The following is a 72089-nucleotide window of genomic DNA, read 5'->3' on the forward strand; positions in this document are numbered from 1 at the left end:
AAATTAGATTTAAGATATATACTTTGTATTTGTTCTAATTGCAATTCAATAACGTGTGATTGTCACATCAAAGTGCTTGCTATGCAAATTATTCATGTCAATTATTATTTATTTTAATTTACTTTAAATAAAGTTAATTTTCAGTTATTATATTAATCTATGAATACGATATATATTGGCCTTTTACTGTTCAATATCACTCCATTGTGTATTTGTAATTTTGTATAAATGTATGATTTGTAGTTTTACTCTATCGGTGTTGTATGATGATTTTATTTGTTTAAACTTTAAAGTTGTGTTTAGATATATACTATTATTACTATTATTATTATTTGTATTTATGCCAAATTGGATGTGAATGTTAATTTACTGTATGTATTTTTGCTGGTTTTATGATCACTAGTTTATTTATTTTCACCACTATATCTGCTACTTTATTTAATTTTATCAGTTTACTAGAATGTGAGTGGTGTAGCAATAATTACATATATTTTTGTTTATTTTGCCATTGCATGTTGATGATTTGAGCACCAATAATCATGTTTTTATAATCTCTGATTTGGATATTATCTTCTATATTGGAAAAAGGTAAAATCTTGCCAAACTTGAATTTGTGGCCCTTAATATTACTGGAAAGAATTATTTATCATGGGTGTTAGATGCTGAAATACACCTAGATGCTAAAGGGTATGGTGAAACAATCAAAGAGGGTAATAAAGCTACATTACAAGACAAAGCTAAAGCCATGATATTTCTTCGCCATCACCTCCATGAAGGGCTAAAAAATGAATACATCACTGTTAAAGACCCAGAAATCCTTTAGAATTGTCTAAAGGAAAGGTATGACCACAAAAAAAACTATTATACTTCCTAAAGCTCATTATGATTGGTAAAATTTGAGATTACATGATTTTAATATGTTAGTGAATATAACTCAGCCATATTCAAAATAACTTCTCAATTGAAATTATGTGGGGAGAAAATTACTGATGTGGAGATGCTAGAAAAAACATACTCCATTTTCCATGCAAATAATATTGTCCTGCAGACACAATATCGAGAGAAAGGTTTTAAAAAATATTCTAAATTGATATCTTGTTTGCTTGTGGCTGAGAAAAATAACGAGTTGTGATGAAAAATCATGAATCCTATCCTACTGGTTCTACTCCATTCCATGAAGCAAATGTGATTTCCCATGATGAAAAAGAATAAAAAAAATAGAGATCATTCCAATAGTAGTGGTCGAGGTCGAGGTCGAGGTCGCGGTCAATGGCGTAGTCGTGATGGGGGACGTGGATATGGTAGAGGTCATGGAGGTTTCTCTAAGAGCTCACATTCCCACCGAAAGTGGAAACGCAAAAATGATAATGTTGAGAAAGAAAAACATGAGCCTAATATCTGTTTTCGTTGTGGAGTAAAAGGTCATTGGTCTCGTGCGTGTTGAACACCAAAACACTAAAGAAAGAAAAGGAAAGAATCACTAAAGAAAGGAAAGAAGGTTGAGACAAATCTTGTACTTGAAGATGGCGAAGGTGGCTTTGATCTGGAGATGCAACTCATCTTGAAGTTGCTCTTACTACCGCCCAAATAAATAATTGATGATGTATTGGTTATGTTGTATGAATTTAGCTCTAGAATTCTAGTATTTATTTATGTTGTTTATGTTTATATTTTATGCATATTATGATTGCAACATGATTTTTTATGTTTCATGAGATATTGTAATAATTTAGATGTTTTATTTTATTTGTTGACATATTTAATTTAATTTAATTATTATTGTTGTTGTTGTTGTTGTTGTTGTTGTTGTTGTAGTTATTTTGGACATGTTAAGGTTTTGTGACATATTTTATTTCTTTGAATATATACTATGAATACTCCTCAAGTTCAATTGACAATAAATGATGAAGAATTGTGTCTTGCTGATAGTGCAACTACTCATACTATACTAAAAAATAAGAATTATTTCTCTCAATTGATTTTGAAAAAGGTTAGTGTGAGTACTATATCGGGTAGTACAAATATAATTGAAGGCTCCGGAAGAGCTAACATAATATTGCCTCGGGGGACAAAAATTGAAATAACTGATACTTTATACTCCCCATTATCTCAAAGAAACTTGCTAAGCTTTAAATATATTCGTAATAATGACTATCATATTGAGACAATTAGTGAAGGAAACGATGAATTCCTTCAAATAACTAATATAAACCAAGGCATAAAATGTATCTTTGAGAAATTGCCTGCATTTTCTACCAATTTGTATTACACAAAGATCAATGCAATTGAGACACACACTATTGTGAACCAGAAGTTTACTGATGACTTCGTTGTTTGGCATGACCGGTTAGGCCATCCTGGTTCAATAATGATGCGAAAGATAATTGATAATTCTTGTGGTCATTCATTGAAGAGCTGACATATTCTTCATAATAATTTTTCATGTGTTGCTTGCTCAGAAGGCAAGTTGATAATTTGTCCATCACCAGTTAAGATAAATTATGAATCAATTAATTTTCTAGAACGTATACAGGGGGATATATGTGGGCCCATACACTCCCCATGTGGACCATTTAGATATTTTATGGTATTGATCGATGCATCGACTAGATGGTCACATGTATCTTTGTTATCAACTCGTAACCTGGCGTTTGCGAGATTACTAGCTCAGTTGATTAAATTAAGAGCACATTTTCCAGATTCTCTTATCAAGACTATTCTTCTTGACAATGCTGGTGAATTCACTTCTTAAGCTTTTGATGATTATTGCATGTCTATTGGGATAAATGTTGAATATCCTGTAGCACATGTTCATACACAAAACGGTTTGGTAGAGTCGATCATTGATCAAACGTCTCCAGTTAATTGCTAGACCATTACTCATGAAATCTAAACTCCCAATTTCTGCTTGAGGACATGCTATATTACATGCAACATCACTAATTCGCATCAGGCCAACAAGTTATCATAAATTCTCTCCATTACAATTTGTAACAACACCCTAGAAATTCCTTTCTTTTAAAATACCTGCTTTGCGCTGTTTAAAACTTTAAATAGGAACATCTAAGATAATACCGCCAACTTAAAAAGGCAACTATCAAAGGCACACAGTAGAAGACTCTCCTTTAAAATAATTTAAAACGACTCAACTTAAAAAGTCAACTCACGAAAGTAAAGTTAAAACCAAAGTCAAACGAAGTAAAATAAAATCAACTTACAACTTGGAACCATTGTAGGCCCTTATCAAAACCAAACCAATTTCAAAACTTTGCGTTAGTCTCATGAATAATAATATCATAAATAATTAAAGCATTAAAAACATCATAAACTTATGGAAACTAGCATGATTTGCTCTTCACTCATTCCCATCATGAATATGCTTTATCACCTGAAAAGCTTCTCTCTACTTGTTTCCACTAATCTCCATTAAAAATGGGTCATCATAGGGCCAAGGTAAAGACAAGGCCAACAAACACACAAAACACACAATCAGCAAAGCTGAGTACATAAGTGTAACACCCTAGAAATTGCTTTCTTTTAAAATACCTGTTTTGCCATGTTTAAAACTTTAAATAGGAATATCTAAGACATTACCGCCACCGTGAAAACGGTTAAGGCAACTATCAAAGACACACAGCGGAAGACTAATTCCAAAACCATTCAAAACAAGTCAACTTGAAAAGTTAATTAACGAAAGTAAAGTCAAACCAAAGTTAAACGAAGTAAAATAAAATCAACCTACAACTTGGAACCATTATAGGCCCTTATTAAAACCAAAACTGAACTCAAAACTCTTCTCGTTAGTCACGCATAATAATCAAGTCATAAATAATTAAAGCAATAAACACATCATATACTTATAGAAACTAGCATGATTCGCTCTTCACTCATGCCCATTCATGAAAATGCTTCATCACCTGAAAAGCTTATCTCTACCTATTTTCACTACTCTCTATTAAAAATGGGTCATTATAGGGCCAAGATAAAGACAAGGCAAACAAACACACAAAACACACAATCAGCAAAGCTGAGTACATAAGCGTAATTAACACACTAGCATACAATTCCCTATCAATACACAACTTACCTCGTTGCACCTGTTTTTCAAACTTACAACAATCAATAAAAGTTCTCACTAGCCACTAAACAATTTATTTAGCGTTGATTACGCATCGAACGGGTTTCCCACTAACCTCCCCCAATAAATTGAGGTTACCGACACGGGAGCTAACCGTGCCATCATCAAAACCACTCGTAAGTGGCGGAATTCCTGCGCATAATAATAATAAAAGGAATGTACAACGTCCTGTACTCCAATAGAAGTTATGGTTAAATATAAAACCCCATAATTCCCCCCATATATTCATACTCAAGGTATATACGTTCCAAGAGTTTTGGTGCGTAATCTCTTTCACTTTACGTTATTTACCGATTATTAAACTTGGTGATGACTCTCAAACCATAATCATTCAATCAACAATAATTATTCAAACAATCAAATATATCAATTTAATTCTTGAATAATTAGTGACCACATAATATTTAATGTTGAACCCTTTTTAATTCTACCTCGGTGCCAATGACACCTTAAACACATAAAGCGCCAAAAATCCTATCCATTGGTGTTAAAAACGCCTTAAGTGCACTAAGGCACCAACATACAATTTATTCCTCGTGTACATAGACACTTATATAGCTCTTTCCTCATGCTTATAGCATCAATAAAAATTATATGAACCATAATAAAATTCCTTTTCAATATTCCAAATCAAATTAAACATTTAGTTTAATTAAACGTGCTCTCTATCATGCCATAAATAAATATGTGGTTCACAAATAATATTCCAAGCTATTATTTTCCATTCAATAATCCATCACAAATAAATCATGCTTCATAATCCAATCACCAATAACATCCAAATCATAATTTCCATTCCAAACCTAGCATGATATTACTTGTAATCAATCAAACACATTTAGCATGCTACTACATCAACATAATTATGCTAAGTACGCGAACGTACCTCAAATAAGCCCTTAAAGCAGCCGATTACACTACAACAATTCCCGATTCAAGTCTCCTACATAAAGGGACAATAATACTATATTAATTCTCCTTGTATACACAATTTTCAGCAACTTAAATTTACTTTAGACTACTTAAAAAAAATCTGAAAATTATTTAAAACCCCTAATTAAACTCCTTTTTAATGGGTAATCACACCCTTTCATTAAAATCACAATTATACTACTTTAAATAAAATTCCAGCATTTTAAACTAATCAAAAACCATTTAAAACTTCATCAAAATACATCTTTATACTTAAATTATCCATAGAAACATTAAATTATCTCTTACCCTTTAAACTCAAAGATAAAATTTAAAGCATAAAAAAAACTTCGTTAAAAATCAAAAACTGCCCGAAAATCATATTTAGAGGCTGAATTTGGCCACGAGAGGGTGGTGCTCACTACCAAAGGTAGTGAGTATTTCTTAAAACGCTGTTTCCACATGGAAAACACTACTTTATTTTTTTTTATCAAAATCAGATGACTTCAGAACCTGATCGGGATTAAAACGGGATTAATATTCACGAACGGAAATCTAAAAATTAAAACACGAATTTACGTGTTCAAAATAATCTAGAATTAAGTTAAACTAATCAGTAGTTATAATCACCAAAATTTCAAACATCATTACTATAAAAGCCCTAAATCAATTGTTCGTAAAAACCTTAAAATCGTGATTTTCAATAATTAAAAACCCTAGGTTATAAAATTTACAAAATCCGAAAATTATGATATATATAAAATCTGAAATTATAAAGTTTAATCATCAAAATACAATTTGATACTAATTAAATTAATTTCAAACAATAAAATCAAAACCCATAAATCAATAATTATAATTACACAAATTAATAAAATAAAGGAGAAAGAAAATAAGACTAACCTTTTTGTATGGGAAATTTTTGGGGATTCATGGTGTATTTATAGAGTAGAGAGTGTAGGGTTAAATTTGGGCTTATAAAAATGTGGGTTTAAGTTATGGGATAGGGCTTAAGTTATGGGTTTTGGAATGGGTTATTCCAATAAGAGTATGTAGGAATAATTTACATTGCCCAATAATTAATAAACATTTGGCCCAAAATATATTTTACTTTTATAAAACCTTATATTTAAAATACTTTAACCCTTTAAAATATTTAATTAAAATACTTGAGCCCTTAACAATACATTTTATTAATACTTAAATACTTTATAAAAATACATAAAAATACGGGGTATTACAATAAGCGTATTTAACACACTAACATGCATTTACCTATCAACACACAACTTACCTTGTTGCACCTGTTTTTCAAGCATACAACATTCAACAAAACCTTTCAACTAGACAACTACATAATTTGTTTAGCGTTGATTACGCATCGAACGGGTTTTCCAACTAACCTCCCCCAATAAATGAGGTTACTGACACGGGAGCTAACCGTGCCAGCATCAATAACCACTCGTAAGTGGCGGAATTCCTGCGCATAATAATAATAAAAGGAATGTACAGCGTCCTGTACTCCAGTAGAAGTTATGGTTAAATATAAAACCTCATAACTCTCCCCATATGTTCATACTCAAGGTATATATGTTTCAAGAGTTTTGGTGCGTAATCTCTTTCACTTTACATTATTTACATATTATTAAACTTGGTGATGACTCACAAACCATAATCATTCAATCAACAATTTCAAACAATCAAACATACCAATTTAATTCTTGAATAATTAGTGACCACATAATATTTAATATTCAACCCTTTTTAAATCTACCTCGGTGTCAATGACACCTTAAACGCATAAAGCGCCACAAATCTTATCTCTCGGTGTTAAAAACACTTTAAGTGCACTAAGGAACCAACATACAATTTATTCCTCGTGTACATAGATACTTACATAGCTCCTTCCTCATGCTTAAAGCATCAATAAAATTATATGAACCATAATAAAATTCTCTTTTGATATTCCAAACCAAATTAAATATTTAGTTTAATTAAATATGCTCTCTATCATGCTATAAATAAAAGTGTGGTTCATATACAATATTCAAACTATTATTTTCCAACCATTAATCCATCACAAATAATTCATGCCTCGATATTCAATCACCAATAACAACCAAATCATAATTTTCATTCCAAATCTAGCATGATACTACTTGTAATCAATTAAACACATTTAGCATGCTACTACATCAACAAATTTATGCTAAGTACGTGAACGTACCTTGAATACGATCTTAATATCGCCACGACTAATAGAAATCACTCACTTCGAAATCTCCTACAATTTAAAATAATAGAAGAGTATTAAAATCCTCTCTACACAAATTTCCAGCAATATATACTATTATTAAACTCCTTATAATTTAATTAAAATAAGCTGAAATTATATCTAAAACATCATACTTTAATCCCAATTAATGGGTAATTAAAATTCCTTAAAGAAACTTGATTTTTAATGCACTACCAAAAATTCTAGCATTATATTTTAATGAAAACTTGCTGTAATTAGGCTTCAAAACACTTAAATTAAAGGTTTAAACCATCCTATATCATAATCCTTCAATAATTAATAATTTATGAATCTAGGGTTTCAAAATTGGGGCTTTTTAATTAGAATTAAAATCTGAAAATTAAATTACACACTGCTTATAATCAAACATCATAATATTAATCACAAAACTCATATTTAATAATTAGATCTAAGGTTTAACAAAAATTAAAAAGAAAGATTAAGTTTTTTTTTTTTTGAAAGAAGAAGAAGGCCGGGTAGCTGGTCGGCCACCATTGCCGGCTGCCGCTGGTGCTGCTGGTGGCCGGCGCCGGTGGCCCACCATTGGTGGTGCTGGCCGGCGGTGGTGAGGCCGAAAGGGAGGGGAAGGGGAAAAAAAGAAAGAAAAGAAAAGGAAAAATAAGGAGAAGGGAGAGAAAGTTTACCTTGTGTTTTCTCCACTCTGGGCAAAGTTTGATTTGCCTCAAGTGTTGAATATTTATACCCCTTCTCTAGAAACCCTTCTTCCTAAACTTTTCCCTTTTTAATCTTTCCTAATCCCTTCCCTAATAAAACTTTATTAAAATAAAACTTTCCTAAATTAAACCCCAACTTAAATAAAATAATTAATTAAATAAACTTTCCTTTTATAAAATATTTCTAAACTTATTAAAATAAATCATTAAAATACTATAAATAAAATATTTCAATTTATTTAAATACTTCTCAAAATACTTATTGTAAGTAAAATACGTATAAAAATACGGGGTATTACACAATTGGTTTTTGGTCAAGATCAAATATCTCTCACTTGAAATTTTTTGGATGTGTCGTTTATGTTCCAATACCTCCACCTCAACGCTCTTAGATGGGTCCTCAAAGGAGGTTAGGAATATATGTTTGATTTGAATCTCCATCTATAATTAAATATCTTGAGCCTACCTCAACGCTCTTAGATGGGTCACTTTAATGGGTCAGTTTTTCCAACATTAGGGGGAGAAAACAAACATTTGGAAAAAGAAATTAGCTGGAATGATTTATCATTAGTTCATCTTGATCCTCGAACAAAGCAATGTGAATTGAAAGTGTAAAGAATAATTTATTTGCAAAGTTTAGCAAATCAATTACCAGACTCGTTTGCTGATCCAAAAAGAGTGACTAAGACACATATTCTAGCTATAATGCTCCATTGCATTCAAGATTGATGTCCCAAAAGGACAAAATGAAGTTGCTAATAATTAGTCTAAAGCATGCCTGAAGCGTGGAAGACCAATAGGTTCCAAAGACAAGAATCCTTGAAAAAGGAAAGGAACAATGGTTGATGATGGCCAAAATGATGATACAATTTCTGAAGAATCTGCAGAATAGACCTTAGACATGATACAAAAGGAAACTCAAGTACCTAATAATGAAGAAATTTCAACAATTTATATCATGTCTGGAATTACATGGAACCGAAACCAAATCAACGTCGATGTTGCTTTTGCATGCAATGTGGCATTAGATGTTATGAATGCTAATGAGGATCATGAGCCAAAGTCTGTTGATGAATGTCGAAGAAGAAATGATTGGCCAAAATGGAGAGAAGCAATTGAAACAGAACTACAATCTCTTGGAAAAAGAAAAGTATTTGGACATGTAGTCCATACACCCGAAGGTGTAAAGCCAGTGGGTTATAAATAAGTTTTTGTGCGTAAGAGAAATGAAAAAGGTGAAGTTGTGAGATATAAGGCACGATTAGTTGCACAAGGTTTCTCACAAAGATCTTGTATTGATTATGTGGAAACATATTCTCCTGTAGTGGATGCAACTACTTTTAGATTTCTTATTAGTCTGGCAATAAGAGAATGACTAGACTTACACCTGATGGATGTAGTCACAGCTTACTTGTATGGCCCACTGGATAATGATATTTACATGAAACTCTTATAAGGTTTTAAGCTGCCTGAAGTTCTCGAGAACAATTCTCTATTAAATTGAATAAATCTCTTTATGGATTGAAACAATCTGGGGGTATGTGGTATAATCACCTTAGTGAGTATTTGTTGAAAGAAGGCTACAAGAATGATCCTATTAGCCCATGCATTTTTATAAAGAGAGTTGAATCAGAATTTGTTATGGTTGTAGTGTATGTTGATGATTTGAATATAATTGGAACTCCTGAAGAGAATTCAATGACAGTAGAATGCTTGAAGAAAGAATTTGAAATGAAAGATCTTGGGAAAACAAAATTTTGTTTGGGATTGCAAATTGAGGACCTAAAGAATGGAATCCTTGTGCATCAATCAACATACATTGATAAGGTTCTCAAAAGATTTTCTATAGATAAAGCACATTCATTGAGTAATCCCATGGTTGTAAGATCACTAGATGTAGAGAAGGATCCATTACACCCTCGAGAAAATGATGAAGAGATTCTTGGTCCAGAAGTACCATACTTAAGTGCGATAGGAGCATTAATGTACCTTGCTAGCCATACTCTGCCCGACATATCATTTTCAGTAAATTTATTAGCAAGGTTTAGTTCATGTCCAACTCAGAGGCATTAGAATGGGATTAAACATGTACTTCGTTACCTCCAAGGTACAAAATATATGGATTTCTTCTTTTCTAAATTGTCCAAATAAGATTTGATTGGTTTTGCAGATGCAGGATATTTATCCGATCCACATAATGCTCGATCAAAAACTGGATATGTGTTTACCTATGGTGGTACTACCATTTCTTGGCGATCCATGAAACAAACCATAGCTGTAATCCCCCATATTTTCAACTTAATTATAATATATTTAATTATTATTCATACAAATATTTTTATGTCGATTTCATTGAATAAATTATTTTTATGAAAAGATTTAAGTAAACTAATATGTTTTTGACTAATTTAAAAATAATTTTAACTTAATAGCCCAAAACCTCAAGTTTTACTCCTAATCTAATTAGGAAACCCAAGGCCCAAATAAAACCCCCCAAAACCCTCAAACCCTTCTCCCTCTCATGTAAAATTCATTCACCCTTTTTCCTCCTTCTTCTCTCCTCTTTCACGGTTTCGCAACCAAAAAAAAAAAAAGACGAAGTGCTATTGCAGACCACCGCCGCGCCGCCCTTGCTGCACCGTCGTCCTCCAGCCACCAGTTCGCATCTCTTCTCCCTTTTCTTCCTCTTTTCTTTTCTTTTGATATATTGTTTAAAGTTTCAATCTTTGATTTAATTTTGTTCTAAATTATTATTATTATGGTTTGATTATATACGTGGGTTATAAAAGATTATGAATTTATGCGACATTTTTAATTTATGATGCAAAATTTCAGATTTTATATTATGTATAATTTAGGGTTTAAATGTTGATTTTTCATGTTTTAGGGTTTGAAAACGTGTTAAGCAAGTTAATTATCAATACTGCGACTTCATAATGACAAAACCCACAATTTTATACTTAAAATTAATTTTCAGATTATATATTTTGTGAAATTGAGGTTTTATGTTGTTTATTTGAAGGATTTTAAGGTTTTAATGTGTAATACACTATTCTAACTATTGAATTATGTATATAGATCATTAAAGGTTTGAAACTTACAATTTAATTTATTTTTCAGATTTTATACTACCTCCATTTCTTTTTAGTTGACACGTATTCCTTTTTAGAAATTTTTTTTTAGTTGACACGTTTCTTTTTGGGGTAAATTTTTTACCTTGCATTTACAAGGTACCCCACTTGCTTTTTCATTCTCTCTCACTCTCTCTCCTCTCCTTAATATATGTGTCTAAATCAAACGCGTCAACTAAATAGAAACGGAGAAAGTATAATCTGATTTTTATTATTTTTGAGCCAAAAATAAAGGTTTAGAATGCTTCTACATGTTTTAAACAACTATCGATGCAATATGATAAGTATAGATTATTTGAATTGCAAAAACTATTAATAAAACGAATTTTCAGCATGTGTTAGTAAGTTAAACTTGCTGGAATTTTATATTATACGCTATATTTTCATGATTTTAACACATAAACTTATAGATGGAATATTATATTATTAACTTTGACTAATGGGAACAATTTAAAGGCTTTATTTTGATGGTTTAAGAGGTTTTAAAGTAGTTTAGTATTGCTGTAAATTTATTTGCTTGGGTGTTGATTTAATTCTTGTTGTTTGATTTAGGAGAGGACTTTGTAGAAGGCGACTTCTAGTTCTTAAAGTGGCCAACGGAATCGTTTATACAAGGTACGTACGAGTTACGAAACCTTTCCTTTAGATGCATGTTTAGGGATGTATCGAGAACTTAGTATCATGTATAGAGAAGACTGGGCTAAATTGTTTGGTTATACATTGTGATTTCCGATGTTGTGCACTATTCTACATTGCAAGTATTATTTATGCATTAATTATGCAAGATGTACTTAGAGGCAAAGGTATGTGATTTGGTGAAATGATTCATTTATTACTCGTTCATGATTATTGAGATAGAATGAGTAAAGGAAGAATTTAAGTCTTATAAGACGAGGTTAAGATTGTAGGGTGTCTTATGCACTCAAGGTGTTTTTACACCGAGGTAGTTAAAGGAATAAGTAATAAATATTGCTTGTCACTAATAAATCAAGAATAAAAATTGAAAACTTCTTTACTTGATTGAATTGATATTGGATTGATTGTATTGTTTTGCATATCAGTCATCACCAAGTCTAAACCTATAAAGATGGATGAGCAATAAAACTCTGGATTTGTGCCCATTTGGAGTAATAACAATCAGGGTTGGGGTGCACGGGGTATTAGCCGTGCACTTTTCTAGAGGTTGTCTGATCTACGAGTCTCTTATTTTAAATATTTTTCAAAAACTAGGAGTTAAATGAGATCTCATACTAGCTACGGTCATGGAGTCGCGCCCGTGGTCGTTGGTTGTTTTTCTTTTATTGTTTTACTATCAGTTTTACTAAGACTTCACTAGTTAATAGTAGTTAAATCATTTCATTTTATTCATTGGATTAAGCAATAGACAAGGCTGTCCATCCCATGCTCCATTTGGAACATCAATAAAAGAAACATGTTAGGGATTTCTTTTGGAACATCATTTCATCCATTGAGTCGTGTGTTGAGTCAATAGTTTAATGATGCGTGATGATTGATTATTAGAAGCATGTTAGGGATTTCTTATTACATTTCGCAGCTTGTATGTACTTAGCTTTGCTGATTGCGTGCTTTTGTGTGTGTCTTTCTTTGGTCATGGCCTTTGCCTTTCAATGACCCTGTAACGATCCAATTTTTACACTTGTAATATTGGGGAGCAGATTACCCACAGGTTCTTACACATGCAGCATTCGCATCTAGGTGGTGGGATTTTGAGTGGAGTGTTGGTTGCTTTTCACAATTTATTTTGCTACTTACTTTTGAAGTTATTTAAACTCGATTTCATTTTTATACTACTTCTACTGGTTTGAGTTTTGAATAAGGGCCTTAATGGTTCCAAGTTGTAAGACTTAGTTTGGTATTATTTGTTGGTTTTGAAACTTATTTATAACTGATTTAGTTTTTACGCTGCTAATTTCTGATATAGCCTAAACATTTGAACACGTGGAGGTAGCACATCAGTAATTCGATCTCTTGGATATTGTTGAGGGTATTTACAAGTTTAAAGAGAGAATTATTAGGGTGTTATAATAGCTGCTACTTCTTCTAACCATTATGAGATTTTAGCTATTCATGAGGCTAGTCGTGAATGTGTCTGGTTGAGATCGGTAATTCAACATATACGAGAAGATTGTGGTTTATCTTCCGGAAAAGAAGCACCAACCATTTTATATGAGGATAATACAACATGCATTGCGCAGCTGAAGGAAAGATACATTAAAAGAGATCAGACAAAGCATATCTGACCAAAGTTCTTTTTCACTCATAATCTTCAAAAGAATGGTGATATAAATGTTATAAATATTCGTTTGAGTGAAAATTTGGCAGATTTGTTTACCAAAACGCTTCCAACTGCGACAATTAAGAAGCTACGTCATCACATTGGATTGCATTCTCTTAAAGTTCTTCAGTGATGTTGTTGTGAGGGGGAGTTTTACACGGTGCACTCTTTTTCCTTTAACCATGGTTTTTTCCCACTGAGTTTTTCCTTGGTTAAGTTTTTAATGAGGCAGCATTACATGCGCATTAATAGGTATATATTGTATTGTTTTAGATATTGAACATTCAAGGGGGAGTATTGTAAAATAGTGTCTGTTCATTATCAATTGGTAGTTACTTTTATCTATATATATTAATTCATTGCATGATTAATGATAAGACAATTTTATAATATTCTACATTATTCTCTCTACATTCTCTCTCCCTTCCCTCTATTCTTTCATTCCTCTATGTACTTTTCATAATATCTTAATAATTATGAAAATATGAAATGTGACAAACATTTAGGGACATCCAAAATTACAAAAGTGACAAACAAAAGGGGACGGTGGGAGTAAAACCTTATAAAACAAAGATTTCAAGAGAGCACCAAATGCAAAACTAACAAAGATTTCAAGAGAGCACCAAATGCAAAACTAACAATAAAACATTTGAATGTGTTTAATTAATTAACAATATAAACCCTAAAACATACCATAGGTTCATATTAAGCTACACAATAGCAATTCTAGAATACTAGCAATGCTACAAGGATAAATATTTTTCGCCCTACATTTAATTTCCTTATGGTGCAATATATCAAACAAAGAACAAAGAAGTAGTAACTAGCCCTACAAGAGTCGAAACTTGAAGTTGAGAACCAGGTGAAGGCGCCACTGAAGGTGCATGTGGAGATATATATGACATTGATGATCAATCATAGTCCTTTACTGCAATGATCTTCATTACCACTGATGAAGTAGATGAATCCTGGACGTTCGAGCTTAACCACGGTGTTGCCATAAGTGTACATAGCAGTGGTGTTGGTTTTGTACAGTGGTAGTAGCCATATTTGTCCACTATTAGAACTGAATCATTATATAATATCAAATAATTTTTACAATAAAATAAAATTTCAGTATAATATGTCTAAATATCTCGCATTATTAAAAGGGATTATATGATTGTATTTACACATTCAATTCGAAAAGTTCGTCCTAAACTTTTATCACACCATCTGGGCATCGCTTGGCCAGTCTCGCATTCAGGCTACAAGACAACAACATTGGGTAGTCCAGTTTTTTACCAAGTGTCGCGCCACGTAGACGACAAATAGGCTTTATTGTGACATATATGATGCTAAGTAATCGAATTTTGGATAAATTTTTTAAGATAAAAATGCTGTATACAGTTTTGTTATCGATATACTTCTAATATTTCATATATACAAAATTAATCATAACTTTTAATAAATATCCTATAAGTTGGTTCTATTTTCATCATAAAATTCGTTTTAAAAAGTTCTTTAGAATAAGATCCATTTATATTGTATTTAAATTATTTAAAAATTATTGGAGAATTAGTAAAAATAAGTTATAATTAGTAAAAATAATTATTGTTTGGTAAATTACTTTCAATAAAATAATTTAAGCTCAATAAAAATAATTTCAAGTCAATAATAACATATCTATTTACAAACAAAAATATACATATTATACTACTCCGTATTATATAATATCATATGTCTAAAAATCATGCATGATCAAAAGGGATTATATGACCCTAATTAACATTCAAGTTAAAAGTTTATTCTAAAACTTTATCATCAATCTAGATATTGCCCGAACACAAACTAGTTTCAATTGAAAAAAACTTGTGCAATTTGTGCCGTGCAAGTCCTCCCTAGCCCCCACACGGCCTCACCTCCTACGCTATTTATTCATTCCTCTCTAAAATCCCAACGTTAGTGAGTGTAACGCGGTCTTACGCGCAAAATCAAATTACATTTTCAATTAAAAAAAAAAATAATAATAATTAAAGTGAAAAAATTAGGAATAAATTGAAGAAAGCCTCCCATTTTCAGCTCAAACCCCCACCAACCAATAACTATTTTTAAAAACTCACACGCTTAAATATCATTTCTATTAAAATATCCCATTTTTCTTAGCCGACAATTTTTTTTTTTTTTTTTTTTTATCTAAGATCAACAAAAAAGAGTCATTTCAATTTGATCTGGGTTTTTTGCTAAATTTTTTATTTTCTGTATCATCAAAGAAATAATTATTCTTTTAAGGTAATTCTTCTTCTTCTTCTTCTTCTTTTTTTTTTTTTTTTAATTGTTGATTTTGCAAATTATTCCTTGTTGAGTTGATGTAAATTGTGACCTTTGTTCCCAATTTGAATTTTTGGTATTTTAAATTTTGATTGTAGAAGTTTTTAGAGGAATTAATTGAAGAATATGAAAATTTGAGCTGGGTAATTGACTAATTGCTGATTGTGGTATAAATCAGATAAAATGGCGTCTAAATTAAGCAAATTGACTAATTTTGCTGTTTATGGGAAAAACTGAAGCTGAAATTGTTGGAAAATTATGAACTTTTTTTATTTTTTATTTTAATTTTTTGGGGATTCTAAAATGTTAATCATTGCATTTGACTTTTTTTATATGATAATTCATGATCAATTACTTTACAGGAGTTGAATTTGGAGGAAAAGTAATTCATTTTGTATTCTTATTTCATGCCTAAACTTTGTATTCTTTGTTTTTTTTAGACATGATTACATAATTGGGCTATCAATTAATTTAGCTAGATAGACGAATCAATTTAGAGATATGTAACCAAAAAAAAAAAAAAAAAAAAAAGGGGTTTCCTCAAATTCTGTTGTACTTTTGATGGTGTTGTGAGAAGTGATCGTTCTATTTTATGACTATAATGGACATAATCAGACTGATCACCTTCTTAATTAATGTAATTTTAGATATCATTTGATTACTTTTGCAGTAGTTGGCTGTTTGGTGGGAGGGATGGCTTGTTTTTGCATAACTATCCGCCTGTTTAGTAGGTTTTTGATGGTTGACTTCGTTTGTTTTTGTTACTTTCCGAGGCTGTCTGTTCAGAAATTCATCATAAGAACACTGTTGTTGATTATATCAGAAATTTAGCTGACTTGCCTTTTCTGAACCTCTGTAACATGATTCTGTAGAATTTTCCAAGCTCTTGTGCTTATTATATGTTTGCTCGACGGATACTGATATATATCCTATAATTTCCATCTTTTACAGGTCTCCACAATCTGTATTGCACTCCTCTGTCAAACTTACCTCTGTTTGCTGTGTTTTTGCCCTTCATTTGTGCTGATAATAGAAGAAATCATACATCAAATGGTGACAAATGATATCCACAGTGAATGTTCTAGCTCAACTTCATGGAGTAGTCAGCCTGATACAGAGGATGATAGGATGATAGCACTTATGCTAACTGAAGAATACTCTCAACTAGACGGTGCTGTTGCTCGACGTCTCACTAACCTTGCTCCTATTCCTGTAAGATTACAATTTTTTTCCCTTCACGATACTTGTAAGCCGTATGGAGAAAGCTAGAAATTATATTTTGGTGTGCTCCTTAATAATAACCATGAAGTTATTTTTATTGTTACAACAAAAATTTTAAGTATTAGCTTGTAGTATCCTTTTTTTTTTTTTTTTTTTTTTTTTTTTTTTTTTTTTTTTTTTTGTCTCCTGGTATACCAGTGATCCCCCAATAAGATTTTCCATATCTTAAATTCTCTTCCCTGCCCTAACCAACGTTTTTTTTTTACCAAATAATACTTGTACTAAGTTTTTCATTTTAGCTGCAGCTATATGTATGATGAATTTTAACTAGAAGTCATTGTCAAAAGTTTATTAAAAAATAGATATAAATTTTTATGCTCATGCTCAATGATATTGTGTTCATAACTTGATATATCATTAATGCTGTCCCCGACTCCCCAGTTGTGATGTTGACTGATACTTCATAGTACCCTTGCTTCTTTGAAACAATCTCCAATTTGTTAGCATTTGTCATAGTATGCGGATCTGAATAAGAAGGGAGCACTTTAAAGTTTTGGCTGAAAAATGGTGTTACATTCATCTTTTTTTGCCTTTTATCAGTTTATCTTTTCGAGGAAAATTCTGTATGTTCTAATTTTTTGATTAGGTATACAAAATATGAAGTATTAATTACGTGAATTCTACAAGTAAAAATAAGGCCTCAAGGTTTATTCCTCTACTATTTTTGCCTTTGTCATTGGGAAGAAATTGTTGTTTTGTTTACCCGTAAGCGTGGTGGGGGTTGACTTTTTCCTACCTATAACTTTTTAGGTGCAGTGTGAGGATCCATAGCTCAGATGTAATAACAATTGGGTATTTCTTTTCTTATAACCTATGATAATTATAATGTGTGAAAGGAAGAGATGGTTAATGGGATGCAGGGAAGTAGAGATACTTCTTCTAACTGCTGATATCCCCTGTTTAAATTGTAGCATTTAGTTTGCTGCATAATACTTTCTTAGTTTATTAACTATTCTTGGCTGCCCTGTTGACCAAAGTCTATGGAATCATGACAATATTGTAAAACTATTGCTTTTTTAGTCTTACTACAGAAGTTCATTTTTTTTATTAAATTCCTTCTTTTTTTTTTTTGTTAGGTTATCCCAAGAATAAATTCCTTTATCCCTACCGTGAATGATGCCAATTTGGACCACCAACGGCTTCTCCAGAGGTTTGTCCCATGCTTAAGTAGGGTTGTTGGATTTAAACATTCACTTTCTAAGAGGTCTGAGGATTGCAATTTTCTCTGTTTTCACTTTTCACATCTCTCAATACATGGTAAAGAGTGAGAAATAACAATTTGGCCTCTGATTTGTTGGCCATGTATAGCTGTTTATGCTATCTATTGGCTTCTTGTACCTTAACTGCTTCATTGCTTTTCAGACTACAAGTTTATGGACTCTTTGAAGTCAAAGTCTCCGGTGATGGAAATTGTCAGGTGAATTGAACTGTACATAATATGCCTATGTAGGTTTGTAACATGATATAGCAGTCTTACTAATCTTTGTCTCACTGCAGTTTCGTGCACTCTCAGAGCAGATGTTCAAGTCTCCAGACTATCATAAGCTTGTGCGCAAAGAAGTGGTCAAACAGGTAAATTCCGCATATCACCGTTAAAAGTTTTGTTCTCAAAAGAAGTGGGGTGAGAATAAACTAGACAAGAGAAGGAGATAAAGTTTGAAATGCAGTTCATTAATTTCCACCTATAAAGTGCTGGTTCATATTTGTTTTGAGTTTAGTGACAAGAGTGCTAAAGTAGAAGATAAGAGACCCATATTTCTCAAATGTCTTTTTTCTATAAAATACACATGCCTAAAATTTTCAATTGGCTTGAGAAGGGAGATCCACACTTGCTCTATAAGTCTCTTCTTTCAGTTTTCAACGTAAATTTTGGGATGAAAGTCTAAACCACCTTGAGAAGTCAAACAAACACATCCTCTGGCTTGGGGGGTACAATTTAAGATGTGCCATTGATAATTATGCACTCTTCAGCTATAGTCCAATTTTCTATCATTAGCTCCAAAATTTTAATGTATGCTATCATTTTTTTTCTTACAGCTAAAGGAGCACAGGTCTCTTTATGAAAATTATGTTCCAATGAAATACAAGCACTATTACAAGAAAATGGCAAAGTATGCCCTTTTTGTTTACGATGATTGCCTTACGTTTTCAGTGATCATTTTTATTCAATTTTTTTGCAAAGCTCTAGTACTTATTTGCCATCTAATTTTTGCATATGCAGAAATGGGGAATGGGGAGACCATATTACACTTCAGGCAGCAGCTGATAAGGTATGCATTTTGGCTATGCATCTTATATTTTCTTGTTTATGGGGTCGCAAAATTGCTTTAATGTTATTTCCTTGTTTATGGGCATGTATATGCTGGATAAATTAAGATGTCATCTTCTATGAAACAAAAATGATATGAAAGGTAAGAAATAAACATGTCTAATGGCTGTAATGCGGATCTAGGCCAACTAAAACCTATAGGACATACTCTTGAATGAATGACACTGTTCAATGAGTTGCCTTTGTCAGATCAGCTCTTTGTGGCAATGTACACATGCACTGAGTGGCTGAGCGTATAAGAGTCTTGAATCCTGTATTTTAGGCAGGACTTGAAGGCCTGTGCATAGGTAAAGTAAGGGGCCTTTCTATATTTATAATTTAATCACAAATAGTCATGATACAGGCTACCAGAGTCATGCAATCACTATTGAATATTTCTTGAAAAAATGTAATTCAATCAGCTCTAATACAATACTAATGTCTTTCAGATATGAGAATAATATGACCAGAGCAATCTGCTATAAAATAGAGAACATACAGGCAAAATATTCTCAGCTAGGTGACCAGACTACCATAGTTATTATACACTCATCTTTGTGCATTCTCTGGATATTAACATGTTTATTTAAGCATTACGGCATTACCCAAAGTGAAGAAGATCAACTTTAAACTCCTAGCAATATGTTTAAGATTGGCTTTCTTTCACTCTATATTAGATATCAAGTTAAAAAAATTATAATAAGATCAAGTTATAGGGGAGGGATCCGGTGAGAATAGGTCCATACGTGAGAACCCATACCTATATGAGAACTACTTTAAAATTTAGAACATCTACGTGATTAATAATTTAGAAAATCTGCTTTTAGATTTAGAATGTGAGTAAAAATTTTAAAAAAACCTTGATTTATAATTTAGATCATATGAATAAAATTTAGAAGATGCGATTAAAAAGTTTGGAACATGTGAGTAATAATTTAGAACATATGTTTTAAAATCTAAAATATATTATTAAAAATCTTAGAATACATAATTTAAAATTTAGAACACATAAGTTAAAATCTAGAACAAGTAATTTAATATTTAGAACATGTGAAGTTGTAATTTAGGACATTGGATTTAACTCATTTAATATTTAGAGCATGTGAGCAAAAATATAGAACACCTGATTTAATATTTAGAACATACGACTAAAAATTTAGAATATAGAGAGTGTTCTCACATAAGAAAGAGTTCTCTCATAAACGATGGGTTCTCACGAGAGTCTTATCATAAACGATGGGTTCTCACATATGAAATATATATATATATATATATATATATATATATATATATATATATTCATCTCTCATCCCAAGTTTAAGTGTGTTAAATCATATGAGGCCCACTTTTCTTAAATACCATGAAAAAGTGTGTGTTGTAAGTATTAAAAAATAGAGGAAATATATATTTTGGTTCTTCTAGAAATAATTCACTCATGTAAAGGCATATGAAAAATTAATCTTGAATATTTTATTGATGAAAGATGCTCTACAATTAAGCTTTACTCTGAACCAGTTAGTGATTCCAGATGCTACTTGGAAATTTTATTATTCACCATCCCTTTACTGCTGTTTCCTTCTTCAAATTAAATTCTTAACTTATTTGCCCATTTTTCTTTCTGAAGGCTCTTCTCCATCTATTCTAGGAAGTATTTGAATTTGCTCCATCTGTAATAATATTCCTATCAGCTGTATTTCATATACTATTGAAGTTCCTTACATCTTTCACCTCCTTAAAAACTAATTTCCTCAGAGTTTAAAGACTTTAAAACTCTGTCATTGCTGTAGGCAACGTACGTAACAAACTGCTGTATCCTAGGAATGATATGGGCATTAGGGTGGAAAAGACCATGAGAGGTTTTCCATATGTTCCGGTAACCACAGGATGATCCACAAGAAAGGCGGCAGGATTCGAACCTTATCATAATTTCCTAATTGTTTCGATTACTTTGTGCTTCATGGGTTATATTTCGTCAACAAATTTATACATATGAAAAAATTACTTCCTCCATTTCATTTATGGCTTACATTTTTTCTCATTATACCCTAAATGCCCCACCTCATGGGTCACACTTACCCCCACAGGCCCCACTAGGCCACTAACTCCACTCACCTTTTTTTAATCTTTATTTACCTCCTAATGCCTCATCTTATGTACCCCACTTACCCCATTAACATCAATTATTATCATTTTATAATAAGATGTGACATTTTTGTTCCTATAGTTCGAGATTTTATTTTTTTTTAGAAAATAACATTGCAGTTCAATATGTACAAAAGGAAGAATAAATCATTTAATTTTCTTCAATTGAAAAGCATATGACTTTAATGCACACTTGTTATAAGTCGTAGGGCAATTTTGTCACTTTTGCAGATACTTACATAACAAAACATTTATCCTATGAACCAAGAATTTTATTTTGAATATATGTGGAAGGATGAAGTGAAATGAAAGAACGGTGGAGCTACCCAAAACATCAAATGCAGAGCCTTTAATCATATTAGTATTTTGCTAGAAGCCTACTATACTGTGTACTTTTGGTTTATATTCCATCATGTAATTTGTTTTTCATGTGCATTTTGGTGGTTTCATTATGTGTAGTTTGCTGTGAAGATATGCCTCTTGACTTCCTTCAGAGACACATGCTTTATTGAAATTGTTCCCCAGTACCAGACACCTAAACGAGGTATCCATGATATCTTTATACATTCTGTTGATATTCATATATTATTTGCTATAATGACAACTACAAGAAAGAGATGAAGGAAGCCATTCGCATGCTTATGTTCATATTTTAAAATTGATGGTTTGCACTTCGTATGATTCAACATCAAAGGTTTCACTAAAGATGCTTAAAAAGTTTAAAATTAAAGTTAGCTCTCAACATAAAGCAATTGTTGAAAAATTAAAGGAAATTTTTTTGGTAATTTTGAGGTATTATCTTCTCCATGATGTAACCTTGTACATTTTTTTTTTGGGAAGGCTGAATCTTATATATTTTCTTAAGATTAATTTGAAGTAGAAATTTTTTTTAATATAGTTTCATTTTTTTTTTTTTGACACAATATAGTTTCATTATTATAAGTAATGATTGATGTGAGCTGTGGATGTAAAATGACTAAATGCACCAATATTTAAATGTCCGGAAATTCTGATTGGCAACCTTATGTTTTTTCTTATATTTGGTAAACTTGAAAAGAAGAAATTATCACAAATGACCTTTTGGCTTTAGAAATATACTCCGTAAAATTGTTTGAAAAATGTTTTTAGTATAATTTTAAATAACAAAAATCAATTCAAAAAGCTCTTTCCCTCCTCTCCCTCTCTCTACACCATTCCAGAGCACCTTTCCCCACAACTATCCTCCGAACTTTGCAGCCCCTCCCCACTGCCGCACCACCAACCCTATGCCTTACTGCTCACCCACCCAACCTATTGAGGTTGAAATTCTCATCGTCATCCAATAATGATATGGGCCATCATCTCTTTTTTCTCCTTGCATACCCCTTTTTATTATTTTAAAACAACTTTGAGTCATTAAAAGTGCATCTTGAATCTTAATACATGAAGATAGTATATGTCACTGGCGGAGTCAAGAATTTAAACTAGGGTGACAAATAGACATTGTTTAGTTTGACAAAAATGTTGGAACACACATACACTTAAATAGTTAAAGTATTAGAACACAAAATTTCTAAAATACAGAGTACTTAGTAAAAAAAAAAAAAAAGAAAAAAAAAAAAATCCAACATCCTGTGCCAATTCTTCCTCCATTAATGTATGCTTATGTGTTTAGAATTTTTGAAGAATTCGAACATTAAATAATGTAGCCAATTAAATGCACGATTTATAATTACCTATTATAATTGTAATTTGGGGTATTGTTCATGCAAAACTACAATTATAATTATCCAAATAAATATATGGTGTAATTATTAAGGCAAAAAAATGAAAAAAAATTCAATAAACAAAAAAAAGAAACTAAAATGGGTTGCAACAGGGATTGATCCCGCGTCCACAAGTCCCCAAGTCTACTAGTGGGAGTGTAGGACTTTGACGCTGCTCTATTTCATTTTTTTTAGTCCCTTGTCCCTTGCTAGCTCTGCCAGCGGTATATGTAAATATATAAATAATGTTATTGTATAATATATTGTTGGAATAGTTATAAACTTATAATGTATATTTTCATAATATTAGTTTTTACAATAATAGACATACAAAGGTACTAATGGTCAAGCACATGTCTCAACATGCATGAAGAGTGTTTAATGACTAATGAGCGCATATAAATTTTCCCCCGTACTGATTATTAATGATTAGATGAATTAACCATTCTTTTTCCTAACAAATTTAGTGTTACTTTCAGTATGGATCAAGTTTTGTGTGAGTTGAAATCCTTTGATGACATATAGAATATAAATACGCCTATAAAAGAACTAGAGTGGCGTTTGGTTGGTGAAGGGTAAAAGGAATGAGATTAAGAAGGGGAACACGGAGAATGGAAAGTTAATTCTATATTTTTGTATAGTTGATTATTTTACATCAAGAAAGGGAATCACTTTTACAACCACCACTACCCCTCCTACAACCATCAACACTTTAAACTCCTTCAGCCTACCTCTACTACTATAGCCACCGGCCTCTTCACCGGTTGCTGTCGTTACCCTCTCCAATTGTCGCCCTTCTCCCAATGTTGCCTGTCGCCGCTGCCATCCCTTCTCTCTCTCTCTCTCTCTCTCTCTCTCTCTTATTATTTTATTTGTTTTATTTTTTTTAAGAAGTTTTTCATAATCTAGTTGTTTGGTTGTTTTTAGAGCGTTAAGGTTGTTTTTAGGGCGTTAAGGGATGTATTTTGAGTGTTTGGGGGTTGTTTATGACCAGGGTGTTTATGAAGATGGTTAGGTTTTTTTTTGGTTGTTTTCGTGATAGGTATCTTTGTTTTGGAGGGTGATGTGTGTTGTACGTGGTGGGTGTGGGGTTCATTCCGAGTGGGGTTGGGTGGTTTCGGGTAGGGTGCGCTTTCGGGTGGGAGTGGGTGGGGATTTTTTAGGGTTGGTGTAGAGTGATTTGGGTGGGCGGTGATGACGGCTAGGTTGATGGGCGGTGATGACGGAACCACCACCCATCAACTCCTGTTGATACCTAGGTTGCATCCGGATGTAGCTCCGGTGAACCGGATAGGCATCCCAAAAAAAAAAAAAAAAAATCATCATCAACAAGGGGAGTGTAGTTGTGATGAAAAAAAAAATATAAGTTTTGTAAGTGTATGTATTAATTGAGTATAAAAATCAATTTGAATTATGGTGGCAGAACAATACCACCAACATGGTGGAAAATTGCACTACCCACTTGAAATCGAACTGATTCATAACTCGAACTGATTCATAACTCCCTCAAACTGATTCCATCACAGTATTATTACATACGTCATTTCCCTTAAATTGGCCTGATTCAATTGCTGAAAAGATGTTGAACAAGAATCGTTTGGCGTAATTAATTAGAATGATGAGTTCTTCCAATTCGGGTTAGTGGGGGTGGACGTGGATGTGGTGCGGGGTAGGGAAATGGTTATGATTTATTTGAACAAAGAATATTTCTTTTTCTCAAAAAAAAAAAAAAAATAGAGAGAATTTAGCATATTTTTAGCTTTATTTTACACAATTAGGTCATGGAAAATTTTAAACAAAAGAAAAACAAACTGAAAATTTCTGACTATGGATGTTTGACCTTGAATCAATATTTTTTATTATTTTTTTTTTCACGATGAAATAGTTATTATGGTTAAACTTAGAAAAACAAAATTACAAATAATTACAAATTATTTGCGAGAAATAAAATATTTCAAAGTTGCACATAATAATTAACGGAGGTAGTATTTTTCTCTAGTCATTTGTATATGCTTCATTTATTGCTCATATCGAGTTTATTTCTTCTTAATACATATCTCCAGTATTTTATGTATTCTAACATCTAAACCAAGCTTGGTTTGATCTAGCGGACTAGTGGTATAACATGTACGATTTCTTAGGTGATGAGATCAACTCTAAATAGGGCACTTTTTAGGTAGGATTACCTTGCTCTTCCCTCTTCCTGCAACTAAGCTGCAAGGTGCTTGGGCTCCAACTGGCTGTAGAAAGAATATGATATTTTGTTTTTTTAATGTACCATATTAACTTTTTGAAAAATTATTATTATATATCTTCAATGCGTTATATTTTTCTAACATTTTAATTTTCTTCTTTGAAATTATCATTATGATGTTTAAGGGTTTCATATGAAATATTGATATTTAATGATGATTGTCTTTTCTATGATACAGATGCTTGGTTGAGTTTTTGGTCAGAGGTTCATTATAATTCACTATACGAACTCAGAGGTTTGTTCTTTGTGAAACTGGTGTATATTTACATTAACTTTATTATTGTATGCATTTAATCAAGTTTAGGTTTGTCTTTTTTTACAGCCGCTCCTGTGCCACCCAAGCCAAGGAAGAAGCATTGGTTGTTTTAGATCCCTGGTTATGATCAAAGTCTATTGATTAGAATTAACTCTTTTGTACATTGCTTATACTTCATGTACACTAATATAAGAAAACATATTTGAGTTATTAAGCATTAGGATTCTCTTATTCTTTCATTTGTTCTCTTAAACAACCTTATTTTTGATCGATTGGGATATGCAAGATTGTGAAATTGCATTAACATATGTTTATATAACTTATTTAGCATTTGTTACTTTTTGTTTTGTAACTAAGGGCTTGTTCTCATACGTTTATTTTAAGTTAAGTTAAGTTAAGTTCAGTTTATGTCTAAGATATTGCTAATGATATAAAGCCAAATTTCATTCTTTTAAGCTCTTATTACAACGATGATAATAATAATAATAATAATAATAATAATAATAATAATAATAATAATAATAATAATAATAATTGTTAAATATAGAAGAGAATTATAGAGAAATATAGAGAGATAGAGAAATATATTTTTACGTTGTGTATATTTTTCCATACTGTACGGGATATATATATACATGAATAATATCTAGAGTTCCATCAACGGATAAGATCAAATACCCAACTCTAGAGTATTCATAACACTCCCCCTTGGATGACTATATATTACATAAAACAATAACTAACATAACCCGTACAAAATAATACACTATAATGCGCATAAGATGCTGCCTCGTTAAAAACCTTACCAGGAAAACCCAGAGGGAAAAACCATGGTTAAGGAAAAAAGAGTGCAGCGCGCATTAACTCCCCCTCATGACTACATCACTTGAGATCTCTAAGACGACGCAATCCAATGCCGTAAGCTAACCTTTTGAATGTGGCTGTTGGGAGCGCCTTAGTAAACAAATCTGCCAAGTTTTCACTCGAGCGGATCTTAAGGACTTTTATATCGCCATTTTTCTGGAGATCATGAGTGTAGAAGAATTTTGGTAAAATGTGCTTCGTTCTATCACCTTTGATATACCCTTCCTTAAGCTGCGCGATGCATGCTGTATTATCCTCATATAAAATTGTTGGAACTTCTTTCTCGGAGTTTATGCCACAATCTTTCTGAATGTGTTGAATTACATACCTTAACCATACACATTCACGACTAGCCTCATGGATTGCCAAAATTTCTGCATGGTTAGAAGAAGTAGCTGCAATTGTTTGTTTCATCGAACGCCAAGAAATAGAAGTACCTCCACACATAAACACATATCCAATTTGTGATCTAGCATTATGAGGATCAGACATGTACCCTGCATCTGCAAAACCAATCAAACTTTCTTTGGATAGATTAGAGAAAAACAAACCCATATCTTTCGTAACTTGAAGGTAACGAAATACATGCTTAACCCCATTCCAATGCCTTCGGGTGGGGCATGAGCTAAATCTTGCCAACAAATTTACTGAAAATGATATGTCAGGTCGTGTATGACTAGCAAGATACATTAATGCCCCTATTGCACTTAAATATGGTACTTCAGGACCAAGAATTTTTTCGTCATTCCCCCGAGGTCGGAAGGGATCTTTTTCTACATCAAGTGTTCTAACAACCATAGGGCTACTCAATGGATATGATGTATCCATAGAAAATCTTTTAAGAATCTTTTCTATATATGTTGACTGGTGCACAAGGATTCCATTCTTAAGGTGTTCAATTTGTAACCCTAGGCAAAACTTAGTTTTTCCAAGATCTTTCATTTCAAATTCTTTCTTTAAGCACTCTACTGTTATTGAAATCTCTTCAGGGGTTCCAATGATATTCAAATCATCAACATATACTGCAATTATAACATATCCTGATACAAATCTCTTTATAAAAATACATGGGCATATAGGGTCATTCTTATACCCTTCTTTCAACAAGTACTCACTTAGTCGATTATACCACATACGCCCTGATTGTTTCAATCCATATAGAGATCTATTTAATTTTATTGAGTATTGTTCTCGAGAACCTGAATTTGCTGCTTTTGGCAGTTTACATCCTTCTGGGAGTTTCATGTAAATGTCATTATCCAGTGGGCCATATAAATAAGCTGTGACTACATCCATCAAGCGTAAATCAAGTCCTTCTCTTATTGCCAGACTGATTAGAAATCTAAAAGTAGTTGCATCCACCACAGGAGAGTATGTCTCCTCATAATCAATACCGGGTCTTTGTGAGAATCCTTGTGCAACTAATCGGGCCTTATATCTTACAATATCACCATTTTCATTTCTTTTTCGTACAAAGACCCATTTATATCCCACTGGTATTACACCTTCAGGTGTACGGACTACAGGTCCGAATACTCCTCTTTTTTCGAGAGATTTCAATTCAGTTTCAATTGCTTCTTTCCATTTTGGCCAATCGCTTCTGTGTCTACATTCATCAATGGATTTTGGCTCATGATCCTCATCATCATTCATGACATCTAATGCTACATTGCATGCAAAAACATCATCGACGTCGATTTGGTTTCGGTTCCATGTAATTCCAGACATGATAAAATTTGTTGAAATTTCTTCATTGTCAGGTACCTGAATATCCTTTTCCATCATGTCTAAGGTCTCTTCTGGAGATCCTTCAAAATTAATAGCTTCCTCGGTATGGCCATTGTCAATTGTTGCTCCTTTTCTTTTCCGAGGATTTTTATCTTTGGAACCGATGGGTCTACCACGCTTCAGGCGTGCTTTAGAATCATTTGCAACTTGGGCTTGTCCTTCTGGGACATCAATTTTAATAGGAGCATTTTCAGCTGGTATATGTGACTTTGTCACTTTCTTTGGGTCAGTAAATGAGTCTGGCAATTGATTTGCTAAGTTCTGTAAATGAATTATCTTTTGGACTTCCAACTCACATTGTTTAGTACGAGGATCTAGATGAGATAATGATAATTCATTCCAACTAATTTCCTTTTCCAGCTGTTTGTTTTCTCCCCCTAATGTTGGAAAAATTGATTCATCAAAATGGCAATCTGCATAGCGAGCCGTAAATAAATCTCCTGTAGTTGGCTCTAAGTACTTAATTATCGATGGAGATTCAAATCCAACATATATCCCTAGTCTTCTTTGAGGGCCCATTTTAGTGCGTTGTGGTGGAGCAATTGGAACATATACTGCACATCCAAATATTCTCAAATGGGATACATTTGGTTCCTGACCAAAAACCAATTGTGATGGGGAGAACTTATGATGACTTGTCGGCCTGATGCGAATTAGTGCTGCTGCATGTAATATAGCATGCCCCCAAGCAGAAATTGGGAGCTTAGATTTCATAAGTAATGGTCTAGCTATTAACTGCAAGCGTTTAATTAATGATTCCGCAAGACCATTTTGTGTGTGAACATGTGCTACAGGATGTTGAACACTGATCCCAATTGACATGCAATATTCATCAAAGGCCTGGGATGTGAATTCACCAGCGTTATCAAGACGAATAGCCTTAATAGGAAAATCTGGAAAATGTGCTCGTAATCTGATCAACTGAGCAAGTAGTCTCGCAAACGCCAGGTTGCGAGTTGATAACAATGATACGTGTGACCATCTGGTTGATGCATCTATTAAAACCATGAAATATCTAAATGGCCCACACGGGGGATGAATTGGTTCACATATATCCCCTTGTATACGTTCTAGAAAAGTAATTGATTCGAAATTTATTTTAGCTGGTGATGGTCGAAGTATTAACTTGCCTATTGAGCAAGCAACACATGAAAAACTATTATGAAGAATCTGCTGGCTCTTCAATGAGTGTCCACATGAATTTTCAAGTATTTTTCGCATCATTATTGAACCGGGATGGCCTAACCGGTCATGCCAAACCTTAAAGTCATCAGTAAACTTCTGGTTTACTATAGCATGTGATTCAATTGTATTGATTTTTGTATAGTACAAACCAGTGGAGAATGTAGGTAATTTCTCCATAATAAGTTTATTGCCTTGAGCTATACTTGTGATTTGAAGGAACTCATCATTTCCTTCACTAATTGTCTCAATATGGTATCCATTTTTTCGAATATCTTTAAAACTTAGTAAATTTCTTTGAGACTTAGGGGAGTATAATGCATCAATAATTTCCAATTTTGTTCCCCTTGGCAATAAAACACTTGCTCTTCCGGAGCCTTCTATAATTTTTGTACTACCTGATATAGTACTCACATTAATTTCTTTCATCATCAATTGCGAAAAATATTTCTTATTCTTAAGTATGGTGTGAGTGGTAGCACTATCAACTAGACATAAATCTTCACCACTGGTTGATGATTGAGCTCCAAAAGAATTCATATTCTAATAGAATTAAAGGAACTAAAATAAGATTCACAATATTAAATAACTTAAATTAATAAATGATAATAACGAAATATCCGAAAACATAAAAATGTCCAAAAACATAAAATTGTCCAAAACAAATATCCCATAAAGCATAAAGTCATAGTACTATGATAAAATTATAAAATAAATGCAAGCTAATTAACAGAGTTTATTCGTTAGCGGATCATAATTTATTCAATTGTTTTCTTCAAGATTAGGTAAGAAATCAGCCGCTTCTAGGTGAGTTGTATCACCGCAATCAAAATCACCTTCGCCATCTTCATACACCAAATTTGTTTCCACTTTCTTTCCTTTCTGTTTGATTGATTATTGATAAAGGTCTACTAGATGTTTTGGTGTACGACACACACGAGACCAATGGCCTTTTCCTCCACAACGATAGCATATATTTTCATTTTTATCCTTCTCATTCTTATTTCCATCTTTGTTGTCCCACTTCTGGTGGGAGTATGAGTTCCTAAAACGACCACCTCGACCACGACCATATCCACGTCCGCGGCCGCGACCACGACCTTGACCACGGCCTCGACCACGACTGCTGGCGTGATCTCTAGCCTTTTGCTCTTTCCCACTATAGGATGTCGCATTTGCTTTAGGGAATGGAGTAGAGCCAGTTGGGCGTGATTCATGATTTTTCATTAATAGTTCATTATTTTGCTCAGTCACAAGGAGACAAGATATCAATACAGAATATTTTTTAAAGCCCTTTTCACGATATTGTGTCTGCAAGACAACATTGTTTGCATGAAAAGTAGAGTATGTTTTTTCTAACATTTCTGCATCCGTGATTTTCTCTCCACATAATTTCAATTGTGATGTAATTCTAAACATGGCTGAGTTGTATTCACTCACAGACTTAAAGTCTTGTAATCTTAAATGTAACCAATCGTAACGAGCTTTTGGTAATATCACAGTTTTCTGGTGGTCATACCTTTCCTTTAGATTACTCCAAAGGACTTGTGGGTCTTTAAGTCAAGTACTCAGTCTTTAGGCCTTCATGAAGGTGATGGCGAAGGAATATCATAGCTTTAGCCTTATCTTGGCTAGTTGCAGTGTTGTTTTCTTTGATAGTGTGACCAAGTCCCTTTGCATTTAAATGTATTTCAGCATCTAACACCCAAGATAGATAGTTGTTTCCAGTAATATCAACGGCAACAAATTCGAGTTTTGCAAGGTTTGACATGATTCACTGATATATAAAACAATATTATAAATTAAGAGGGCTTTTAAAAATAACATACTTACATTGTACCATAATGATTATCTATGATATTTAGATAATATATACGTCAGATTGATCAAATTGAACAAATAGAATACTAGATATAAAATTTATAATATTAGTACTAACCATATAACGTGAAAATATGATCATGAATATGCTATTTACACAATATTATTATTACGCAAGATAATTATTGAAGTAATAAAGTAGGTAAAGTGGGTTCCAAAATTAAGTGAAACATATACATAAAATCATCTAAAGTAACCGAAAATATATTACGGCAAAATTTAGCTAAAATTATCATTATCTCATTGATCTCCTGTTTTATCAGTCTGACACAAATTAAGGCAAAATTACGGAAAATATCATTCGGAAATGTCCTTCACAAAAATAATTACGCATGGCACAAGATTATAGTCGGTGATGGTATTTACAAAATCTAATACGAATTATTGGTAGTAATTGCCATCTAGAATATTTATGCTAGTTTATAATCAATTGAGATAATATAATACAGTATATGCAAACCTTTAATTGCTATTGAGATCTATTTTAATTGATTGCGATAAGAATTTTATCAATTATAAACAATCAGGCTCTATTGGGAATTGTAGGCGGTGATAATAAATTCCTAAACAAAAACATGCTCATACATAGTTTATTAAAACGAAACTATAAAATCAAATGATGAATAATAGAATTAGTAGTGTGCACACAAGTCAATAAAGCAATGGAAATATATACTTTGCAGAAGCCAATCTTGTTGTCAAATAATCCAAATATTACTCCGTATTTTAAAACAAGTGCGTCTCAATAAACCAAATAAAAGGCCAATTTCTATGTATCAAACAATACTAAATAACTTTATAATAATTGCTTCACAACACACGTCATTATAATAGCTTTCAAATCCTAATTCCATATCAAAAAGCATAATAAATATTATTACAGTATAAAAAGGTATAGCAGAACATACTAGTTTGGTGGTAACTACAACAAAGTAAATGAACAATTCAAAACAAATTTATATAAAAGATTATTGCAAATCAGAATACGAAATGCATGCAACATAATATTGTGGCTACGACTAATACGAATGAAGTATTTGGTAATTGTATAATAGTTACGTTATATTAAACGTACCTGAATTTAGAGTAGGATAACTTAATTCAACTAGGTAGAACTATGGTGCTGATAACGTGTTAAATATAGAAGAGAATTATAGAGAAATATAGAGAGATAGAGAAATATATTTTTACGTTGTGTATATTCTTCCATACTGTACGGGATATATATATACATGAATAATATCTAGAGTTCCATCAACGGATAAGATCAAATACCCAACTCTAGAGTATTCTAGATGGTACATGGGATAATAGTCATCCATATTTTGATATTTTCATAACAATAATAATAATAATAATAATAATAATAATAATAATAATAAATTAATAATAATAATTAATAATAACATTGTATTAATTAGAATAATAAAGAGAGTGGTATATAGTTGGGGAGGTTGGCTCTGTTTAATTTCGTTCCAGCTTTTTCTTTTATTTATTTATTTATTTATTTTAATTGTGATAATTTTTTACAAAGTGTTTTGTGTTCTTTTGTCATAATAATATTTTATTTTTTGGATTAAATAGTATATGTTTTAAAAATGTTTTGGGGTTTCATATTTTTAATATATTATCCATAAATATTTTAATTATATAGTATATTTTTCTTAAATATTTTAATATGTATATTTGTATATGCACATATGTATAATAATAAATAATCAAAGATCACTAATCTGTAGTTAAAAATTACTAATTAATAAATTCAGCTCAACTCAGTTCAGTTCAATTCAGCTGAGTTCAGTTAATGAGAACAGGCCCTAAAGATGAAAGATTTGAATAGATTTTTTTGGCATTTTAGTTTTGGATACGTATGTGGTTCACTATAAACATGTGAACATGCGTAGAGATTGGAGAAGCACGCAAAACTTTTACGGTTGGCTGGATCTGACTTCGTAATTAAAATTTTCATGCTCAAAGTTGGGAATCATAAAATTAGCTACTTAAATGATTTTAATGTTTGGCGAAAATATTTGGAACTATATATTGCCGTTTTTCCTTTTTCCCTTTAGTATATCGTAATTTTTCCATTTTTAATTAAAAAATAAAATACAAATATTAATGTGTTGTTAAGGTGTTAGGTCTCCCTCTTCAAAGCTTTACTTCGTTTCCACTTAATTTTTCAATTTAGTTTATTTTAGTTAATTTTTCAATCTAGATTACTATAATATCCCAGTTTCAATCTAAGATGCATAGATCATTTCAATAAATTTATATCACCTTAATTTGCATCGGTCTCAGATTGCAGATTGCTTTCTTATAAACCATGGCAAGTACTTCACAAAAAAAAAAAAAAAAAAAAAAAAAAAAAAGGAAATGGCAAGTACAAAAAAATATTCATAATTCTTAGCTTCATCTAAGAAAAAAGAAGGTAATCTAAGAAAAAAGAAGGTAATCTAAGAAACAAGAAGGTAAGCCATCTTATCTCCATCATTCTTTAATTTTATTCCATTGTTAATCAAATTAGAATACAGAGAAATAAAGTGAAAGGGCAATAATAAGATAATAGGCAAGTAATAAAGGTTAAATGTTGCACAAATCTAAGTTTATAAGTCATACTCATCATGTATCTAAAGTTATACGATTAGCCACATATGAGACATAATCTAGTTTTCCACCAAGTGTTATGCTATATAGCCAATATAGGTAACAACTAATTATTCGTTTGACACGTATGATTCATTTGAATAGATTTTTAGAATAAAATTGTTGGTTTAAAGTTTTATTTTTGATAAGAATTCTAAAATAATACTCCCTCCGTCTCATAATATAGTTCTTGTTTGTGTTTTTTCACGGTATTTAGGAAATAGGAGGAGAAAGTGGATGAAATACATTAATAAAAGTGAAAAGTACAATTATAGACAAAAGTTGGAGAGAAAAAGTGGAAAAAAGTACAAGACATATGCAAAATTCAAGGGTATTTTAGGAAGTACAATGAATAAAGTTAAAAAAGTGAGGGTATATCGTCTTTACATAATATCTAAAAATGGAAACATGAACAATAATTTAGATCTTCAAAATAGGAAAACAGAAACTATATTACGGGACGGAAGGAGCATCATATTTATAACTAGCTTAAGGCCCGTGCCATGCACGATAAGTCTAATTTTTTATAAGAAAATTAAGTATATCCAACAAAAAATTTGATAAAACATACCCATCAAATATATAGAAATTATAATGTCATAATCTGTATTATTAATAGGCAAAACAAAAAAATTAAACAAAAATGGATTTTTCAGGCTGCCTAAACCCGAGAATTTTTCCAAGCGAGACACTTGGTTTAATCAGGTCTAGTGGCCATATTAGTAAATACTTATTTATAAATGTATTTTTAAAAAACATAATTATTCAAACAACGGACTAAAATCTCCACTAAAACTATTATTAAAAGTGCACAAAAGTGTGTGTGTGCGCGTCGCGCACACACATATAAATATGTTTTTTTTTTGTTGTTTAGAGAGCCAAAAGGCGGGGGTGAGAATCGATCCCAAGATGTCCTAGAACTGGGAGGGAGATCTAACCACTTGAGCTATCCCCCACTCTCACACACATATATATATATTAATTACAAATAATATCACACACACATATATATATTAATTACAAATAATATCGCGCACACACACACATATATATATTAATTACAAATAATATATCACATTTTATACCTAAAAATTCATTTATATGGAAATAAATATTACTTTGATCATTTAGGCAAAGAACAATCAATAAATGGGCAACATTAATCTATATTATTACATTTTCTATTTATGGATTGATGCTCTACAAATAAAAATGCCTAATTTACAAAAAGAAATTTTTTTTTGATATTTTAACTTTCCCTATAATTAGACATATGATATAATTGTCAAACACAACATTTATTTTATAGTCATACTATATTGTAGAAATCCTTAATTTGTGATAATATATACGTAGTAGTAAAATTTCAGAAACAAAATTATAATTAATTTGAATATATAGTTATATTGAAATTGAAATAAAATATTAGCTACAGCCTAGAGGTATTTGAAAAAAAAAAATTTAAGTAATGTTTTAAAGTAATTTCTGTAAGATCTATTATATGAATCAATTTATTAATACTTTTTTGGCAAATTAAAATCTTATAACACCCCATTTAAAAGGAAATTAAAAAGAAATTGAAATAATTATATAGGTAACTATTATGAACACCAAGTAAAAAGGAATATATCTGTCATAAATATAATATAAAAGATTTGGAATGATTTTATTATAGAATCAAAAAAAAAAAAAAAAAAAAAATTAAAAAAGGAAGGGGAGTTTTGGAAGAAAAAAACAGCACCAGGATGTGACACGTGTCACTCCCGGTGTCTGTTTTAGTATTAAGTTATTGATTAAATATAATATAAAATTTCATTAAATATCTTATAAATCGTTAACTTTACACCAAATGTCACACATGACAAATAAGCTTTAATGTGACACATTGACATGTATAGTGCTAAGTTAATGAAATACAGGTTGATTTTTTAAGATAATTTTCAACATTTCATATTCATAAATAAGTTATAACTTTCATTTAATTATCTTATTAACTTTAAATTTTTACAACAAACAAGTATTTTAAAAAATTGATTTCTCACTTTTATGAATATTGCAATATTTTTCTCAAGAAGCTCTCATATTTAATATTTTAGCAAGTGTCGCAAAATTTTGGAATTTTTTTATATCTCACAAGTAATACACCAAAGTTGCATATAATACGAACCGGTGGTAGTATATTTTTATTTCCCGTCCCACGATCATATTTGTGCTAATTTGAGCTATACGGAGCTATTTTTATTACTAATATACATTTCCTAGTGTTTTTGTAGAGTTGGTATTATTTTGTAGGAATAGGCAGATTTATGATAATTCTCGAGCTTATTGAGTCACTACGAAGATATTGGAGTTTGATTGTATTTTATAACCGATATGCTCAAGGCCGTGCTAAATAAATTTAGTTCGATGATTAAGGGCACAATTGGTGAAGAAGTTGAAGTTATACAAGCTAGTATACGGAGTAAGTTATGGGGCCAAAAATCATAAAACAACAAAAATTCAGTTATAAGCCTAAGTGAGATAAGGCCCACTATCAGATTTGCTTACCGTGAAGGAAGCGGGCCCGATTGGGTGGCCCATGGCCCGATATGGCGAGTATGCTGGAATGTTGCTATGTCGGTTTGTTGGGTGTTATAAACACCCAAATTCGTGGGAACGGGGGAGAGTTGGATTGGATATAATTCTTAGGTTAGTTTTTAGACTTTGTAGCTTTATTACTTTGGTTTAGTTTTAGTAGCCTAGTAGTTTAGTTTTTCTGCAGCTTTTTAGGGCTTGTTTGACATCATTTTTGGTTTTCAGTTTCCTGTTTTTTTGAAAACTAAAAACCAAAAACAGGAAACAAGAAAAAGGTGTTTCCACTTTTTTGCCGTCAGTTTTCAAAATTATTATTATTTTAATAAGTTTAAATAATTTTTGATTCATCATGTGACATATATCATATACTTTTATACAACAAAAAACCAAAAAAAGAAAACCACAACAATGCCAAACGAACCCTTAGTTATTAGCTTTTTCATTAGTTATTTTTAGTTTTATTTTGATTTTAGTTTGTTAGACTTTTACGGAAGTTTTTAGCTTAGCTTTTTAGATTAATTTTTAGTTAGTTTACAATCGTCAGTTTCTTTCAACTTCGTATGACTATTGTTTTAGTATTATTTCTTTGTTTTAGTTAGTTTTAGTATTATTATGCTTTATTAATTGTTTTATTGCTTATTGCTTATCATCATGTTTTCTTTAATCACTTTTTTTTCGGGTGTAAATAATGGGACTTTTGGATAGGTCATTTTTGGTGGGCTGAAGACTGAACTCGGTCTAAGTGGTGACTGGGTCGAGGATTTCCTGCATAGCAAACACACGTAAACTGGCCTCGGGGGTTGTGCCGAGGAAGGCCCTTCCGATGCTAAAGTCAATACAGTGTTTAGAGAGAGAAATCTATGCAAGAGTATTAATTGCTTGAGCCTCTAAGTGAATGAATGTAGAGAGAGAAGATTGAATGTTTTTATACCTTGACATAAGGGAGAATATGGGCCTCGTATCAAGTGGGCCGGCCACGTTGACTGGGCCTTTGACTGACTTGGCACGAATTGAAGGGTTGAACCTTGACCTTGGGTTTTGATATTGAACCATTTATGGACTGACCCAACTAGAGTAAATTGGACCCAAATAACTTGCCCCCCAGACCGATTTGGAAGCATGAAGGGTAGGGTTTTGACTTGCAAAAAATGGAGGGAAGTAAATGGTTTAATTAAGAATTTAAATTCGACAATTATTGGTGAATAACTGCTGTTTGGAGAGTAATTAGGGAAGTGGGAAGGATTAGTGGATAGTTTAATTGAGTGAGGGGTGTTTAACGGTTATTTGGAGTGAGTTAGTGGGGATTTAACGGCGCGGACTCCCAAAATATTTAAGCCGGCCGCCCTACTCTCTCTCCTCATTTCTTTGCCAAACACTTTTGAATTCACGAAAAACTCCACATCGAATATTTGTACTTCCGATTCCACTTGTTGGCTGAGATTTAACCTTCGAAACACAAATCCGTTGCTTCGAACTTGTAGATCGGTGAATTTCGCTTCTAGCAAAGGTAATTTCTCCCTAAGTTTCTTCGATTTTCTTTGGTTTTTTGAATATTTTTCTCTTTTTTCCCAATTTTCTCGAATTCTCCGACTAGTCGGATTATGGCTAAAGGTCAGAGACGGCGAACAAGGAAAGCAGAGGGGGTCGAGGAGGAGGTTCCTCGGCCTTAGATACAGCGTACTGGGAAGCTGAACATGATCCCCCTTTTGAGTAGGCAGAACCCTCATCCTAGGGAGAGGGCGGAGGTTCCTGCGGGGGCAGGAATTAGGGCAGTGCCGCTTTTTTTGGTGCCTCTCCGAGGGACGGGGGAAGCTAGCACCTCTGGCCGAGGAGAACCATTAGCTCTAAGGCCTTGGGATTTTCCCCCTAGAGCCGAAGAATAGGACGACGTGTCACAGAACTACGGGCTGATGACATCCGAGCCCTATGACTGGTGGGTGAGGAATGGTTCGGCTTATCGCTTTGCCGAGCAAATTGAACTCTTCTATGGTATCATGGAAGAAGATGGGTATTGGTGCTGAATGCCCACCATGGAAGATAGAATTCATCGTCCTCCCCTTGGCTATATGGGGGTATACATTTCAGTATGGGCTTCGGTTTCCTTTGCACCATTTCGTGGTAAAGGTGCTGAACAAGTACCGAATTTCTCTGTGCTAATTGACCCCTGTCAGCATCCAAAGGGTCATGACCTATCTCAAGGTGTGTCTATTTTACGCCCTCGAGCCGAACCTACACTGTTTCAAAAAGCTGCACAAGCTCGTGCCGAACCTTCTGAGTGATCACAGCGATCATGGTGCTGGGTGGTGGCGCATTGAAAGTGTAACGGGCCATCTCACTATGTGGCCGAATGATACCTCGGATAAAGATTGGAGAGGTTAATGAATTTGGGTTAGGGCGCCCTCAGATGCGGATCACCCGAATTTCTTCGGCGTCTCCCGATACTTGAGGAGGCCTGATCCGACGATGGAAGACTTGGGCCCCGAAGAGGATGGTGCCGCCAAAGACCTTAATTACATCCAGCTGAAACTCTTCGGCAAGAAAAGGAACCCTGGGGGAACGGGCCGATTGTTCTATATGCCCAAAACCTGGCTACCCTGCATTCATTATGCCTTCCAAGAGCATATGCTTGCTGTCGTCGGCCTCAGCTGAAAGTATCAAGGCGATAAGAAGCTTCGGCTGGGGCCGAGGACTTTGTTATTATTATTTTTCTTCTATTTTTCCTGCATTCTCGGCATCTGACTTTGCCTTGCTAATTGGCTTGATTTCTGTCTTCAGAGCTGCACGAGGGTAACGCCGGTGTGAACTACGAGCGTTTGGGGCTTGATGTCACTCGGATCGCGACGAACAATAAACCCGAGATCACCAAGATAAAAAAACGTCCCCTCTCCTTGCACTCAAAGAGGTTCACAATAGTCAGTGCTGCTAACTATCTGAAGTAGAAGCACTGGTTGGAGAAAAGGTACCCTTTCTTCCGTCTGACTCCTGAGGAGGAAGAAGCTGTTGCCACTGCTGCTGAGGTCTCCGTCGTAGCTGAAGCTTTTGAGAGTGAAGTTGGGACTTCAGATGCTGCAGAGAAGGAAGCAGCCGAGGCCGTTGAAGAAGAGAGTCTGCTGAATACTTCGGTAAGTTTTCTAGACTTAGGTATAGACACCTAATTGTGTCTCCCCAAAAACCAAACCTAGTGATGAATACCTTTCGCGTTGTTGATTATTGAACGAAGTGAAAGTGTGAAAAGTCTTGTGATGCGGTTGTTTTAATAAAAATATTGTAGACACCCATTTGTGTCTCCCCAAAACCAAACCCAGTGATGAATGCCTTTCACGTTGTGTTATTATCGAATTAGGTGAAAGTGGTTTGAAAGTCAAGTGTTGCGGTTTAGTTTTAATTAAATTCTTTTCTCTCTGTTTTTGAAAATGACTTTGTTTATTTGAAAATAGCCGAACCAGTTTAGTTTGGTCCATAATTAAGGTCCAATAATAGTGTAGATGGATGGGGCTCGAGGAGACCTTTCCAATGATATATTATAAGATCAATTCCGATGAATATTGAGGAAGTTATGGCCAAAATACTAAACTGGGCCTGGTTAATTATTTAAATACGGCCCAATGATCTAGAGGAGGGCCCAATATTAATTATTATTCCTAAAATTATTAGGATTAATTATAGTTTTCTAGAAGTTTCTAGAAAGTTCCTTTTAATTCTAATATTATTAGATTTAATAATTAATTATCTTTAATAGATTTTTATTTGGAATAAAATATCGTTTTGTTATCTTAAAAATATATATTTTATCTTCTGTACGGATTACGTAGATCAAGTTGATTAAAGATCGGATTCCGCGTGAAGGAAAACGCGCTAATACAGGTTGTCGCCAAACGACAAATCTGTCGCCGCGCGACAGACCCTGTCGCCTCGCGACAGACATTGTCACGTCGCGACAGAGTTGATTCCTGGCGACAGCGTGGAGTTTTATTCCTTATCAAATTCTATGATTTTCTGGACTATTTTCGTTATAAATAGCGTCCGAATCCCTGTTTTCAAAATCAATTCACAATCATCAACTCTTATCCTTAATTCTTTCTTATTCTTTCTCTCTATTTCTAAACTAGCTTTTCAAAATACAATATTCCGCATTCACAAGACTTAGAGTCTCTTAGCCAAGTTCGAAGTTGCCTTCGCCCTAGACGTGAAAGGTAGATATTTTCTGAGGGTTTGGTCCAAAACTAGTCTAAACTTTATTTAATTTGATTTTAATTTGATTCTTTAATTGTTCTTTATTATTTTCATTGATGTTTACTAACTTGTGTATTTTGTTATTAGAAAGAGATACGAGGCTTCAAAGTATGTAATCTTATTACTCTCTTTCAATGTAGATCGCATGTTTATTATTGATTAATTCCTAGTATCATGTTAGGATGCTTTTAATGCTTTCTAGTATCATGTTAGGATGTTATTTTATGCTTTCTAGTATCATGTTAGGATGTTATTTTATGCTTTCTAATATCATGTTAGTACCATGTTAGGTTTAAAGCTTTAATGTTGTTAGTATCATGCCTAGGGTCTTGCTATTATATTTAAGCTTTATTATGCCTTATAATGTTATTATCATCGTCATTATTATTTATTGTTTATTATTATGTTGCTTGATATATTTTATTATTATATTGCTTGATCACACCTTTTATGCTTGTTTAAAGGGAATTTGTACTTGAAATCACGCTTAATAAGATAATTATTAATTTGATTTAGGCTAATGTGATTTTAATTCAAGTGATCGCCAATAATAGTATTATTTGTGCATTAATATTCAACCAACATAGATAAACAGGGTAGGTTCAATATAATGTTTGTATGTTATTCGAAAAGCGCACATGAATACGAGCAGAACAAAGTAGAGGCCTATTTTATAGGGCGGGTCCTTTCTTTTGTAGATTGGATTCGTACCTTCATCCCCGGACCCTGTTTGGTTCAAGACCTTATGGAGTAGTTGATGGTCCTTCTGGATTGTCTTTTGGGTTTACAAGTTCCTAAAACTTGTTGGCGACTCTTTTTGCTCTTTTTCTTTCCCTTTGGAACGCCACCGTACTTTAGTGTATGATCACAGTGGGGTTCAAGTTTGGGATCATAATGCTTGATATATTCCCTAAAAATATCTTTTTTTCTGTTTTCGAAAATGTACTCTATTTATTAAAATGTCCAGTCCAATTTAGTTTGGTCCATGATAAGGGTCCAATAATCGCGTAGTTGGATTGGGCTCGAAAAGCTTTCCAACGATATATTATAAGCCCAATTCCGATGAATAATGAGGAAGTTATGGCCAAAATACTAAATTGGGCCTGAAATGGTTTTATATGGCCCAATGATCTAGTGGAGGACCCATTAATTAATATTCCTAAAGTTATTAGGATTGATGTTAATCTTCTAGAATAATCTAGAAGGTTATTTTAAGTTCTAATGGAATTAGAAATAATAATTACTACGCATATCTTTTATGAAAATAAAGAATTCTATTTGGATTAAAACAAGAGTTTTAAAGAGATTAAGTCTGATTTTTAAAGATAAATAGGAAAGTTAATAAATCGAATTTAATTAGATTAAGGATTCTGTACGGTTTTAAGAAAACACGTGAACCATAGCAAAACGACAGAACTAGCACGCCGCGACAAAGCTGTCGCACAGCACCAAGGCTGTCGCGCTGCACTAGACCCTGTCGCGCCGCGACAGAGGTAGTTTTATTCCAGATTGGATTTGATCTTTTCTGATCGTTTTCGGACTATTTTTCTTATAAATAGGGTCGTATTTCCCCGTTTTTAATCATTGACAGTCATTAACAATCTTCTACTCTTCTCTTTCTTGAGCAATAGCTTATTCTTTTTCCCTCTTTCTAAGCCTTCCCCTTTCAAATAAAAATACCACATTTACGAGTTCTAGACACACCTAGCCAAACTTGAAGTTGCTTTCGCCCTTGACGTGAAAGGTTGATAATTTCTGAGGGTTTGGTCCCAAATTCCTATTTTAATTATTTAAATTAATCGTTTGATTTAATATTTTCCTTGAAGTTACTAACGTGTGTATTGTTTTGATAGAAAGAGATACGAGGAAACAAAGTAAGTTGTGTTAATTTCTCTATTTCTTTAGAAAGCATGTTTACATTATTCCTAGTATCATGTTAGGATATTATTTATTGCTTTCTAGTATCATGATTAGGTTTCTTCCTATTTCTTCTATCATGTTAGTATCATGTTAGGGATAAAGCTTTGATCTTTATTGTTTAGTGACATGCTAGGATTTGTAATTAATCTTGTTAGTATCTGTAGACACCCATTTGTGTCTCCCCAAAACCAAACCCAGTGATGAATTCCTTTCACGTCGAACCATAATCGAATGAGGTGAAAGTGTGAAAAGTCAAGTGTTGCGGTTAGTATTTATTAAAAATCTCTTTTTCTGTTTTCGAAAAACCACTCTATTTTATGAAAACGTCCAATTCAGTTTATTTTGGTCCATGATAAGGGTCCAATAATGGTGTAGTTGGATGGGGCTCGAAGAGATCTTTCCAACGATATATTATAAGCCCAATTCCGATGAATAATGAGGAAGTTATGGCCAAAATACTAAACTGGGCCTGGTTAATTATTTTAAATACGGCCCAATGATCTAGAGGAGGGCCCAATGTTAATTATTATTCCTAAAATTATTAGGATTAATTATAGTTTTCTAGAAGTTTCTAGAAGGTTCCTTTTAATTCTAATATTATTAGATTTAATAATTAATTATTTTTAATAGATTTTTATTTGGAATAAAATATCGTTTTGTTATCTTAAAAATATATATTTTATCTTCTGTACGGATTCCGTAGATCAAGTTGATTAAAGATCGGATTCCGCGTGAAGAAAAACGCGCTAATATAGGTTGTCGCCAAACGACAAGTCTGTCGCCACGCGACAGACTCTGTCGCCGCGCGACAGACCATGTTGCCTTGCGACAGACATTGTCGCGTCGCGACAGAGTTAATTCCTGGCGACAGCGTGGAGTTTTATTCCTTATCAAATTCTATGTTTTTCCGGATTATTTTCATTATAAATAGCGTCCGAATCCCTGTTTTCAAAGATCATTCACAATCATCAAATCACATTCAATTATTCCTTAATTCTTATTGTTTTCTCTCTCTCTCTTTCTAAACCATCTTTTTTAAACACAATATTCCGCATTCACAAGACTTAGAATCTCTTAGCCAAGTTTGAAGTTGCCTTCGCCCTAGATGTGAAAGGTTGATAATTTCTGAGGGTTTGGTCCAAAACTAGTCTAAACTTTATTTAATTTGATTTCAATTTAATTCTTTAGTTCTTTAATTATTGTTTATTATTTTCATTGAAGTTTACTAACTTGTGTATTTTGTTATTAGAGAGAGGTACGAGGCTTCAAAGTATGTAATCTTATTACTCTCTTTCAATGTAGAAAGCATGTTTAGATTTGTTTATTATTGTCTTATAATTCCTAGTATCATGTTAGGATGTTTAATATTTCTAGTATCATGTTAGGATGTTATTTTATGCTTTCTAGTATCATGTTTAGGTTGCCTTTTATTGCTTTACTCTTTCTAATATCATGTTAGTACCATGTTAGGTTTAAAGCTTTGATCTTTATCGTTTAGTGACATGCTAGGATTTGTTAATCTTGTTAGTATCATGCCTAGGATCTTGCTATTATTATTAAGCTTTATTATGCCTTATCATGATTATCATTATATTATGATTATTATTATTGTTTATTATTATGTTGCTTGATTTATTATTGTTATTGCTTGATCACACCTTTTATGCTTGTTAAAGGGAATTGGTACTTGAAATCACGCTTAATAAGATAATTAATAATTTGGTTTAGGCTAATGTGATTTTAACTCAAGTGATCGCAGTAATAGTATTATTTGTGCATTAATTTCAACCAACAAAGATAAACATGGTAGGTTCAATATGATGTTTGTATGTTATTCAAAAAGCGCGCATGAATACGAGCAGAACAAAGTAGAGGCCTATTTTATAGGGCGGGTCCTTTCTTTTGTAGATTGGATTCGTACCTTCATCCCCGGACCCTGTTTGGTTCAAGACCTTATGGAGTAGTTGATGGTCCTTTTGGATTGTCTTTTGGGTTTACAAGTTCCTAAAACTTGTTGGCGACTCTTTTTGCTCTTTTTCTTCCCTTTGGAACGCCACCGTACTTTAGTGTATGATCACAGTGGGGTTCAAGTTTGGGGTTATCGTAATGCTTGAAATATTCCTGAAATTTATTTAATTTTGGCAATTATTTAGAATGAGCGGATGAGACTTGAAAAATTCTAAGTATTTCATGTGCGTGATTTGATTAACATTATTGTCATATGCATTAAAAGGTTCTCATGGGAGTACCCCATGAGTCAATCCATAGGAATTTTACACGTAGGAAATTTGAGAAATATCTTTCATGACTAGAATCGAAAAGATGATGCGTAATCTGGAAAATTCGACGAACACAGAAACTTGCCAAGGCATGTAGGAACTAGCGTCTAGAAAACAGGGCTTGTCGCCCGTAAAAAGTTTCTGTCTCCTGGCGACAGTTCTGTCGCCTGGCGACAGAAGCTTTTTTGCGGCGACAGTCCCTGTAGTCTTGCGCCAATTTCTTCCAATACCGAGCTAGGGGTCTGCCTTCTTGACAAGCTCGGGAGACGACAATATGCTTGGTTACTGCAACCAACCATTTCCTCAATCTTCCACCAAGGAACAATCCAGCTTATGGTAAAGTCACCGGCAGCAAACACCTTGCTCCACTCACGGCGACCTATTTTCAAAAATCGTTTCTTTCGCCGGACTATGCAATTTGGAACATATGTGTGTATATCGTCAGGAGGATTAATAAGCTTTAACCTCTCCATGAGCCATATCTGTAAAATATGTATTTAATTAGTATTACAGTGTAAAATAATATTCTTTAATTCTTGGTAAATTAAAAATAGCATTTTTTTATACCTGTAATAAAATTGGAGAACCTCGAAAAGGTGCTCTTGGATTCTTTCTTAATGCATCCAACCATAGCATAGTCTCTCCAACAATTAGCGGCATTGGATTTCTCCCAGATTCAACTTGTTCTATAACAGATATAATCATTGATTGGCCTTCATTATCCTTACCACTAACTAAGAGTAATTGGTTAAACAAGCAATAAAGAAAAGCCCTCCTCTTATAGACACGAAAATCAGGATTAGGATTATCATAAAAATAATGTGCAAATTCTGTCAAATCAACTATATTCCCATGCACTATATGTTTTAAAGCCGTACCCCTCAAATCAAAAAGGCATTCAAATCTTTATAATAATATTCATTGATTCTAGGCATTACCGCAAGATCTGTGGAATAATAACCTATAATGGCTCCAAATTCTTCCGGTAAAGGACATATTTCATAATGGAAAAATCTAAAACAGTGAGTATCAATATCCCAATAGTCTATGGCAGAATAAATAAAATCAATGTCAAGACTCATCCCCTTGATTCCAAACATACCCCCCATATGAGAAATATCTAATGCTTTTTTATCTTTAGCAGTTAAATGACGACACCATTCATCCATGTATCCACAAAAAGTTCTTTTAGCTAAAGGCATGATTTCTAGTTAATTAGCTAATTAATAAACTGGTTAAATTATGCAGTAAACGGATAATTCGGGGGCTATTTATAACTTTTTTTTCATGACAGACTTCAATTCCTGTAGGAAACAGGAAAGCGCGTCTGTCGCCAGGCGACAAAATTGTCGCGTGGCGACAGACCCTGTCGCGTGGCGACAGGATGAATTACACGACACCGGTTTATTTCTTTGCAGCGACACCTATTACGCGTAGGAAGCCGTGTTTTTACGTACTTGATTTCGACTTTGACTTGACTAACTGTTCTATTCCTATTCATACACCCTTCTTATCATTATTATTACTATTATTATTATATTATTATTATTATTATTATATCATATTAAGCTTAATTAATTTTAGGCTTATCATATTTTCTTCCTTCATTTTTTCTTTTTTTCATTTCTTTTTTGGGGGAGAGAGTCGGTACCCTCTACTAATATTAAAAATGACGGAAATTTTGCAAAAATTACACTTTCTCACACACTTACATGCACAACACATTTGTTACAAAATAATAAATCAGGCAAATAAAATGTTAATAAATAATAAAGTGCATATATATACAAATGTCTAGTACATAAGTCATATGAATAAAATAGACAAAGTCTTACAAAAGTCAAAAATAAATAAACACAGGTACAACTATGGCGCCGGAGGTCGCAAGTCGCGAGGGATGCCGAATGTATCGAAAAATGTCCTACTCCGTGGAGTATGTCCATCATCGCCCCCTGAACCACCGGGCGGCGCGAACTGCAACTCAAGGCCAGGCCACCTAACCTCACCCTGAAAACCGACGGAAAGAGGCTGAGGCTGCAAAGGCTGCTGCGACGACGAGCTAACCTCAAACGTCCCACCACCCATCCCACCTCGAACGGTCGGCCCGGTCGGAACCTCCTCAGGTGATGACGCCGAGTCCTCTACCGTTGCGGCCTCAGAACGACCACCCCGACCACCTGAAGTAGTCTGGCGACGCCTCGAGTTGGACCTAGTAGTCTCTCTCCTAGGCTCGGGTCTCGACCGAGTGCGTGGAGAAGGAATAGGCTGGGCCCCTCCTTATGGTTTTGTGGGCCTATTTTAGTGATTTGGGTTCCTTGGTATGCCAGTTAGCCCCTTTAAGCAAATTGACATGATTCAGTCAGCTTGATCGCAAAATGCACTAAGTGATCGACTTGATGAAAGATTGTCTCACTTAGCTTAAAGTGCCTAAGTATTGGCTCGTAATAAGGCACCGAAATATTGGTTCAACAGATACGCCGAAATATTGGTTCAACCGATACACCGAAATATTGGTTCAATAGATGCACCAAAGTAATGGTTTACAAAGGCAAAAAGCACCAAAGTACTGGCACAAATATACAAAAGCGATGATAAACAACGGTATATTAAGGGTCAATAGGCAAAATGATTCTTTGGCAATGTCTCAACATAGAGAGGAGTTGTCTAGTGGCGAAGCACGGTCGTGGCGAGGTAGTGTCACAAAATAGCGGAGATGGCGAAGCAAGGTCAACTTCGACGGTCCCTCAAGGTAAAGAAGAGATTGTCTATAGCGGCGATGCACTGCCGTGGCGACGTACTGCCACAACCTGGAAGATGACGACATACAGTTATTTTCGACGATGTTCCCGAAATACTGTGGAGGATTGTCACAAGAGTATTGAAGACGACGACGTACGGTTATTTTCAATGATGGCGTTCACGAAATACTGTGGAGGTTGTCACAAACAACAAATGACGCAACAACAAACGATTACTTTCAGAGACGTTTGCTCGACGGTGCAAGATACGCGTTTCTTAACTCTTTTATCTGTTTTAACTAATGATTAGTTTGCAGGTATCGGTGTTATAAGAATGATTTTGAATCGCAGAACGTTTTGAATCATTCTCCGTCCCTATCGACACTTTGACTTTCGTTTTCGAAACCTAAGTTTCTCCAAACTCAGTCAAAGTGGGGGCTTCTGTAGACACCCATTTGTGTCTCCCCAAAACCAAACCCAGTGATGAATGCCTTTCACGTTGTGTTATTATTGAATTAGGTGAAAGTGGTTTGAAAGTCGAGCGTTGCGGTTTAGTTTTAATTAAATTCTTTTCTCTCTGTTTTTGAAAATGACTTTGTTTATTTGAAAATAGCCGAACCAGTTTAGTTTGGTCCATAATTAAGGTCCAATAATAGTGTAGATGGATGGGGCTCGAGGAGACCTTTCCAACGATATATTATAAGATCAATTCCGATGAATATTGAGGAAGTTATGGCCAAAATACTAAACTGGGCCTGGTTAATTATTTAAATACGGCCCAATGATCTAGAGGAGGGCCCAATATTAATTATTATTCCTAAAATTATTAGGATTAATTATAGTTTTCTAGAAGTTTCTAGAAAGTTCCTTTTAATTCTAATATTATTAGATTTAATAATTAATTATCTTTAATAGATTATTATTTGGAATAAAATATCGTTTTGTTATCTTAAAAATATATATTTTATCTTCTGTACGGATTCCGTAGATCAAGTTGATTAAAGATCGGATTCCGCGTGAAGGAAAACGCGCTAATACAGGTTGTCGCCAAACGACAAATCTGTCGCCGCGCGACAGACCCTGTCGCCTCGCGACAGACATTGTCACGTCGCGACAGAGTTAATTCCTGGCGACAGCGTGGAGTTTTATTCCTTATCAAATTCTATGATTTTCTGGACTATTTTCGTTATAAATAGCGTCTGAATCCCTGTTTTCAAAATCAATTCACAATCATCAACTCTTATCCTTAATTCTTTCTTATTCTTTCTCTCTATTTCTAAACTAGCTTTTCAAAATACAATATTCCGCATTAACAAAACTTAGAGTCTCTTAGCCAAGTTCGAAGTTGCCTTCGCCCTAGACGTGAAAGGTAGATATTTTCTGAGGGTTTGGTCCAAAACTAGTCTAAACTTTATTTAATTTGATTTTAATTTGATTCTTTAATTGTTCTTTATTATTTTCATTGATGTTTACTAACTTGTGTATTTTGTTATTAGAAAGAGATACGAGGCTTCAAAGTATGTAATCTTATTACTCTCTTTCAATGTAGATCGCATGTTTATTATTGATTAATTCCTAGTATCATGTTAGGATGCTTTTAATGCTTTCTAGTATCATGTTAGGATGTTATTTTATGCTTTCTAGTATCATGTTAGGATGTTATTTTATGCTTTCTAATATCATGTTAGTACCATGTTAGGTTTAAAGCTTTAATGTTGTTAGTATCATGCCTAGGGTCTTGCTATTATATTTAAGCTTTATTATGCCTTATCATGTTATTATCATCGTCATTATTATTTATTGTTTATTATTATGTTGCTTGATATATTTTATTATTATATTGCTTGATCACACCTTTTATGCTTGTTTAAAGGGAATTTGTACTTGAAATCACGCTTAATAAGATAATTATTAATTTGATTTAGGCTAATGTGATTTTAATTCAAGTGATCGCCAATAATAGTATTATTTGTGCATTAATATTCAACCAACATAGATAAAAGGGTAGGTTCAATATAATGTTTGTATGTTATTCGAAAAGCGCACATGAATATGAGCAGAACAAAGTAGAGGCCTATTTTATAGGGCGGGTCCTTTCTTTTGTAGATTGGATTCGTACCTTCATCCCCAGACCCTGTTTGGTTCAAGACCTTATGGAGTAGTTGATGGTCCTTCTGGATTGTCTTTTGGGTTTACAAGTTCCTAAAACTTGTTGGCGACTCTTTTTGCTCTTTTTCTTTCCCTTTGGAACGCCACCGTACTTTAGTGTATGATCACAGTGGGGTTCAAGTTTGGGATCATAATGCTTGATATATTCCCTAAAAATATCTTTTTTTCTGTTTTCGAAAATGTACTCTATTTATTAAAATGTCCAGTCCAATTTAGTTTGGTCCATGATAAGGGTCCAATAATCGCGTAGTTGGATTGGGCTCGAAAAGCTTTCCAACGATATATTATAAGCCCAATTCCGATGAATAATGAGGAAGTTATGGCCAAAATACTAAATTGGGCCTGAAATGGTTTTATATGGCCCAATGATCTAGTGGAGGACCCATTAATTAATATTCCTAAAGTTATTAGGATTGATGTTAATCTTCTAGAATAATCTAGAAGGTTATTTTAAGTTCTAATGGAATTAGAAATAATAATTACTACGCATATCTTTTATGAAAATAAAGAATTCTATTTGGATTAAAACAAGAGTTTTAAAGAGATTAAGTCTGATTTTTAAAGATAAATAGGAAAGTTAATAAATCGAATTTAATTAGATTAAGGATTCTGTACGGTTTTAAGAAAACACGTGAACCATAGCAAAACGACAGAACTAGCACGCCGCGACAAAGCTGTCGCACAGCACCAAGGCTGTCGCGCTGCACTAGACCCTGTCGCGCCGCGACAGAGGTAGTTTTATTCCAGATTGGATTTGGTCTTTTCTGATCGTTTTCGGACTATTTTTCTTATAAATAGGGTCGTATTTCCCCGTTTTTAATCATTGACAGTCATTAACAATCTTCTACTCTTCTCTTTCTTGAGCAATAGCTTATTCTTTTTCCCTCTTTCTAAGCCTTCCCCTTTCAAATAAAAATACCACATTTACGAGTTCTAGACACACCTAGCCAAACTTGAAGTTGCTTTCGCCCTTGACGTGAAAGGTTGATAATTTCTGAGGGTTTGGTCCCAAATTCCTATTTCAATTATTTAAATTAATCGTTTGATTTAATATTTTCCTTGAAGTTACTAACGTGTGTATTGTTTTGATAGAAAGAGATACGAGGAAACAAAGTAAGTTGTGTTAATTTCTCTATTTCTTTGGAAAGCATGTTTACATTATTCCTAGTATCATGTTAGGATATTATTTATTGCTTTCTAGTATCATGATTAGGTTTCTTCCTATTTCTTCTATCATGTTAGTATCATGTTAGGGATAAAGCTTTGATCTTTATTGTTTAGTGACATGCTAGGATTTGTAATTAATCTTGTTAGTATCTGTAGACACCCATTTGTGTCTCCCCAAAACCAAACCCAGTGATGAATTCCTTTCACGTCGAACCATAATCGAATGAGGTGAAAGTGTGAAAAGTCAAGTGTTGCGGTTAGTTTTTATTAAAAATCTCTTTTTCTGTTTTCGAAAAACCACTCTATTTTATGAAAACGTCCAATTCAGTTTATTTTGGTCCATGATAAGGGTCCAATAATGGTGTAGTTGGATGGGGCTCGAAGAGATCTTTCCAACGATATATTATAAGCCCAATTCCGATGAATAATGAGGAAGTTATGGCCAAAATACTAAACTGGGCCTGGTTAATTATTTTAAATACGGCCCAATGATCTAGAGGAGGGCCCAATGTTAATTATTATTCCTAAAATTATTAGGATTAATTATAGTTTTCTAGAAGTTTCTAGAAGGTTCCTTTTAATTCTAATATTATTAGATTTAATAATTAATTATTTTTAATAGATTTTTATTTGGAATAAAATATCGTTTTGTTATCTTAAAAATATATATTTTATCTTCTGTACGGATTCCGTAGATCAAGTTGATTAAAGATCGGATTCCGCGTGAAGAAAAACGCGCTAATATAGGTTGTCGCCAAACGACAAGTCTGTCGCCACGCGACAGACTCTGTCGCCGCGCGACAGACCATGTTGCCTTGCGACAGACATTGTCGCGTCGCGACAGAGTTAATTCCTGGCGACAACGTGGAGTTTTATTCCTTATCAAATTCTATGTTTTTCCGGATTATTTTCATTATAAATAGCGTCCGAATCCCTGTTTTCAAAGATCATTCACAATCATCAAATCACATTCAATTATTCCTTAATTCGTATTGTTTTCTCTCTCTCTCTTTCTAAACCATCTTTTTTAAACACAATATTCCGCATTCACAAGACTTAGAATCTCTTAGCCAAGTTTGAAGTTGCCTTCGCCCTAGACGTGAAAGGTTGATAATTTCTGAGGGTTTGGTCCAAAACTAGTCTAAACTTTATTTAATTTGATTTCAATTTAATTCTTTAGTTCTTTAGTTCTTTAATTATTGTTTATTATTTTCATTGAAGTTTACTAACTTGTGTATTTTGTTATTAGAGAGAGGTACGAGGCTTCAAAGTATGTAATCTTATTACTCTCTTTCAATGTAGAAAGCATGTTTAGATTTGTTTATTATTGTCTTATAATTCCTAGTATCATGTTAGGATGTTTAATATTTCTAGTATCATGTTAGGATGTTATTTTATGCTTTCTAGTATCATGTTTAGGTTGCCTTTTATTGCTTTACTCTTTCTAATATCATGTTAGTACCATGTTAGGTTTAAAGCTTTGATCTTTATCGTTTAGTGACATGCTAGGATTTGTTAATCTTGTTAGTATCATGCCTAGGATCTTGCTATTATTATTAAGCTTTATTATGCCTTATCATGATTATCATTATATTATGATTATTATTATTGTTTATTATTATGTTGCTTGATTTATTATTGTTATTGCTTGATCACACCTTTTATGCTTGTTAAAGGGAATTTGTACTTGAAATCACGCTTAATAAGATAATTAATAATTTGGTTTAGGGTAATGTGATTTTAACTCAAGTGATCGCAGTAATAGTATTATTTGTGCATTAATTTCAACCAACATAGATAAACAGGGTAGGTTCAATATGATGTTTGTATGTTATTCAAAAAGCGCGCATGAATACGAGCAGAACAAAGTAGAGGCCTATTTTATAGGGCGGGTCCTTTCTTTTGTAGATTGGATTCGTACCTTCATCCCCGGACCCTGTTTGGTTCAAGACCTTATGGAGTAGTTGATGGTCCTTTTGGATTGTCTTTTGGGTTTACAAGTTCCTAAAACTTGTTGTCGACACTTTTTGCTCTTTTTCTTTCCCTTTGGAACGCCACCGTACTTTAGTGTATGATCACAGTGGGGTTCAAGTTTGGGGTTATCTTAATGCTTGAAATATTCCTGAAATTTATTTAATTTTGGCAATTATTTAGAATGAGCGGATGAGACTTGAAAAATTCTAAGTATTTCATGTGCGTGATTTGATTAACATTATTGTCATATGCATTAAAAGGTCCTCATGGGAGTACCCCATGAGTCAATCCATAGGAATTTTACACGTAGGAAATTTGAGAAATATCTTTCATGACTAGAATCGAAAAGATGATGCGAAATCTGGAAAATTCGAAGAACACAGAAACTTGCCAAGGCATGTAGGAACTAGCGTCTAGAAAACAGGGCTTGTCGCCCGTAAAAAGTTTCTGTCTCTTGGTGACAGAAGCTTTTTTGCGGCGACAGTCCCTGTAGTCTGGCGCCAAGTTCTTCCAATACCGAGCCTGGGGTCTGCCTTCTTGCTTTGACCATTTCTAGCGTTGTTGGCTCGATTTTGCTTATTGATTGAGTCAGTTTCTCACTTCTCTGAACCCATATGTGTTCTACATATGGAAATAACCCTCTGGGGGTTCCTGCTTCACCTGCCCAATGGAATATTCCACTATCATGTGCAAAGTTCAGATTTGGGTACGTGTAATGTTTGTGAACCCACCAAACCATGGAGTCGAGTTCGATTTCATCACGAACTCGCGGAGTCCTGTCCATTCGCTCCAACCCTCCCGGTAGGCTTGTGTGCAATGCATATGGATTCTTAACCATGGACCTTTTTGACTTAACCCATATCCTCGAACTTTAGAGAACTAGAGCCATGGTTAGGTTGGAAACTCATCTTGTGACTATGTGAACTACTTGTGCACCCTTGCTTGTATTTATTATATATGTGTTAACCGTTTGTTTGACTTGTGTTAAAGACTAAATAAATTGACTAATGACTAAAAGGACTTTGTCTAATTAATTAATTAATTTTGAATTAATTAAAGGTTAATAAATTAATCAATTCGACTTAGTACGACTTTAGGTATGTCCATTTAGAGTAAAATTACTGGAAACAGTCCAGATTAATGTTCCAGCAATGGCGCAGGAATTTGGACTGTGGCGCTGCAGTTTAGTGTCTGTCGCTTGGCGACAATTTTGTCGTCTGGCGACAGGCTCTAAACCGTGGCGACAGTCCTGTTGTTTTAGCGATAGTCCAGTTCTTTTGCTCGAGTCATCACGACGTGTCTAATTAACAGTCTACTAATCAGATCAATCGATTTATTAATGGTTCAAACCATGTTCAAGTATTAAATTGAGTTTAGGCACTTAAAGTCCCATGGTCATACACTAGCAGTTAAAGCATGTCACTCACGTACACATAAAGCACACGCATAACATTTTTGTCACATTATGACCATGTCTAGAGAGTCTTGAATGCGTGTTTTCCGTCATTTTTTTTAGGGGGGTAAGTCGGATATTAATCCTCCAATTTTTAATTTCCCTTAAAATATATACCCCATTTTTTCACTTTTTCTTTTAAATCTTTTGAACATAAAGTCAAGTCAATTAGAGTCGAGTATTAAAACAAACATGGTTTAAATTACAGCGCGTGGTCAAGAAAGGAAGGGCGTTTAATCAAGGACAACACTTTTGTTCAAGTCTTACTTTTTGACAAACCAATCGGTAGGAAAAGGAAAGCTAAGAAAGCAATGGCTAGTCAAGATGAACTTAATGAAGTCAAGGGACAGGTAGCCAACTTGGCTGAAATGTTGCAAAACCTATCGCTGCAAATAAGTAATCCTGAAAAACAAAAACAAATGGACCTAATCCAGGAAAGCTTGGGCAAACTGTCCAACGACTTTAGATTTCAAGAGATTAGCTCCCAAGGGGTCTCGGTGGATAAGGACCTTCTCCCACAAAAGTTCAATCCCAATGACATCCCCAAGTTCAAGGCTATGGACAATCCTTATTTTCATTTAAGAGCTTTTGAAACTGTAATGAGTATTAAGGGGATAGATAGAAAAGCATTTCATTCTGTATTTTCATTATCCTTAGAAGCTGTATGTCAACAGTGGTAATTTTCACTTGATAAAGAAAAAACCTCTAGTTGGGAATCCATTGTGAGCGCTTTCATTGAAAGGTATAAATACAATATACAAGTTGAAACCGATCATAGAGAATTAGAAATGCTAAAACAAAAAGAAAATGAAGGTTTCACCTCCTTCTTTAATAAATGGAGGGAAACTACTGCAAAAATGGTTGAAGTGCCTAGTGAAAAAGAATCCGTTAGGATGTTCATTAAGAACCTCCAAGAAAAATACTCTAAGCACCTTAAGTACCAAAGCAACTTAAACACTTTCAAAGCTGTATATGATATTGGAATTAGTATTGAAGATGACCTTGCTAAACAAAAAGTTGTTAATAACAACTCAAGTAGTGGCTGGAAAAATAAGAAGAACGACAATCCTTCTTCATCCAAATCTACCCACTCAAATAATGTTAGCACTTTTCCTCTAAATGAAGTTTTGGCAATGAATAATAATCAAGGACAAAAGAAACCATTTAGGAAGAATTATACTCCTATTGGTATGAATTATGACACCGCATTTGATCGCTTACATGCAAAAGGTCTTATAACTCCTATTGGACCATTTGGGGACCCACCTGTCGAAAGGAGAACGGCTAGCTGGAACCCAAATGCACATTGCAAATATGACCAAGGTAGGGGTCATCCTACAGAAAATTGTTGGAGACTAAAGGAAGCCATTCAAGACTTGATCGATAGTAACAAGCTCCCATTGCCTCCTGCAAGTAAGAAACCAAGTATCAATACCGCACCGCTGTCGGATTCCTTAGCTATTTCCGACGAAGAAAACCAAGAGGATCCATCTAGCCTCATAGAGCCTATCGAGACCATTGAAGAAGAAATCTTCGAAGATGCTCTCGAATTCCATGGCCAGGAACCTGCAACCAAGCAAGAAGTAGTGGCATTGACATTAATATTGACAGAATTGAAGAAGTTGATCTCACAAACCTTTGAGGCTATAAAAGAGAAAAATGAGTTACTTAGAAGTAGACCCCCATCTAAGCAAAAGAAACCTTTTTCTCTCCAAGTAATTGACACTCCCAAAAAGAATAATAGAAAATATACTCCAATTGGGACGTCATACACAAACATGTTCAAAATGCTCTTCGAGAATGGAAAAGTTCAATCTCTCGAACCAAGACCATTTGAATCACTGAAAAGAATAGACAAATATTATTGTTCATATCATCAATCAGGGGGACATACAATAGAGCAATGCTTCAAGTTTAAGGACTTGGTTCAACGTTTGATTGATGAGAAGAAATTAGTTTCAACTTCCACAAGATGCCATGATTAATGGAGTATGGGACAATGACGATGAGGATGTTTACCTTAAAGACATTGATAACCCTATGGACCTTATCCAAGCGGTTCTCCAAAGTGAAAGTTTTGACCCCTCCGAATTTATCACTCCAATAAAAGATCAAGAGCATGGATGGCGCAAGACGGTGAAGATAACCACTACAAATGGAAAGAAGATTTCAATGACTACAGGACAAGGACCAATGTTCGAAGAATCGTCTGAGTCAGAGTCTGAGTTAGAGTCTTCCCCTATCGAGTCTTCTAAGTCTTTAGCTGTAGCACCCTTATCTTCCATTTCTACTCCTAGGATAGTTAGCAACCAAGTCCCGACGGACATTTCTTTATTCGATGTAATGATTTCTGAATTTAATAATATGTCTTCTTCCCCGTATTCTTCTTGTTATTCTTTATCTAAAGATGACGAGCATTGCTTAACTAATGATGAAAATGATAAAGAAATAATTAAAGCAATGGAAACACTTGAAAATAAGACTCCAACGACGCAACCAAACAACGCCGACTGTGAAAAAAAAAAAATGCCGAATTAAGCACAAGGTATAACAATGATTTGAGGCACCCCTTGTAGCCATGTCATATCATCTTCACCCTTCAAATATATAATCCTTTTTTTTTGATAAACCACTTTGAGCCTCGTCTAACGATAGACCTTTCTTTTTTCAACCCACATCTACTAACCTTGGGATGGGATGGTATGTAACTTATGCAAGTTCCAAATATGAAAGCTTGAGCGATCTCAAAAAAAAAATAAATAAATAAAAATAAGCGAAAATAAATAAAAGTGTACAGAAGGGCAAGTGTTCCAATGTCTTTGATATAAAAATATCTTTGATAAGAACATGTCTCAGATTGCGTCTCTTATCGAGTGCTCAGTACCGTGCCTGAGAAACATGAATGCCAAGTGAGTGATAGACCGCATGATCGAGATTGCCCACACTTATAAAAAAAGAAAAATAAATAGAGAGCAATATAAAAAAAAAAAGAAAAAAGCTCAAAAATGAGAAAGCTCAAGCATAAAAAATATAAAGATTCAGAAACAAGGTTACACACCTTGGGGGGCTTATCTAGGGTCTTGAGTCTTTATCCCTTTCTTCTTCAACCTTTAGCCTAACCACGTTACAACCCTTAAAAGACCTTTTTGAGGTATACACACACTTGTGCGAGGTTCGGCTAGAGCTACGTTTGGCCTGATTCCTTTAGCAAAGGATACGTAGGCAACCCAGACAGGGTGCGGCCGCTTTAATCTTTTCAAATTCTGTATCCCCGAAGTAAAAAACGCATGTCTGCAAAATCTCAAAACTGGCGCCAGACGATAGCCTCTGTCACCAGACGACAATTTTGTCGCCAGGCGACAGAGCCAAATGATCAGCGACAGTAAATCAGATAGCAGCGCCAGCTTTCTGCGAGTGTCTAGACCAGTTTCGCATATCCTGGAAATTTATTCGACTTCCGTACTCGAATTAATTCTCCGAAAAATAAATATTGTAATTGTTTTCATTGCTTTAATTGAAAGTTAATTAAAATAAAAGCTGAAATTTTATTAATTAATAAAGAAAGTACATTATTGATAAAATAAAAGCTAAAAATTTAACTAAAACAAATTAACTTTGTCTAATAAATCAAAGGAAAAGCAATGCTCTAATCTTTTTTCTCTTTCTTGATTCTTTTCCAATTCGTGTCTTCATTTTCTTCCTCTTGATCCATAACCTTTGATAGGAGACAACCATTAGAAGATCTACACTCTATTTTAGTATAGATAGTTTCTCCCTCCGCGAGAACTCCATGTTTCTTCTCTACCCAAGCTTCCTTCTTTGTAGAGTCAACTTTTCTTTTTCCTTGATTTTTCTTAGAACTTTTCTTTCCTGGCATAATAGGAGTTTTGAATTCAATCCTTTCCCCTAGACGTTCTTTAGCAGGGACTTTTTTTGTCGCCTAGACGATCCTTCACATTGGTCTTCTCAATTTTGACTTGAGATTTTTGGAATCTTCCATCAAGCCATCGTTTCACTTTATTTGACAAACAAGGTGGTTCCTTGTGGGTAATCACCTCCCATAAGGGCCTACCACTCCAGTATCCGTCAAAACGCTCAATCTCTTGTGACACGGGAAATTCATAATGACGGCGGAGATCTCCTATAGGGATAGTTTGTGCAAGACCATATAGTCTCATAACTCTACAAGGAAAATAAAAGGTTAATCTTGACAAGCTCGGGAGACGACAATATGCTTGGTTACTGCAACCAACCATTGCCTCAATCTTCCACCAAGGAACAATCCAGCTTATGGTAAAGTCACCGGCAGCAAACACCTTGTTCCACTCACGGCGACCTATTTTCAAAAATCGTTTCTTTCGCCGGACTATGCAATTTGGGACATATGTGTGTATATCGTCAGGAGGATTAATAAGCTTTAACCTCTCCATGAGCCATATCTGTAAAATATGTATTTAATTAGTATTACAGTGAAAAATAATATTCTTTAATTCTTGGTAAATTAAAAATAGCATTATTTTATACCTGTAATAAAATTGGAGAACCTCGAAAAGGTGCTCTTGGATTCTTTCTTAATGCATCCAACCATAGCATAGTCTCTCCAACAATTAGCGGCATTGGATTTCTCCCAGATTCAACTTGTTCTATAACAGATATAATCATTGATTGGCCTTCATTATCCTTACCACTAACTAAGAGTAATTGGTTAAACAAGCAATAAAAAAAAGCCCTTCTCTTATAGACACGGAAATCAGGATTAGGATTATCATAAAAATAATGTGCAAATTTTGTCAAATTAACTATATTCCCATGCACTATATGTTTTAAAGCCGTACCCCTCAAATCAAAAAAGCGTTCAAAATCCTTATAATAATATTCATTGATTCTAGGCATTACCGCAAGACCTGTGGAATAATAACCTATAATGGCTCCAAATTCTTCCGGTAAAGGACATATTTCATCATGGAAAAATCTAAAACAGTGAGTATCAATATCCCAATAGTCTATGGCAGAATAAATAAAATCAATGTCAAGACTCATCCCCTTGATTCCAAACATACCCCCCATATGATAAATATCTAATACTTTTTTATCTTTAGCAGTTAAATGACGACACCATTCATCCATGTATCCACAAAAAGTTCTTTTGGCTAAAGGCATGATTTCTAGTTAATTAGCTAAGTAATAAACTTGTTAAATTATGCAGTAAACGGATGATTCGGGGGCTATTTATAACTTTTTTTCATGGCAGACTTCAAATCCTGTAGGAAACAGGAAAGCGCGTCTGTCGCCAGGCGACAAAATTGTCGCGTGGCGACAAAGCCTGTCGCGTGGCGACAAGATGAATTACGCGACACCGGTTTATCTCTTTGCAGCGACACCTATTACGCGTAGGAAACCGTGTTTGTACGTACTTGGTTTCGACTTTGACTTGACTTACTGTTCTATTCCTATTCATACACCCTTCTTATCATTATTATTATTATCATTATTATTATTATTATTATTATATCATATTAAGCTTAATTAATTTTTAGGCTTATCATATTTTCTTCCTTCATTTTTCCTTTTTCATTTCTTTTTTTGGGGGAGAGAGTCGGTACCCTCCACTAATATTAAAGATGACGGAAATTTCACGCAAAAATTACACTTTCTCACACACTTACATGCACAACACATTTGTTATAAAATAATAATAAATCAGGCAAATAAAATGTTAATAAATAATAAAGTACATATATATACAAGTTTCTAATACATGAGTCATATGAATAAAATAGACAAAGTCCTACAAAAGTCAAAAATAAATAAACACAGGTACAACTATGGCGCCGGAGGTCGCAAGTCGCGAGGGATGCCGAATGTATCGAAAAATGTCCTACTCCGCAGAGTGCTGGGCCCCTCCTTATGGTTTTGTGGGTCTAGTTTAGTAATTTGGGTTCCTTGGTACGCTAGTTAGCCCCTTTAAGCAAATTGACATGGTTTAGTCAGCTTGATCAAAAAAGCACTGAGTGATCGACTTGATGAAAGATCGTCTCACTTAGCTTAAAGCGCCTAAGTATTGGCTCATAATAAGGCACCGAAATATTGGTTCAACAAGTAAGGCACCGAAATATTGGTTCAATAGAGGCACCAAAGTAATGGTTTACAAAGGCAAAAGCACCAAAGTACTGGCACAAACATAAAAATAACAATGATAACAATATATTAAGGGTCAATAGGTAAAATGATTCTTTGGCGATGTCCCAACATAGAGAGGAGTTGTCTAGTGGCGAAGCACGGCCGTGGGGAGGTAGTGTCACAAATAGTGGAGATGGCGAAGCAAGGTCAACTTGGACGGTCCCTCAAGGTAAAGAAGAGATTCTCTATAGCGGCGACGTACTGCCGAGGCGACATACTGCCACAACCCTGAAGATGACGACATACAGTTATTTTCGACGATGTTCCCGAAATACTGTGGAGGATTGTCACCAAGAATATTGAAGACGACGACATATTGTTATCTTCAACGATGGCGTTCACGAGGCACTGTGGAGGTTGTCACAAACAACAAATGAAGCAGCAAAATGGTTACGTTCAGAGACGTGTGCTCGACGGTGCAAGATACGCGTTTCTTAACTCTTTTATCTGTTTAACTAATGATTGTTTTGCAGGTATCGACGTTATAAGAATGATTTGGAATCGCAGAACGTTTTGAATCATTCTTCGTCCCTATCGATACTTTGACTTTCGTTTTTCGAAACATAAGTTTCTCCAAACTCAGTCAAAGTGGGGGCTTCTGTAGACACCCATTTGTGTCTCCCCAAAACCAAACCCAGTGATGAATTCCTTTCACATCGAACCATAATCGAATGAGGTGAAAGTGTGAAAAGTCAAGTGTTGCGGTTAGTTTTTATTAAAAATCTTTTTTTCTGTTTTCGAAAAACCACTCTATTTTATGAAAACGTCCAATTCAGCTTATTTTGGTCCATGATAAGGGTCCAATAATGGTGTAGTTGGATGGGGCTCGAAGAGATCTTTCCAACGATATATTATAAGCCCAATTCCGATGAATAATGAGGAAGTTATGGCCAAAATACTAAACTGGGCCTGGTTAATTATTTTAAATACGGCCCAATGATCTAGAGGAGGGCCCAATGTTAATTATTATTCCTAAAATTATTAGGATTAATTATAGTTTTCTAGAATTTTCTAGAAGGTTCCTTTTAATTCTAATATTATTAGATTTAATAATTAAATGATTTTTAATAGATTTTTATTTGGAATAAAATATCGTTTTGTTATCTTAAAAATATATATTTTATCTTCTGTACGGATTCCGTAGATCAAGTTGATTAAAGATCGGATTCCGCGTGAAGAAAAACGCGCTAATACAGGTTGTCGCCAAACGACAAGTCTGTCGCCACGCGACAGACCCTGTCGCCTCGCGACAGAGTTAATTCCTGGCGACAGCGTGGAGTTTTATTCCTTATCAAATTCTATGTTTTTCCGGATTATTTTCATTATAAATAACGTCCGAATCCCTGTTTTCAAAGATCATTCACAATCATCAAATCACATTCAATTATTCCTTAATTCTTATTCTTTTCTCTCTCTCTCTTTCTAAACCATCTTTTTTAAACACAATATTCCGCATTCACAAGACTTAGAATCTCTTAGCCAAGTTTGAAGTTGCCTTCGCCCTAGACGTGAAAGGTTGATAATTTTCTGAGAGTTTGGTCCAAAACTAGTCTAAACTTTATTTAATTTGATTTCAATTTAATTCTTTAGTTCTTTAGTTCTTTAATTATTGTTTATTATTTTCATTGAAGTTTACTAACTTGTGTATTTTGTTATTAGAAAGAGGTACGAGGCTTCAAAGTATGTAATCTTATTACTCTCTTTCAATGTAGAAAGCATGTTTAGATTTGTTTATTATTGTCTTATAATTCCTAGTATCATGTTAGGATGTTTAATATTTCTAGTATCATGTTAGGATGTTATTTTATGCTTTCTAGTATCATGTTTAGGTTGCCTTTTATTGCTTTACTCTTTCTAATATCATGTTAGTACCATGTTAGGTTTAAAGCTTTGATCTTTATCGTTTAGTGACATGCTAGGATTTGTTAATCTTGTTAGTATCATGCCTAGCATCTTGCTATTATTATTAAGCTTTATTATGCCTTATCATGATTATCATTATATTATGATTATTATTATTGTTTATTATTATGTTGCTTGATTTATTATTGTTATTGCTTGATCACACCTTTTATGCTTGTTAAAGGGAATTTGTACTTGAAATCACGCTTAATAAGATAATTAATAATTTGGTTTAGGCTAATTTGATTTTAACTCAAGTGATCGCCAGTAATAGTATTATTTGTGCATTAATTTCAACCAACATAGATAAACAGGGTAGGTTCAATATGATGTTTGTATGTTATTCAAAAAGCGCGCATGAATATGAGCAGAACAAAGTAGAGGCCTATTTTATAGGGCGGGTCCTTTCTTTTGTAGATTGGATTCGTACCTTCATCCTCGGACCCTGTTTGGTTCAAGACCTTATGGAGTAGTTGATGGTCCTTTTGGATTGTCTTTTGGGTTTACAAGTTCCTAAAACTTGTTGGCGACTCTTTTTGCTCTTTTTCTTTCCCTTTGGAACGCCACCGTACTTTAGTGTATGATCACAGTGGGGTTCAAGTTTGGGGTTATGGTAATGCTTGAAATATTCCCTACAGTATCATGCCAGGATCTTGCTAATATAATTATGCTTTGATGAGAATATTATGATGATGATGATTGCTGTTATCATGTTGCTTGATATCATATTATTATTGTTATTGCTTAAGCACGACCTCTCTTGCAGGTTTAAAGGGAAGTTGTATTTGTAATCACGCTTAATAAGATAATTAATAATCTTGTTTAGGATAATGTAATTTTAATTCAAGTGATCGCCAATAATAGATTTGTTTCTGCATTAAAATTCAACCAACATAAATTAAACAGGTGTAGGATTAATATATTGTTTGTATGTTAGTCAGAAAGCGCACATGAATATGAGAAGAATAAAGTAGAGACCTATTTTTAGGGCAGGTTTAATCTCTTTTAGGTTGGATTTGTACCTTCATCCCCAAATATCCAGTCATGGTTCCAGAGCACTATGGAGTTAGCGATCTCATGGATCGTGAAGGGGTGTAACCTTCACCCTGTGAACGGTTTAGAAGTTCCTAAAACTTGTTGGCGACTCTTTTGCTCTAGCTTCCTTCCCTTTGGATGCCACCATGCTTAAGTGTATGATCATAGTGGGGCTCGCCAAGGGGCATTTTGCCCTCGGTTTGCGTGCAAAACCACGGGTTTTTAACCCCATTTTTGCGTGACTATTAATTATTTCCAAATTAATTTTGTAATTAATAAATTTGAGCCAAAATGAAAAATTAAATAAGTCCAACTTTAATTAAAATTCATAAAAGGTGCATACAACAAAAATTATTTCCAAGAACCATTCTTTAATAAAATTGGTTTAACTTGGTGCAATAAAATAATAAGTGTAATACCCCTCTTGATTGCTTTAAAAAGGATTTGATATACTACTCATATCAACAAGGTGCATCTTCCTTTTAGGGAGCTCATTTGCTAAGATACTCCACAGTTAAGCGTGCTTGGCTGGGAGTAGTCTTGGGATGGGTGACCTCCTGGGAAGTTTTCCTAGGGCGCTCATGAGTGAGGACAAAATGTGTCGAAAGGACTCGTATTGGTTTGTGAGGACAGTTGTTGGCCCTTGATGCGCATTTCGTGACAATAGGCCCCTCCCTAATTTGTTTAGGGTCGGGGTGTTACAATAAGGGCAATAACTCACTATTAATTTAAATTAATCATGAGATTTTGACAAATTAAAAGAGAGTTGGAAATATGAACACAAAGTTCAACATAAAAATTCCAACTTTAACACTTGTGAATCCTTGAAAAATTATATCTTCCAATATGAAGATAAATGAAATTTCTATCACAAGATTCAAACTTTATGATTCCAATCAACTTAATACATGATTAAATCAAAAGTTTAACCAAAAAATTCATGGAATTTAGTAACTCAAAATTTCAATCACTTAAAACAATTAAAGATTGAATCTTTAGTACTTGGAAGCAACAAAGAACAAACTTTTCACACTTAATGCAATTAATTTGCAATTATGTGAAAAATAAAACCAAACTTTCAAGCACCAATTAATACCAAGTAATCATGCTTAAAGAGGTTTAAAAATTGCATATAAATTAAGGAATGAACCAAATACATAACCACCATAAATATGCAATAATATTTCAAGGTTAGAAAGACTTAAAATTTTTTGTCAAAACGAAAAATCCCTCGAAAAGTGCATTTTTGTTCGTTTTTTTGGCTAAAAACACAGCCCTGAAAAGATAAAACCATTTCCAGAACTCCTTTTCCACCCAAAATTTACTATTTTTGGGTGAAAATCTAGGCTCGGGAGCTGAAGTCAGCTCTAATACGGGATTAAAATTAATTAACCGAACTACTAATCTAATTAGCAACTTAAAACCAGAAAAATTAAGCCATAAAAACACCTTAAAAAACATGATTATAAAAATAAATGAGCAAGGCTCTGATACCGCTGTTGGGTTTCGGTGAGTCCGACCCACCGCGGAAGGAAACCCGACCCTTAAACCAAACTCACAATAATTATAACCATAATGCATAATTAAAATAAACACAAGACTAAGTAAGAGATTATTACCTTTGTAGCGTGCTTCACTCACTTAATTGAGCTCTTACTTCGAAAGCCCTTTAGCTCCGCTCACACGGAGACCTCTTTCAAAGTCCACCCGCAACGCGAGCATCGAACTCGGTCTATTGCCTTGGAGTTAGAAAGGCCCGACCTAAACTAGAGTAATTAGTGTTCAAGGGTTTTCACACTGTGATGCCTTTTTCAACACTTACTCAAGTGAACAATCCCAAGGCATGCCTTGGGTATTTATAAGGAAAGCTTCCTTGTGAATTCCACTCATCTTTCAATGTGAGACTTTTTCATAAAAAGATCCCACATGGAAAGATTGTTGAATTCAATCCTTAGTTAAATAAACCAAGGAATAACAAAGTAACAAGTGTCACATGGTTAGGTGAGGACCACTTTCTCACTTGCTCCCCAAGGCAACTCACATGCATTGTGAGCTAACCATGTGTCACCCAACCTTGAGCCCCAATTGGGTTCGGTTGGGCCACAACTTTTTGGCCCATGTTCATGACCCTTCACCCGGGTCCACGGCCCATGCCACGTGGCGCTGCCACATGGCGCGATGCCAACGTGGCGACTGCTGCCACTTTGCGCTGCCACATGGCGTGCTGCCATGTGCGCTGCAACGTGGCACGCTCCTATTTGGCACGCTTCCCTAGCCTTTCACGTGGCTAGGATTTTAATTGTTACTTGAAGCATTTTCCCGTCTTGCCAATCTCTAAATTTTGGCTTGACTTTCGACGCTCGGATTCGATGCTCCAAGCTCGAATTTTCAACGTCTAAATCTTAATTACTCGGGTGACTCATTAATTCCTTCTGAATTAATTCGTCGCATCGGTTCGTTAGTTGCTTGGGTGTGACCCGAAGGGTTCAGTCAAGATTAAGCTGTAATATTAATTATACATTAATATTACTAATCGGAAGCGGCCTCCACCCAAGAATTCCAATCACTTGACCTCACTGAATAATTAGCTTTCTAATAATTACGAACCCTCTATCGGAATAATACACTTGTTCGAATGACACCATTCCTTTCAACATGGGGAGGAGGAAGTAATGCAGCCAACTCCTCCTGAGCGAACTGCTGAAGTTTAGGAGGAAGCAGAAGTAGTGCCATCCCCTCAGCACGCCGCCGAATCTTTTACAGCTGGGATCCAGCGTGAAGCTGAGAAGCTGAATTCTTCAGCCGAGGGAGGTGGCCAGGATGATGAAGTGGAGGTCTTGCATCAGACCCCACAAGTTTTTGCTGATAAGGAATTCCAGGAAGCTGAAGAGCAGAGGATGGCTGTAGAGCAACGAAAGAATAACATGCCCTCCTCTTCGGCAGCTGGTTCCTTCGGGACTTTCCACTTTTCTGAGATGAGATTTGGATATGTCCTGCTCGACCCTTTACCTCAGCGCGTCAGAATCACTCTTGACGAGTGGCGCCCTCACGCATATGCTTATTTCAGCGATTCTGCCAACGTTTCTAGTTGGACAGGCTGAGGTATTGGAATGCTGGAGCTGCTGCTGGAACTCCCGAGGTTTTTGATAGGGTGCTTGACCCTTTCCACGACAACTAGAGGCTTCTGATGCAGGTACCCTTCCCACTTTTCAGCTTTTTAACTTAAGTTTGTTCTCTGTTTTAGTTTTTGTTTTTGTTTTGTTTTGTTTTTTTTTTGGCTGAAAGTTTCTCCTACTCTACAAATGTCGCATAACCATTTCGTGGCTATGGCTATGTGCGACGAGCTAGAGGCTAAACTCGAGGAAGCTGAACGAAAGAAGGTAGAGGCTGAGAAGGCAGCTGCTGATGCCAAGGGACAGCAAAAGAAGATGGCCGATGCTTTTAGCACTTTTTGCCAGGAAACGGAGGAGCACGTCTTTCCCACTCTCGATCAGGGTGAGGCTCTAATAAACAAGTATGGGGCTATAGACATTCACGGTTTCCGAGCTCGGATTTGGTAAAAGATCAATGAAGAGGCCAAGGTCTTGGTTGCTGCCCGCGAAGAGGAGTTCCGGCGGAGGGAAAGGGAGCTAGCAGATGAGGTTCAACGTCTCGGCAATGTTGTTCAGGATAGAGACACCAAACTTGCCAATGCCGAGGCTACAACTGAAACCAAGGATCATAAACTGCAGGAGTTGGACACTCAGATGAAGGAAAAGGAGACTGAAATGTCTTAGCTTAGGACTGAGGTGTCACTCATTCGAAAGCAGCTGTAGAATCAGGGTGAGGAGGCTGCCAGGGTTCAAGCTGATCTTGATGATGCCAGAAAGCTTCTGCTCGTCCGGATTTATACTCAGGAGCAGTATGATCAGGGTTTTGACATCAGGTACAAGGCGGCTCCACGTCTTGCCTTCCATGTTTATCCCCAAATTGATTGGGACAAGGCTGAAGAATGGTCGTTGGACGAAGACGACTACCATCTGAGAACAGCTCATCCTGATGAGAGCGAGTTTTTGGCTCGCTGGGATGCTAAGGTAGCCAAGGCCATTGTTGAGGCTGAAGAAGAGGAGAGGCTTTCTGCCGAAGCAAAAAAGAGAGATGTTGAAAAGGCTCCAACTCAAACTGCCTCATCCTCGGCTGGCACTGGAGGTCCCACTGGTCCTAGCTCAGCTCAACCAGACCTCCCTGAAGCATAGGAACTTGTAGTCGTCCTCAAAATCTTGCGGGTTAACATGTGCTTAACTTCTGACTTTGCCGCACTCTGAAATTTTTTGCCTTGAATGTTTTTGCTTCAGCTTGCCTCGATGTACACACTCTTTATCTTTGTTTTTTGCTTTGAGTAGTTGTACGTAGCTCGGCAGCTGTTATTTTCCTCCTGTGGGTGGCTGCCGATTTTATTATTGTGTTTGAAAACACTCTGGTCTGATGTAGCTCGGTATCCGAGCGTACTTTCTCATGATATGCACTGTTTTTCTTTTTTCCATTACCTTGCATTTTTTAACTTAGACTCTCTTTGCTTTCTCCTGTTTTTTGAAATTTTTGCAAAATTTTTTCTAAGTAAAATTTCGGCTTGGGAATTTTCAGATGTAGGTAATCTGAGTGTTCCTTGCCCCCCAGAAATCTAAAGTCACTGTCTTCAGATTTCTAAGGTAATTTCTTTTCTCTTTGGTACGGACGAAACTTTAAACCTAGCATAATTTTTGTGATCTTCTGCTACTTTTCTCCTTGTTTTCTGTCTATCCGAGAAATGGATATCTGAGACACAGGGCCAACTTAAGGTAATGCCTCAGACAATAACCATCTGGGGTATAAGGCCAACTTAAGGCAATACCCCAGAATCGTCCATGGTCTCTTTACCTTCAGGAACGAATTTGTCCGAAGTATAGTGCCTCTGAATGGCGATACTTCGGTGGTGAGATCAGTTTTTCGTTTTAGGTGGGCTCAGCGTCGATCCGAAACACAGTGCCTATAGGGGCGATGTTTCGGACAGTGCCAAGGGAAAACCCTTGGTTGAGAAATGGAAGAGACAGAAAAAAATAAAGAATAAAACTTGCAAAAGTTTGTAGAAATGGTGGCTCTAAGGCCTTTTCATTAATAACTGAGGATGTACTTACATAGGTTGTTCAGCCCTGAAGGGTTTACACATGATATTTCTTAAGTACATCAGAATTCTAGTGAATCTTTAGCTCAGTCCCATCCAACTCCCGAAGTCGGTATGTTTTAGGCTGAAGCTCATCATAAATCTCATAAGGTCCCTCCCAAGTGGCTGAAAGTTTCCCATGAATCTGGCTTTTCTGCATTGCTGTAGCGTTCCGAAGGACGAAGTCTCCAATTTTGAGACGCCTCGCGTGAACTCTTCGGTTGTAGAACTTGCTGATTCTTTGCTTGTATGTAGCCATTCTATCTCGGGCTAAGTCTCTGACCTCATCTAGAAAATCGAGGGATTCTTTCATGAGTTGTCCATTTTCAGCCGAGAAGTGGTGCACTCATAGACTTTCAGAACCGATTTCTACTGGAAGAACGGATTTGGCTCTATACACCAGCTCAATGGCCCATAGCCTCTTTTTCGCTTGTCCGAAGTGACCAAAGGGTTCCCTGGAGTTTTTCTAACCATTTGGACTTTTGATCTTCAACCCTCTTCTTGAGATTGTTGAGGATTTGTTTATTAGAGCTTTGGTTTGACCGTTACTTTGCGGATGACACACTGCTGAGTATGCCAATTTAATGCCGAACTGATCAGTGTACTGCCTCAGCGGTAGGTTACCAAATTGCCTTCCATGATCAATGACAAAAACCTTCGGGATTTCGAAGCGAGTGATAATATTTTGCCTGATGAACTTCCTGACAGTTTGCTTTGTGATGTTCGAGGCTTGTAGGGAATATTTCAAGCATCGCACACTTGAGCCCCACTGTGATCATACACTTAAGCATGGTGGCGTCCAAAGGGAAGGAAGATAGAGCAAAAGAGTCGCCAACAAGTTTTAGGAACTTATAAACCGTTCATAGGGTGAAGGTTACACCCCTTCATGATCCATGAGATCGCTAACTCCATAGGTCTGGAACCATGACTGGATATTCGGGGATGAAGGTACAAATCCAACCTAAAAGAGATTGAACCTGCCCCAATAATAATGGGCCTCTACTTTATTCTTCTCGTATTCATGTGCGCTTTCTGACTAACATGCAATCAATAGGTTAACCCTAAACCTGTTTAATTTATGTTGGTTAAATTTAATGGACAAGCAAAACTATTGTGGGCGATCACTTGAATTATAATCACATTAGCCTAAAAAAGATTATTGATTATCTTATTAAGCGTGATTACAAGTACAAATTCCCCTTAAACATGCATAAAAGGCGTGATCAAGCAATTACAATAATAAATATCAAGCAACATAATAATAATCACAATCATCATAATAATATTATTCTCAATAAAGCATAATAATATTAGCAAGATCCTAGGCATGATACTAACAAGAATAATAACAAATCCTAGCATGTCACTAAACATTAAAGATCAAAGCTTTAACCCTAACATGATATTAGAAAAGAAATAGGAAGCATCATAAACATTCATAATATCAGAAATATTAGTTAACCCTAAACATGATACTAGGAATCAATAAAACATCCTAACATGATACTAGAAATTAATAAAATAATCTAAGCATGATTTCTATATCAAAGATCAATAAAGTAATTAAATTACTTGCTTCGATGCCTCGTATCTCTTTCTAATAACAAAATAAACGCGTTAGTAAATTCAAGGAAAATAATAAACAATTAAATTAAATAATTAAAATAGGAATTTGGAATCAAACCCTCAGAAACTATCAACCTTTCACGTCTAGGGCGAAGGTAACTTCGAACTTGGATAGGTGTGTCTAGAACTAATGTATGTGGAATTTTGAGAGAGGGGAAGGCTTAGAAAAAGAATAGAGAGAAAGAATAATAAGCTTCTAGCTTTTGAGAAAGAATAGAATTAGATGGTTTTGAATGAATGAAAACGGGGAGATACGACCCTTATTGATAGAAAAATAGTCCGAAAACGATAGAAAATACTTCAAGTTCTATACGGAATAAAAATGGCATCTGTCGCCAGGCGACAGACATCAGAGCTAGGCGACTGGAATAGCGCCAGGCGACAGACATTAGCGCCTGGCGACAGAAATTAGCGCCAGGCGACATACTCTGTCGTCTGGCGAAAAACTCTGTCGTTTGGCGCTAACTAAAAGATAAAAAACGCTTTTTACGGAATCCTTTTCCTAATATAATTAAGTAATTAGAATCCGCGTTAAACAGTTTTAAGATCAAATTTATCATAAAACACTTATTTTATTCCAAATAAAACTCTTTTAAAATATAATTATCAATCCTAATGCTATTAGAATTTAAAAGAACCTTCTAGATACTCCAGAAGATTAAAATCAATCCTAATGACTTTAGGAATAATAATTAATAGGCCCTCCTCTAGATCATTGAGCCACATATAAAACTCATTTTGGGCCCAATTCAGTATTTTGACCATAACTTCCTCATTATTCATCGGAATTGGGCTTATAATATATCGTTGGAAATCTCTTTTCAAGCCCAATCCAACTACATTATTATTGGACCCTTATCATGGACCAAACTAAATTGGACTGACTATTTTCATAAATAGAGTATATTTTCAAAAACATAAAGAGGGGCATTTTAATATAAACATCCACATCACTAGACTTTTCACACTTTCACTTCGTTCGATAATCAAATGACGTGAAAGGTATTCATCACTGGGTTTGGTTTTTAGGGAGACACATTTGGGTGTCTACAAGGCTACTTCGGCCTCAATTCATTTACTGAAATAGTCAATGCCGACTTTTTTTCTAGTATGAAGCGTCTGGGAAGGGACCCAAGATATCCAACCCCCATTAAGCAAGTAGAAGCAGATTTAAGATCGGTTGAAGATCTCGGGCTGGCTAATGGATGACTGGTGCGAATATTTGACATTTCTCGCATTTTTTTACCAGCTCCCAAGCATCTAAGATCATGGTGGGCCAGTAATACCCTGCCCTCAATGCCTTGTGGGCCAAAGTCCTTTCCTCAATGTGGTTCTCGCGGATGCCGAGGTGAATCTCCCAAAGGATGTAATCAGCATATGTTGGTCCCACACACTTCAGCAATGGGGCTGAGAAGGATTTTTTCAGAAGTTCTCTTCTGATGACGATGAACCTTGAGCTGGTCCGCTTCAGTTTGGAGGCCAAAATTCTGTCTACGGGAATTTCTCCCCGAAGTTTGTAAGCTAGGATGGGGTCCATCCAGCTTGGCTCATGATCGACG

The 72089-nt window shown here is 34.5% G+C and overlaps 1 protein-coding gene across 3 annotated transcripts; it reads left to right on the forward strand.

Moving 5' to 3' along the window:
- The first annotated feature begins 15504 nt into the window (after positions 1–15504).
- LOC145562454 (OVARIAN TUMOR DOMAIN-containing deubiquitinating enzyme 12-like) lies at positions 15505–26151 on the forward strand. Of its 3 annotated transcripts, none has more exons than XM_081622744.1 (10): positions 15508–15718; positions 16791–16969; positions 18115–18188; positions 18401–18455; positions 18536–18610; positions 19076–19149; positions 19260–19308; positions 21948–22032; positions 25666–25722; positions 25810–26151. In XM_081622744.1, the coding sequence occupies exons 2-10, from the start codon at positions 16808–16810 to the stop codon at positions 25854–25856; spliced, it is 678 nt and encodes a 225-aa protein (XP_081478870.1). In that variant the 5' UTR covers positions 15508–15718; positions 16791–16807; the 3' UTR covers positions 25857–26151. The 3 variants fall into 3 exon arrangements, with proteins under 3 accessions (XP_081478871.1, XP_081478870.1, XP_081478869.1); XM_081622743.1 differs by having other exon boundaries at positions 15509–15718; positions 16709–16969; XM_081622745.1 differs by lacking the exons at positions 21948–22032; positions 25666–25722; positions 25810–26151 and adding an exon at positions 21134–21914 and having other exon boundaries at positions 15505–15718; positions 16709–16969.
- The last annotated feature ends 45938 nt before the right edge of the window (positions 26152–72089 follow it).

The sequence above is a fragment of the Chenopodium album genome, chromosome 10 (genome assembly GCF_948465745.1).
Source record: "Chenopodium album chromosome 10, dcCheAlbu1.1, whole genome shotgun sequence".
In the NCBI taxonomy this organism is placed as follows: Eukaryota; Viridiplantae; Streptophyta; class Magnoliopsida; order Caryophyllales; family Amaranthaceae; genus Chenopodium; species Chenopodium album.

Coding starts and splice junctions, on each gene's coding strand:
- LOC145562454 (XM_081622744.1), top strand. CDS start 16,808: ATGGTGACAAATGATATCCACAGTGAATGTTCTAGCTCAACTTCATGG. Junction 18,611..19,075: donor GCAAAGAAGTGGTCAAACAG/GTAAATTCCGCA, acceptor TTTTTCTTACAG/CTAAAGGAGCACAGGTCTCT. Junction 19,309..21,947: donor TTCAGGCAGCAGCTGATAAG/GTATGCATTTTG, acceptor CATTATGTGTAG/TTTGCTGTGAAGATATGCCT.